Below are 71096 nucleotides of genomic sequence, written 5' to 3'. Positions count from 1 at the left end.
CATCTAACCATCAAATGCAGATGCAGGACCACTGCAAGGCAGCTGACCGTGGCGGTGAAGAGAGAGAGCTGAGCCACAAAGCAAAGGTCGGTCTTCGTTCTGACCCTCACGTGTGGTCACAAGCTTTGGATAGATCGTAAATACAAGCAGCCGAAATGAGGTTTCTCTGCAGGGTGTCTGGCCTCGCTCTTCATGTTAAGCCGCGGCCACACTGATCCATCAGAAAACGGACAGAATTACTAACGGATTGACTTCTGTCCGTTGGGCTGTTTTGGAACATCAACGATATTTTTTTAAAAACGCCTCTGATTTGCGGTGACGAATCCGTCCAGACAAAGTTCAACTGTCCGTCAAAATGGACGGAAATCTGACGGAGACGGACGCATCATCAGCGTTGCCCGGACAACGGACAGCTCTCATTGAAAATGAACTGAAATGAACTGAAATCAACTATGCATGCTGGCATGGCACTCCTGATCTCTGATAAACATTATAAGTAATAAGAGGAAACAACATTTTGGTTTCTTGTGATAATGGGTTGATTATGTCGTTATCTTTAGATAACAAAGCTTGTTTTCTCGAGATCATCAACTTGTGATCTCGAGATAACGGCATTAAAAAAAATAATTGCAAGCACGGCCGTTCTCGGCTTCCGTACTTCCCTGCTTGCCTGCCTCTCTTTTTTTTTCTCCCCTGCTTTTTCTCACACACACACACACACACACACACACACAACTCAGGGGGAAAATGACCTCTCTGCAGCTCTCAATTCACTGCACTTCTATAGCTCTGAATGGACCGGCTCAACAAAAGGTGACATAATTTTCTCAGGGTTTGATTGGCCCCCTCCGTGCCACAGGATGACATCATGCGACCCCCCCGCCCCCCCCGCCCCCCCCCAACACACACACCCTACAGGGAGAACAGAATAACTCTATTCCAGTAATGCAGTCCTAACCCTAACCTACTGATGTGGTCTTTAAGACACCTGAACCTGACATATTTCTAACCCCAACCTGTTTGAAGACCCATTCCTAAACCCAGCCCTAAATTTTAGCCCTAACCCTTATTTAGAAGATTAGAGGAAAATATAAAATGGTACATAATGTGGGGCCGGTTTCTCTCTCTCCCTCCCTCCTTCCCTCCCTGCCTCCACCAACATATTTGTTCCTGAAGGTGTCTCCTGCCTGATGTAGGAAATAAAATAGACCACTGTGTCCTTTGCCCTGAAGGCCATAGTGGAGTATTCAGTAAAGGATCTTCATGTGATCATGTCCTGATCACATGAAGAAGTCATGCAGCTGTCATGAGTGCATGTGTGACTTCCACATGATATTAGACGTTTAGCCCTCAGACTAGTGTTCATTGTTATGTTTATATTACATTACATTAGCCATATATTGATTTCTTAGAAAAGGATGAACAAAGCAACTATACATACTGAAGTGTATTGGTCAGAGAATATCCCGCAGCCCACTTGAGTGTGTGTGCTTAAGGTTTTCTCTCCATGCATGTTCCAATAAAGAATCCACGGAAGACTCTTGAACCTTTGCTCATTCATTTTGACCCACAAGGGTGAAGCTCATTTTTCCCCTACACTGGGCTCCCCTCAACATAACCCATGAGGGTATGGTACAATATGACAGGGTCTCAACAGTGAATAGTGTATTTCTTGAGGTAAATATGAGGAATTAAAATGTATAAAATGTGTAATAAGTTAGCTAGCGGTGCGCTCTGTATTGATGCATTGAATGGCTGAATGCACATATGATTTCACCTCTGATTTCTCAGGTCAAATCGAGTGATTTATTTCACGTTTTTATTTTAATTAATTGATTTGTGAGGACCGATAACTGTTGGCTGATCCCATGTGTCTTTCTCCCGTGTCTGGTTCTATTACATCCGCTTTCTTGGTCTGCCTGTGGACCTCCATGAATATAGGTGGTCTATAATTACTATACTGATCATAAACTGATGATTATGATAAAGAATCTTTTAAAAGGAGTAGTGTTCTATTAAAAAGTATTCTAATAAAATAAAAGTTTGATAAAAGTGTAGTGTATTTCATGATATAAATATGAGGGTTTAAAATGTTTAATAAGTTAGCTAGGGGTGATTAAAAACAGTCAAAACATTCATTCACAAAGCTAAAAACAAGAGACTTAGGGAATGGAAGAGAGATAGGGTTCACTTTAGGTTTGGTGTATAATATTTTCTTTTGAAATACAGCTCCTTTTTTGCTTATAGTTTGTTTATCCTTCTATTATTTTCTGTCTCACCCTGTCCCTCTTTCATTCCCCATTACAAGGATAGGGGTCACTTCTATGAACATGATCGATGATGTACATTGGGAGGTTTGATAAGGATCCTGGCGTGTGCCCGTGCATTCTGGGCATATTATACGCTCATGATTTCATCTCCTAACCCTAACCCTACTGAATGCTCAGATCCATGCTGTCTACAGAAAAGGGAGCATCCTCAGCTGAGGAATCATTACACCTTACTCTACTGGCCTCCAACCAAATGCTGAACACAGTCTGTGCAGGTCCTACCAAGGGACACAGCTCTCTAAAATCCGCTGTGTCCAGTCCACACCTTACTCCAGTAACAGATCCTTACCTAACCCTACTGGGCACGACCGACTGGGAGGAGACCCTGGTGGAGAAAAGTACGGTGGCCAAGACGTGTCGAATGAACTGCATATCCAAAACGCTTTGCAAATTCGAAAAACACAAGTGCATTAACAGAAAACACAAATGCAAAAATCACAACACAAATGCAAAAGCCACAACACAAATGCACTATTTACACAACATTGCTCATTTGTGACTATCACATAGCGACAGTAATCATAGTTAGCTAGCGAACAACGTTTCACTTACTTCTCACGGGCAAGAACTTTCCTCTTCCACATGTGCAGGCAATAATAGTCTGCAGGCAATAATAGTCGGCCCGTTTCATTGTCAACATCCGTTGTTGCTCACTTCCGTTGTTGTGTTGTGGCTTTTGCATTTGTGTTTTCCGTTAATGCGCTTGTGTTTTTTGAATTTGCAAAGCGTTTTGGATATGCAGTTCGTTCGACACGTCTCGGCCACCGTAGCAAAGGAGATCCAGGCTGCTCTGCTTGTCCCGTTTTCACCAGGACCCTGACCTGGATGAATACCTAGAAAATGGGTGGATGGATGGATGATGGATGATGGATGATGGATGATGGATGGATGGATGGATGGATGGATGGATGATGGATGGATGGATGCTGGATGGATGATAGATGATAGATGATGGATGGATGAATGGATGATGGATGGATGATGGATGGATGGATGATGGATGGATGGATGGATGGATGGATGGATGATGGATGGATGGATGCTGGATGGATGATAGATGATAGATGATAGATGATGGATGGATGGATGGAAGGATGGATGGATGGATGGATACTACTGTCCTGACCTGAGGTGTAACACTTACCTCTTCGTTCTACTTCCCTCTGTCTCTGCAGGAGGCTGCAGCTCTCACTATAGCAGCTGTGCAGGAGCAGAGGAGTGAAACCTGCACAACACAACACAACATGACAGTGTGAGAGGAACTGAAGCCAAACATACAGTATGTAAAACTGATAATTGATAACCATGCATCACTAACCACATACATTAAGACATGACAGTGCTCCATATCTTCTATGTATCCATACAAATCCATACAAATAGCCATGCAAATAGCAGTAACTAAGTGATTACAAAACACTTCAAAGCTATCTGTGGTGACTTTAAATTCTTTAAATTCAAAAGTACAACACTAATAACAGGGTTAGGGTTAGCCTTCATTGACTCATAATAGAGTTTTTAATTGTAAATGACAACCTTAGCATTCCGTACATGATCTAATATATTGACAAAATATCAGACTGCCACATGCAAAGTCAAATATATAGATTACTCCATGCAGTAGAGCTAATTAACACAGATAAAAAGTAGAAGTGCATGTTTTTTTGTAGTATTCCCTAAGCTGTTACAGAGCTTCCAGCGGGAATTCATGAATGTCAGAACCAATTCACCTTCACATTCAGCCTCTCGTTTGTCTCTGAACGGCGTTCGCCACAAATCTATTTTCTCTTCATCTCATTTAAAATCATTTTGGAGGGTGAAAGGAGGCCGCACATCAACATGTCAGGGTTTCTGACACACTTCCTCCTCTCAGCTGGGACTGAAGTTCATCAACGCATCGTCTTTTACATCACGTTCAGTGTGGAAAGGAGAGGAAAACCTGATCATCGTGTTTCTTGAGGGAGATCGCCTCGTCTGAAATGGAACCAATTTGTTAAGTAAAGTCAAAAGGCAAAGGTGACACGCAAACTGTAAAGTCACTGTGGTGAGATCGCTGTCTGTCCCCTGCACTGATGGCAGCGGTGGAAAGACTAAAATACTACTAAAATGTCCTCCTCAAGCAGAAGTACTGCTGAGTAGAAGTAGAAGTAGAAGTAGTAAAAGTACTGGTGTAAAAATCTAGGCTACTGAAGTAAAAGTAAAAAGTGTCTCATTTAAAATGTCTTCAGAGTAAAAGTTAATTTTTAGAAAAGAGAACGTTGTTAGCTGTGATCTTTTCCATGTGATTCTAAAAGGACGATTTGATTGGAAAATTTGGAAATGATAAAATAAAGTGCAGAAACAAAGTAAAGTCAGATTCCTCTTCTCACTGTGAATGGATCCACAGTTTGTCAGTTTACGTTGATCCAGTTTCTGTTGCTGATGGAGAGACACACAATCTGTTCTGTGATGGATGCGATTTAAAATGGACTGAAGTACAATACTTATACAGTAAAATGTACTTAAGTAAAAGAAAAATTACTGACTTTAAAAAATACTCAAAAAAGTACAAGTACACAAAAAGGTACTGAGTTACAGTAATGTGAGTAAATGTAATCAGTTACTTCCACATTTGACACGTGGGAACTATTCATTTTTCTGAAACACTGTTGGTAAAGCTAGAACGGCTGTTAGTTCTCAGCCTGGCTGGGTTACAATGATCAATCAGTAATCAATACTGTCATGTTATATTAGGCTGCGTTCACACTGCAGCTGAAAGCGTCACAATTCTGATTTAATTTCCCTCCCATGTGACTCAGATCTGATGTTTTCTAATCAGTGTGAACAGCAAGAAGCTGCATGGAGTCGCAGTTTTTCAATTCTGATCCATTTGGATCCCGAGGCATGAGAGATACATGAGACTTACATGAGACAGAGTGGAGGCTGCTAGAGGCTGACAGGCTGCTCACTGATGGTCTCATCTGTTTACAGTTATTATGGTAATGTCGCAGAATTAATGTGGAGATGATGTATTGATGTTAAAACATTGTTTTGTTTGATCGTTTCTGCCTTAGTTTGTTTTGTGGTGAGATATCCTTATGAGCCCCTTAGGGTTTTTTTTTTATCTCACCTGCACAAATGTAATATTTGCATCTCTTCTATCCTTGTAATGTAATATTTGCATCTCATCTATTCTATCTATCGTGTTTTTTTATCATTGGATTTTATAATTATTTTCATCATTCATAACTTTGCTACTGTGGTTTATCACCATGCAAATAACATAACCTAATTAATGGGTGGAGTTTACCACACAGGACAAAGGAACGAGGCAGAAAGTTTGGACTATATTTAGAGTCTACTTCTCTGTGACTGACAACTCTTCTGAATGGATGATGCAATCAGTAACAAGATGCATCATCCCTCCAAGTTTCAACCTTTAACTATAGCGCCCCCTTCAGGCCAATCAGTGTCATTGACTGTGACAGACACTGGCAGAATCCATCATCCTTCCAAGGTTTGTGTAAATTGGACCAGAGGTCAGTGGATGTCACTTTGAGTAAATTTTTTTTTTTTTTTACCTTTCATTATAGCGCCCCCATTAGACCATTCAGGGCAATTGGTCAGGATAGTTGGATTTGTGTAGGAAGTTTGACGTCAATCGGACTCATGCTGCATTCATGACATGCCAGGAGAAGCAGAAGAACAGGATGCTGGAACGCCCACATCCAGTTTAGTATTTAAAATCAACCATAAATGAGCTGCAGCAGGCATTAAATCCACTTTTCATAAACGGCGTTGATTGTATTAGTGTGAATATAACTGATCATTTTGATTTTTATAACCCAGGACTGTTGACATCAGTAGATTCGTTGCCCGCAAAAAGTTCCCACATGCTGTCTCCTACTTGTAGTCACCACTAGGAGGCAGATGTGAACGGTTCGTATTTACAGCAAATCTGATATGGTATTGTGTTCTTCTGCTTTTTTGTGTGTTTTTCTATTTTTGATTGATTCTGATTTTATTTTAATTCTCTATTTATCTTTGTGAATATATGTTACTATTCTTTTTATACAGACAGGACCCAGCATATAAGCATTTCACTGCACTGTTTACCCTGTGTATGCTGTGTATCTGACAAATACACAGACTTGTCTTGACTTGACTTTTAAACCCTAGGCAGTGTGTTGTACATGTGACCTATCACCTGAGATATCATGTTTGACAGACGGATGGATACAGCCCGATCAATAACCCAACCCTCCCCTGCTCACCCAGTTTCTTTACCCTATTCATCAATAACACCCTCTGGACCTGCAGATCCACTTTATATTATCTGATTAAATTGCTCATTGTAAATACGAAGAGTTCTGGTCCAAAATGCTTTATCTCCACCTTGGGAAGAAAATCATTAATGTGAAAAAAGTTCCTTGCTTTTGCAATAGAACACAAATTTTATTCACTCACTCACATTTCAGTCCAGTCCAACCTTCATCAGACTGTGCAATGTCCATAAACAGGACCATGTGTATCTAGCTCAGCTGTGTGCACTGATTTCACTGGATGAGTCAAAGGTCAGAAAATAATCCATATCAATACTTCATACAAGTGGGACATACAATACACACACCACCATTAAAGGAATCAGTGGAAACCAGAAAGGATAACATATACACTTGTACAACTGGATAGGTTGCCATATAAGATAAGATAAGATAAGACAACACTTTATTATCCTCTTGGGGAAATATGATGCAAATAGTCACAGAAGGACTATCATACCTCATTCAATAGCAAAAAAATCCTGTAATATACGGAACAGTGAAGAGGGAAGAAAATCATTACCAGAAGCTCATAATTCAATATGTAAAAAAGTGTTAATAATGCATTATAACACTTTTACTGATCCAGACAACAAAAGTACAATCATTTTCACCATCAAGGACTTTAGTTACCTCCTAACCCTTTACCATAATTTATTGTAATTTTGTGTGATATGGCATTTTCTAGGAGCAGGAACCATTATTTTCAGATGGTGGCTATCTCCTTCTGGGCCAAAACTCATGGCCCAGACTCATGGCCCAAACTCTCAACTAGAGACGTGATTTGCATGTATCTTTATTTGACTTGGTGGAGTCAATAGGTGAAATCTGCTGGCACATGAAAATGAACAGTGAGGAGATAAGGCTTCTGCAGGTGACAGATTATCAGGCTGACCTGTGGCAGTCCGTGGTCCCTCCGCTGACCTTTGCCCTCTGTTGCAGGACGCCACCTTTGGTCCGAGGCTGGCGGAGGAATGCTGAGGACAGCCGGACGCTCGGCAGTGTGTTTCGATAGCAGCGAGGTGAAGAAACCTCTGCTGAAATAGGTCATGTGATAAAAGAAAGCTTCAAGTAACCAGGCTCAAGCTGACAATGCATTGTTCTGATAAATAATTGGTGTGAGTATAAGAGAGCGGGAAAACCAGTAAGATGAAGTGTTTGTTGAAGAAGATCTAGTAGTAATCTTATGATACATTTCAGACCATAAGTCCCTGTAGGAATGTGTGGGTAGATGAAACTTTATAGGAATATTATAGTGTTATTAAAGTGAGATTAAAGGAATATTATAGTCATACCATAGGAGATTAAAAAAATAACAAAGTATAATGATAAGGTTCCAGCGGTCCTTGAGCAGGTTCCAGGAGGCCTTTTATGTTGTTTCCTTGAGGGGGTTCCAGGGGTTCTTGAAGGGATCGCAGGAGGCCTCGAGGAGATTCCAGGTGGCCTTGCAGGGGTTTCAGCAGTCTTTGGGGGTTCCAGGGGTCTTGAGTTGATTCCAGGGGTTCTTGAGGTGGTTCCAGGGGTTTTGAGGTGGTTCCAGGGGTTCTTGAGGTGGTTCCAGTGGTCTTGAGGTGGTTCCAGGAGTCCATGAATGAGTTCCAGGAGGCCTTGAAGGGGTTCCAGGAGTTCTTGAAGGGATTCCAGGAGGCCTTGCTGGGGTTTTAGGAATCTTTGTTGGGTTGCAGCGGTCTTAAGGTGGTTCCAGGGGTCCTTGAAAGGGTTCCAGGTGGGGCTTGAGGTTGTTCCAGGTGGGGCTTGAGGTTGTTCCCAGGGAGTTCTTGAGAGGATTCAAGAAGGCCTTGAGGTCATTCCAGGGGGGGGGCTTGCGGGGTTGGAGGGGTCTTGCAGTGGTTCAAGAAGTCCTTGAGGATTTGAAGAGGGTCCTTGAGGGGGTTCCAGAGGTTCTTGGGAGGGTTCCAGGGGTTCTTGACAGGATTCCTGAGGTTCTTGACAGGGTTCCAGGGGTTCTTGAACCTAATTGAATTCACAAGAGATCATCCCAATTAGAGAATGTATGAGAGTGTAGATTGTAGTCACCGGTTTCGCTCTCACCGCTGTTATCTCCCCATGTACATTTCTGCAATTCAACACTAAACAACAACCATGACGGAACATGTTCTGGGACTGAATCTTCTCAGATGGGTCTGCAGTTTCAGTCTGGTCTGTCTGGGGGACCGTGACATGAAAACATTAGAGAAGCCCACAGTCAGAGTAACGCTTTGTTTCCCATGTCAGGGCCGCTGGTTGATGGATGTGTGCCTCTGTCGATATTACTGAAAGGCAGAGCGGATGAAGAGCTATGTAGGTGGATATAAAGAGGAACCTCGCTGAAGAGCCGGTCCCACTCTGCTGGACTGAATGGGAGTGAAGTGGATGATGGGTAAAAGTGTCAGAGGGTTATGAGGATGATCTGATGATCCATTTCTGACCATCAGTCCGTCTGATGAATACTGTGAGCCACATCACACAGAGGAGGAGGGAAAATGACAGAGAGAAACAGCACAGTTAGGTTTTATTATGTGTTTTAGTTCTCAGTCGGCCTCGTGTTTCCAAATGCCTGAACTCTCCCTTTAATTTCTTCAGTGGAACATTTGGTCTGAATTACAACCTATAACAATCCCTTTAATATTCCTTTAATATTCCTATAGGGACTTACAGTGTGTCTTTGGCACTCAGTAGTTTATAGTGACTTTATTGTTCTTTGTGCTATTTTTCATATCATATGGTATCACTATATTTCTATAGTATTCCTATGTTGTTTACAATAAGAAGAGTATAAAATTAGATAATTTAGGTTCAATAAGCTTAAGATTTCTAGAGATGGAGCGGAAGCAGTAAAAGCAGCTGGCACAGTTTGAGTTATGTGAACTCCACTTCCATGTAAGAATAACTGTAAGAGATCAGACACAAAATGAAGAGTTGTTATGTAATTAGTAGGTAACTGGATCCTCTGCATTTTAGAGATATTGAACGGTGAACGTCTGGTTGCCTCATTATTTTCCCCCAGAGTATACTATCGAGAATACTTTGCAACCGTCAACCATTGTAGTGTAAAAACGTTTCAAAATGAGCCAAAATTTTCCTAACAAAACCAATAATATTCTTATAAGTGTGTCTGTCAGACTAAATAATGAATACATAGTGATGCATACATTATTTTCTTATAGGCTTATAGGGTTTTCTGTGGTACAATCTTTGACCTATGACCTACAACAGTTGCGTGATATTTTAAAGGTTGTCTTTGATATTTGTAATGTACAGAATAATTATATACTTATTACAGAACAGTAATACAGTGAATACAGTGTTTTTCAGTGTGTTAATCAGTCCATGCAGCCTGTCTTTAGTCTCATGTCCACTTCATTACAGGCTGCTCAGATGATGTTATGCAATAGCAGCAAATGTACCGCATGTGTGAAACAGATCCAAGGTGTGTAGTGACTCCAGCTGTCCGTGCCAGCTCCCAGAGAGTGGGGAAAAAAGAGAGAGAGGTCTCACTCTGCTGCGAGTTCCCGGTACCACAAATGTCATCCAGAGAATGGTCTCAGTGTTTTGGCGTTAAATGAAAAGTTGTGAGACATTATGGCTGTCGATTAAAATGATCTGAGGTCCAAAATATTATCAACATGTAGGGTATTTTTTTTACACCAAACATCTGCACATTTACATTAAGCCTGTGTCATCCGACATCACAGAGCTAACAATGCAGATTTTGTATTCATGCTGTAAATTCAGATATTATTCGTTACATAATGCATATGTTTGAGCATTTGCAATTGCTTTCATACTGCACATATTCACATTTTTCATATATTTCTACAAGTATTTTTTCAGATTTTCTGTTATTTCCGGTATGGAAAATGAATGAATGAATGAATGAATGAATGAATGAATGAATGAATGAATGAATGTCTCTCAGTATGTTCTGCTGCTGTCATTTAGCACAGGCTGTTTCTGCTGGAGGCAAAACTCCTGACAGGAACAGAGAAGAGACAGCACATTACTCCAAGTTTAGTTTCCCTTCACTGGCTGCCACAATATAGGATTGATTTAAAAGATGTATGCACCACCTTTAAGGTTTTGGACTTTAACCCTTTATTTTAGTCTAGGCTGAGGATTAAAGATCCAGTGTAATGATTTCATCTCAGTCAGGACAAGTTTCATGTTGATTTCTAGCACAGTGAGCATCATGTTGTTCAGTTTCTCAGCCTAATGTATAAAGTGCATTTCCCCTTTGTATTTTGCATTTTTTAAATTTTTAAATTCTTGTTAATTTATTACAATCACCTGTTATTTTCCTATACCAAGATGGCCGTGTGGTGATGTAACAGAATACTATGACAACCTGCGGCTTCGCTCTGGCAGCTTTGGCTCAAAAAAACGTCAACATGGCGTCGATCATAAACCCAAACTTTTGGCTTCAAAGCGGCCCTTCAGAAACCTATGGGTGACGTCACACTCACTACGTCCATCTTTTCCCTACCACCTCTCCATCCACTTTGATATTAATTTCAATTTGCTCCACAAAGAGTTAACTAACTCGCATTCCACCGTCGGAGCTTGCTGTGCTACTGTGCAGACAGGTAGGACAGTGTCATGCAGAGGAAGGCTTCATTGAAAACGTGGTGACATGTAAGAAGAGCCAAGAGCCGGCTAGCTGTAGCCTGGTAAGACCATCCTGATCACCTGACCTCACATTCTGTTTCGCTCCATGGATCAGTCTGGACTTCTAGCCGTCCACATTGATTTCAGTGGGCGGGAGTACTCGCCTTGACAGACAAACTCCTTCAGCCAATCAGCGTAACAAAACATGTGACGCCATCACGGTGCGCTGTTCAGTGAACACACGGGATAAACACGGTAACGTTAGCAAGGATTAAACAAGCTATGTCTTCTACAGAAGTGTTTTTGCCGTCTTTGCAAGAGAACAGTCGAATAAAAGGCACTTTGTGTAACATAAAAAAAATAAGGTTAACGTTACCGCTCGTTGCTTCAGGAGACGCCATTACTGTTTTGCCAGCGGCGGCCTGTATTTCACGTCATCAACTACGACGCAGTCCTGATTGCCCGGTTACACTGTAATTTCAGGAAATCGATGTGGGGGCCGGCTACAAGTCCAGACTGATCTGTGGAGCGAAACAGAAGGCGAGGTCATGTGATCAGGATGGTCTTACCAGGCTAGGCTAGCTGGCTAACGTCAAAAAATATTGTGAGAATAGAACCGGCTTGAAAAAAACGTCACATTTTTTGGGGCATCTTGGTGCCTCAGTGGGCTGCGGTGTGTACCATGTAGGATAACCGTGATGTCTTGGGTTCAAATCCAGCCCCCCTCTCTCTCCCAATCTTTCCTCTTTCTCTCTACTTTCAACTGCCAAATAATGACAGAAACGAAATGAAAATAACCCCCAAAAAAATCTAAAATAATAATCTGACCCTCAGCCAATCTGCGTCCACCACCACCGCTCTCCACGTCAAACTCCCGCCCTTGAGAAGAGGCACGAGGCATGCGTGAGGGTTAACGCAGGCATTTGCGCAGACCGAAATGTGGGCCAGTTGTTTACTGCCGAGTGATTCCTCTTCTCAACAGACAATCTCCGGCAGCACCACGTTCCTCTCCTTGGAATGTCTGTGAGATTTGACCCGAGTGAACCTCGCGCACAGTCAGCACTTCCCACCCGATATAAACCGCCGCCGCCTCGCGCTCCCTCTCTTCTCCGTGGAGAAAGCAGTCCAGTCCGCCAACCGAAACCAAACAACACCAAAACCCCCCCCTAAAAAACAAAACAAAATGACCACCGCCGCCCAGCCCATATTCAGCAAGGGAGAGGACTGCAAGGCCGGCTGGCATGACGCTAGCGCCGGCTACAACGAGGCGGACACCCACCTGGAGATCCTGGGCAAGCCCGTGATGGAGCGCTGGGAGACCCCGTACATGCACTCCCTGGCGACCGTAGCGTCCTCAAAAGGTAACGTTCAAGAAGTCCAGTTAAGTCCAGACAGCTAACGGCGAGGCATCCATTATCGGACACGACCCTCTCTGTAACGTGCCGGTCCGATAATGGACCACAAGTGGTATTACAGTGGCCAAAGAAAGCGGTTTTGGGAAGGTGACAGTGCAGCAGATGTATATGTTTTTGAGTTATTACGCGTTTTATAACAGCCTTATCCCAATGACAGTGTGCCTGGGCTTTACTTATCATGTTAGTGATAGTAATAAATAGGCACATGCTTCTTGTGTTATGTTGCATACATTACACACTTACTCTGTCATCCTAAATATTCAATGGTAGTTTGGCTGACAGGTGAGTATAATCTTAATACCCAGAAAAAGCAAAATGGATGTTCTCAGTAAAGAGTCACCATGCTTTATCCCCCATGCTATGTGATCATGTGCCAAGAAATGTATGGAGTGAATTGTGGTTCAAAATTCAGAAATACAGAAATATATATGAAATACAAATATTTTTGATCATACACGTACAAATACTTAGGAAATACAACAAAAAGTCCAGAAAAACAAAAAGTCAAAAAAAAGAAGAAAAAAAAATCTATTTTAGGATTCCATTTCTAAAAATGTAATATAAATGGGATTTATTGAAAGTGCATTTGTGAAATAAGTTTGTGATGTAGCTTGCATTTATTTATGGATTTTGGAGAATTTGTTTTGCTTTGTTGTGAACTGATACAGTTTGATACAATAACATTTTTTAGCTCTGAAAATATGTTTCTAAACAATAATAATACATTTGTTAGCTTTCCTGAAAACCTGTTGGGTTTTTTAAAGTATCAAAGTATTTGTTTGCGGATAAAATATTTTTGTTGCTTATTTCTATTTCTTTTCATTATTCATTAAATAATTTTGTAATATTGAACCAAAATTCACTCTGTGGAAAAGTAATTTAAATCAAAGCATTCATTTCTTCTTGCTCACATATTAAGTTTTGGTGACTCTTTTCCAGTGCACGTGTGTGTGTGTGTGTGTGTGTGTGTGTGTGTGTGTGTGTGTGTGTGTGTGTGTGAGCAGCATGGCGTTCAGCACAGTGTTACTACAGCAGGTGTTACTTTACCCAGGAGACAGACAGAGACGGAGACTTTTATTCATTCACACACACTTCAGACATGAGAGAAACATTCTGCACAAAATTACAAAATGAATGGATGAATGAATGAATGAGTGAGTGAATAAACAAATAAATAATAAAAAATTCACATATACCGGAGAGTATGTTTAAGGTGTTTTTCAAAATATACAAAAATAGGACATAAAATGTATTTGTGCATGTGGTAGACATTAATTAGAAATATATTTCTACCCATGTTGTTGCTGTTGACAACAGATTTATGCAAATACATCCTAAATATATTCTGGCCACTCACAGTATATTTGAATGAATGTCACCTGCATGTGAAAATGCCATTTTCACATGTGAAATAGGAAATTTCACATGACTTTTTGGAAGCAATATCTCTCAACACATTCTGAATACATGTGAAATGTATTTTTTGTGTCTTATCTGCACTAGTTTCAGCAGCAGGTGGTTTGTTGTTAATATTTCCCTGAGTGTGTGTAAGAATGAAGCGGTTTAAATGTGAGTATCACAGCGTGCGGTGTGACAGCTGATCCTAGGCCAGCGTGTCGTTATGAGGGTCAACTACAACTGGCCTTTACCCCTCCTCAGCTATTTATAAGCTTCTCTGCTGCTGTCTAACCTCCAGTTACAACCAAATGCTTTCCCTTCCACATTCCACACATTTTATAACAGCAGAGAGAGGGAAACCCCAAACAGTAAAAAAAAATCACTATTTCTTTTTTTTTTTTGGTGATCAAATTTTTCTTTATTAAAGTTTTATGCATACAATAAGGAAAATGAAAAATCACATAGCATAATATAATAACAATGCTACACACAGTCAATGACAGAAAATAAGAATAAAATAAGTAGTAATTATAATAATAACCAGAGTAAATAAGGGAAAAACAATGCTATAATATTTCTATAATATTCCTATAGGGTGAAAAACTGCTCAAAAGTAAACATTATTGGAATTTATGGTATTGTTTTTATCTCCTATGATATCACTATAGTATTCCTATAGTATTCCTATAGGGACATAAAGTGTGACTGTGTGTCTCTATAGTGACTTTATCATACTCAATAGTATTTTTATCTCCTATATTATCACTATAATATTCCTATAGGATCTAATAACATGTCTATGGTACTCAAAAGTGAGTTTATAATGACCTTATTATACTTTATGGTATTTTTATCTCCTATGGTATCACTATAATAGTCATTTTATGTCACTATAATAACACTATAATATTCCTATAGTATCCCTATAATATTTAAAGTTTAATCTAATGAAATATTACTATAGGGACTCATGGTTTTGCTGTGATACTTGCGGAGTATCTTTATGAAATTGATCATAGGAATACTATAGATGTTTTTCATAAGGGCACAATACACTTCATCTTACTCTCTCTTTTCACTCTCTCTTATACTGACACACACACACACACACACACACACACAGACACACACACACACACACACATACACACACACACACAGGACCTCTGACTGAACTCATTATGAAGCTTCCTCAGGTTTATGTTCTCTTGGTTCCGGCAGGCGGTCGTGTGCTGGAGATCGGGTTCGGCATGGCCATCGCCGCCACCAAGGTGGAGTCTTTCCCCATCCAGGAGCACTGGATCATCGAGTGCAACGACGGCGTGTTCGCCCGGCTGCAGGAGTGGGCCAAGGCTCAGCCGCACAAGGTGACTCACACTACACAGGGTCACTAGAAAGTCACATGTGAGGATTGTATTTAGTAATTTTTCCCCAGTTCTGGATCTGGATTCAGTTTTTTTGGAGGGGGTCAACACTCCGCATTAAAGACCCCATGAAACGGCATCTTTACTTCCTTGATTTGATGTACTTCCTGTTGAAACAGGATGTATCGGCCTTCAGAAAGCCATATCGGTCAGATCCTGTTGATAAAGTCCACTCTGTACCCCGGTGTCAGGTGTGAAGGAAGCTGATGGGAGTGTCTGATGTGTTTTTCCCTGCAGGTCGTCCCTCTGAAGGGCCTGTGGGAGGAAGTGGTTCCCACTCTGCCTGACAACCACTTTGATGGTAAGAAACTCATTTTGACCTTTACATACAGCGCCCCCATCAGGCCGATCAGAGAGTTTATTTTAAAAACGCCAAAACGCATCGTCCCTCTGAGTTTTGTCAGAATCGGACCGGCGGTGTGAGATGTGATCGGCCTGACTGTCTGTCTGTCTGTCTGCTGACTGTCTGTCTGTCTGTCTGCCTGCTGACTGTCTGTCTGTCTCTCTGTCTATCTCTCTTTCTGTCTGTCTGCTGTCTGTCTGTCTGTCTGCTGTCTGTCTGTCTGTCTGTCTGTCTGTCTGTCTGTCTGTCTGACTGTCTGTCTGTCTGTCTGACTGTCTGTCTGTCTGTCTACTGTCTGTCTGTCTGTCTACTGTCTGTCTGTCTGTCTGTCTGACTGTCTGTCTGTCTACTGTCTGTCTGTCTGCTGTCTGTCTGCCTGTCTGCTGACTGTCTGTCTGTCTGTCTGACTGTCTGTCTGTCTGTCTGTCTGTCTGCTGTCTGTCTGTCTGTCTGTCTGCTGACTGTCTCTCTCTCTGTCTGTCTGTCTGTCTGTCTGTCTGCTGACTGTCTGTCTGTCCTCTCTCTCTCTCTCTCTGTCTGTCTGTCTGTCTGTCTGTCTGCTGACTGTCTGTCTGTCCTCTCTCTCTCTCTTTCTGTCTGTCTGTCTGTCTGTCTGCTGTCTGTCTGTCTGTCCTCTCTCTCTCTCTTTCTGTCTGCTGTCTGTCTGTGTGCCTGCTGACTGTCTGTCTGTCTGCTGTCTGTCTGTCTGTCTGTCTGTCTCTCTGTCTATTTCTCTTTCTGTCTGTCTGTCTGTCTGTCTTTCTGTCTATCTGCTGTCTGTCTGTCTGTCTGTCTCGCTCTCTCTGTCTCTCTCTGTCTATCTCTCTTTCTGTCTGTCTGTCTGACTGTCTGTCTGTCTCTCTCTCTCTCCTTCTGACTGTCTGTCTGTCTCTCTCTCTCTCTCTTTCTGACTGTCTGTCTGTCTCTCTCTCTCTCTTTCTGACTGACTGTCTGTCTGTCTCTCTCTCTCTCCTTCTGACTGTCTGTCTGTCTCTCTCTCTCTCTTTCTGACTGTCTGTCTGTCTCTCTCTCTCTCTTTCTGACTGACTGTCTGTCTGTCTCTCTCTCTCTCTTTCTGACTGCCTGTCTGTCTCTCCTCTCTCTCAGGCATCCTGTACGACACGTACCCTCTGTCAGAGGACACATGGCACACTCACCAGTTTGACTTCATCAAGGTAGGAAGCTCAGATCCACAGACAGCTGTTAACCTGGACTCTGCTGACTGATCATATGCAGGCTGTGTTCAGATACACAGTCCCAGGTGTGTTAAAATACTATTTCCAGTCCAGAGTGAATGACAGTGAGCAGGCAGGCGGGGTCGGTGCCTTGCTCAGGGACACTTCAGCAGGACACGCTCTGCTGTGACAAGCAGAGTCAGAGATGAATGGAGGCTCGGGGGCAAAAAAATGCTCTTCAAAGTTCACAAAATGCCCCTGAAATTAGTAATTATGGGGAGAAAGATGCCCCCCCGAAAACCTGTTCACATGTCGTTTGATGAGTCGTCAGATCCCACAGCCGACGACCGCGGCGATTCTTTCCAGTGCATTGTGGGAGAGAAAAATGAAGCGTTTGAATCAAGTACACAGCCTGAAGCAGTAGAAGAAAATACTGACGAACACAAACTGCTGGCTCGGCAAAAAAATAACACCAAAAAAAAATGACAGTGGAAGGTGAAGATGGACAGAGTCTCTTCTGGAAGTTCTGCTGCCAGTTTCCAGCAGCGGGAAACCGTTGAATGTTAATTTGCCGATATGTAATGCGAATAAATTATTTCATAGATCAACAAAATTGCCCCTGAAAAGGACCAAAAAGCCCCGAAAATCAGATCAAAGGGGGCAAAAAAATGCCACTGGATGCAAGATCAAAATTTGACCAAAAAATAGTAGAATGCACACCTAAAGAGGTACAGACGATTATTATATAAATTATAGAAGATAGAGTCGTACACTCTATACTTACTCACTAAGTATAGAGTATATTTACTATATTTACTGTCACATTTATTTTACGTTCCGACGTTTCAGCTTTAGTGTCACACACTGATGAAAACACTACAGCTGAAACATCGGTGTGTAAAATAAATATCACAGAAAACATAAGGAGGCGTGTACGAAGAGTTTGTTTGAAATAAAGGATTGAGATTTTGATATTTTGCTGGTGGGCTGATCTCTCCACCCAGCATCCGCCCTGCAGAGGAAACAGACCATAATAATCAATTTGACTGCATTAAAAAACCCAGTGGCTTTTTTTACCAGTCCACCAAGTGTCCAGTGTTCAGGCTGCAAGTAAAATAAATACACTGGGATTTGAGTTGGTGACACCGGTTTCGACTAGAGTTAGACTGATATATCAGGCTGATGCTGAGCTTTTGTTAAATATCAGATATTTTAGATCCTAAGATCCACCTCTGATATGATGAAGGTTCCTCCTGACCACAGATACAGAAAAACAGACTGGAAATCTGGCATGACACTTGATTTATTATGTTAACTGTTAACATCATAACATAAAGTCACATGTGAAAAAACCCACATGTGAAAACACGTGAACTCAAGTGCATGTGCTTTTTGGAAACGTTGGTTTTTACTGAACTGTTCTGCTCTGTACTGTTTTTATTGAACTCTTCATTCAAAGGCAGTTAGGCGTTTCATCAGTCTGGTTTCAGTGGAGAGTTTTAGTGTCACATGATGCTTTAAATGCTGTTTTAGAGGCTTTTCCACCCTGACAAGAAAAAAAGAGAGGAAACACTGGATACTTGCAAATTTTCGGCATGAAAATGGGAAAATTTAAAGATATTGAATATTGACGAAAAGTACTGGCTATCAACAACTTTGTTTATAAACATTGGCATTAGCCTTCAAAACCCAGATCAGTCAAACTCTAGTTTCTACACCGATACACACTGACACACATGGTACAGTGACAACACCTGAAGGAGGTTTGACTGATATGTGTGTGTGTGTGTGTGTGTGTGTGTGTGTGTGTGTGTGTGTGTGTGTGTGTGTGTGTGCAGGGTCACGCTCACAGGCTGCTGAAGTCCGGCGGTGTCCTGACCTACTGCAACCTGACCTCCTGGGGCGAGCTGCTGAAGGCCAAGTACGACAACATCGACAACATGTTCCAGGTTTGTAAATTAATTCTTAATTTACAAAAAAAACATAATGGTAATGTCTCCCAGAGCTTCTCTACCATTGAACGGGTGTGGTGGGTCACTCTGCCTTAAAGAGTCTGGTTTCAGTGGAGAGTTTTAGTGTCCCATGATGCTCTGAATGCTGAAGGAAACTCTGAACTGAATACTTGGTATTTCTTGGCACGAAAAGCGCCAAATTCAAGATATTGAATATTGGCTCAAAAAATCTGATATTGGTGACTTCACTGTACAAATAATGGCTTTCACAATCCCATAACGGCTGAATCCTACTTTTAAGTATCTAGCGATCAACAGGCAACAGTTTTTTTCCAAATTGGATAAACAGAAAAAAAAAGATGAAGGTCAGTTGTAACACAGGTGCAAGAGTCATATTATTGTAGTAAAAAAAAAAAAAAAAAGTCTAGCTAAGGAAAACCTGCTTTATTGCATAAAACTAATTTATTGCATAAATGCCCAATAAATTCTTTTTTTTGTCCTAGCCTTTTGTTTGCAGTGTGCAGAATTATTTTTCTATTTTACAAATTGGATTCCTTTTTTTTTTTTGGAGTGATTGATTTATTGAACTGTAGACTCCAGGTTTTCATTGATTCCGGACAGTGGATTATTTCTGCAGGTAGAACAGTACTGACTTTACTACTCAGGTCAGAGTGAACGCCACCTGAGTAACCAGCTGTGATAAAGCCAAGGTTAATGATAAGCAGGGGGGTGGAGGATGGGGGCAGCGGCTGCAGGCCTGATAACACCCCCCCCCACCCCCCACCCCACACCTCACACTGACCCGTCCCTCCGTTAATGATCCTCAGGAGACCCAGATGCCCCACCTGCTGCAGGCCGGCTTCAAGAAGGAGAAGATCAGCACCTCCACCATGGACATCGCTCCGCCCGCCGAGTGCAAGTACTACTCCTTCAACAAGATGATCACTCCCACCATCGTCAAGGAGTGAAGGAGTGAAGTCCGGAGACGAAGTTTACCTCTTCTTTTCTTTTTTTTTTTACTCTCAAGTGCCTTCACCCTCCTGACCGCTCAATATCGATAATATATCAATAAATCCACATCTGTCCCAACTCAGTTTAAAGTTGCTTGTATTTATTTTACACTGATCTTGACATGAACCTCTTACAGGATTCCTACGGTTTCAATTTCACTTTTTCCAGGCCTTTATTTCTTGATTTGATTAGAGGATTTTGGTGTTCAGTATCATTCTTGTCTCAGCCAACTATCATTCTATAGATGAAGATTATTCTTCACAGTGACAAATATCACAATATGTGACATTACAGGAGTCTAAAATCACAGAAAATTAGTGTATATCAGACCAGTACAACTTTTTTTGTGCAATTTCCAAACTTATCAAGATCTGGAAATGACTGAAATCGTTCTCCATATGTTTCCAGACCTGAGTAGGATCTGTGTTAATAGCCAGTGGTGGAAAAAGCACTGACAGCAACACCATGACAAAATACTCTAAGTAAAAGTTCTGCATTCAAGTTTACTTCAGTAAAAGTATCAGCAGTAAAATGTAGTGAAGTATGAAAAGTAAAAGTCCTCATTCTTTCAGTGTTAAATTATTAAAGCGTTAACCTGTCAGACATATTTTAATGTTATCGGTCTAACTGCTCCATATACTGTTGGGGAGTTTAAACTCTAACAATGCAACATATTTTATGAGCTTATCGTATGTTTTGCATGTAAAACCTTATTCTGCAAAGTAACTAGTAACTCCAGCAGATAAATGTAGTGGAGGAAAAGTAGAAAGTCTCACAGAATGGAAATACTCAAGTACCAATACCTCAAATTGTACCTAAGTACAGTACTTGAGTAAATGTACTTAGTTACTTTCCAGCTCTGCTAACAGCAAGAAGCATGAACGTTTCATTACAGGAAAATGTGTTTGAGACGGCTTCCTAAAATAAAAAATATATTCAGGTGCTGAGCAGAATAGTAATGTAGATCGAGTTATAGCTCAGACAAAATCTTTTAAATGTTTTACTTTTATCATGTGGTGAGGTGGAAACTGCAGAGAAATGTCTTGCAAAGTCACTCTGCAGAATATTCCATGGGTTTCACATACATCTCCTTTAATAATTGATGAATCTTCAGTTTTTTTTTTAAAAATCGTACCGTGAAGCCTTTCGTTAACAGCCAAAGGTTAGGCTGTCAAATATTCCACTGAGAGGGAAACAAAGTGCAGCATGTGTTTTAATATACGGCGGGAGATAAGAGAGCGGGTTATCGTGACACGTGGGGATAAGTTGCCATCTGGCGAGGACGCATTAATCATTAGATGGACGGATGACGCAACAGCAGGCGGAGAGCAGGACGACTTTTACACTGCAGTCAGTCAGTCAGAGAGCAACTTAAAGGAGAAATCCCCCTCTGACCCTCTCACACTGTTAAATATCATCAGTCTGTGATTGTTCAATATACATCCAGGAGTTATTTAGTGATGAAGTGTCCTCGTCTGCTTCTACTGCAGTTACTGATTTCCCCCCCGTTGAGGAAGAAATGGAAAAGCAACATTCCTATACGCGCATTTAAGGTGTAAATATGGGTCAAAGGTTACGTTACTTTTCCGTTTGTCCTTCAACAATCAATCCCTTGACTCAAACCCCAACCTGTCTCTCTATGCTGCAGTGCATTCTGGTCTCTCTCCTGCTCCTGTGGGTGGAGAAATTGGTCTCTCTTCCTCTTCTACGATCTGATCTCAAATATCTGGCCAGTTATCCACAAACTACTAAAGGGACCCAAACATGAAAGATACATCACTATTACAGGGGGATTTTTCCTTTAAAATAACAGAGCAGGTTAGGGGTTCAGTGTCTTGCTCCAGGACACTTTGCCCAGACACATCAGTCTGTTATGGGGATCGAACCTGTGATCTTCCAGTTACAGGACAGTTTCGTCATCAACAAAGGCATCCTGCTGCCCCGTTAATGTGTTTTAATTGTGTAAAAAAAACAAACATGTAAAGCCCTTTGAGACGTGCTTGTGATAAAGGCCTATATAAATAAACAAGTCTAGACTAAAAAGCCATAATACAGTAAATGAATAGAGTATGTAGTTTATAGCAGTAGTGGAGTATACAGTATATTGATGCAGATCTCATACGCAACACATAAAACACAAATTCCTCTTTAACCCGGTAAAGTTGATGATAATATTTCACTTTAATCTGTTTGGATTTGCACATCCATCACAGCGTCACAGCTCTCTGCTAACCAGCACATTACATCTTTTACATCTGAGGCATTTAATGAAACTAAACGAGCAGGCGGGGGTTCAGCAGGACACACCGCTGCTGTGGGGATCAAACCTGTGATCTGCCAGTTAGAGCTGCAACGATTAATCGATTAGTTGTCAACTATTAAATTAATCGCCAACTATTTTGATAATCGATTAATCGGTTTTTAAGAAAAATAAGTCAAAATTCTCTGATTCCAGCTTCTTAAATGTGAATATTTTCTGGTTTCTTTCCTCCTCTATGACAGTAAACTGAATATCTTTGGGTTGTGGACAAAACAAGACATTTGAGGACGTCATCTTGGGCTTTGGGAAACACTGATCCACATTTTTCACCATTTTCTGACATTTTATAGACCAAACAACTAATCGACTAATCGAGAAAATAATCGACAGATTAATCGACAATGAAACTAATCGTTAGTTGCAGCCCTACTGCCAATTACGGGAAGGTCTCTTGAGCCATGGAACACATTTTAGACACAGAAAAACAAGTAGTCTGTAGTCTTATAACACATAAACATAACAGTTCTCTCTTACAGCAGCAGCAGAGTAGACAGAATCCTGTGGCAGATTTCATGCACAAAACAAAACACACATTTCTAATAATGAGGCTGTCACCAAAACTTCACCTTTAACCTGCTACTTTGGTACTTTGACAGCATGACAGCATTCCTCTATGATCTTTCTGGGTTTGCATAGTGCTCCAGTATACAGCACAGCAGAACTTAGTGAAGCAGCAGACCATAAAGAAGCACTTTGCATCTGCTGATAACACAGCTGGCCGTCTATAAACAGAACAGGAATATATATAACAACATGAGGCTGATTCTACTCAATGCATTTGCCTGTTCCCTCCGCTCATATCTGCCATGCATGAAGGGGTGTGTGTGTGTGTGTGTGTGTGTGTGTGGTGTCAGTCACAGTGGCTGCAGGTTCAGATATCATTTGTGTGGTTCATAATTCACAGGCGCCACCTAGTGGTTCAGATCTGACAACTGGAATCCAATAGTGGCTGAAATGATTTTCCTAAAAACGATTTTTCACTTGAGTCAGAGTTTACCAAACAATAATTAAAAATAATAAATGAAAATATCTATGGCACTGAATTAAGAATCTACATCTTTTTTTATCTATGATCGAAAAATGTAGGAGTTTGATTGAATTGATAAAGATTAAAGATAAAGATTACTTTTATTAATCTAAATTTTGACACAAGCACAAAATTTGTGGGCAAGAAACTTTTATAAAATCAGACACATTGTGTATCCTGTTACAGAAGAACCAACCTGGAGACATTAATCCTGAACTAAACCAAACATAGAAAAAATGAATCAGCTGTTTGGACCAAACATCATCATGTTGAGTTGAAAATAAGCAGCAGTGCGCTTTGTGTAAATGAGCATAGTGACTTTATTAAAGTTAGTTCTTGCTGCTCTACATGGAGGAGGAGTCGTGCTCCAGGAAATCCAACCCAGAGATACATTTACAGACCACACACACACACACACACATACACACACTGCACTTTCACTTCCTGTACCAGATCCTCATCTTCTTCTCACGTTTGATTTTCTTCTGCAGCTGGAGCGTCCCGTACAGCAGGGCCTCCGCTGTGGGGGGGCAACCTGGAGAACCAAGAAAAAAATATATAGAACTCTTTAACATTTCTATCATGTTATTCGGTGGTAGAGCTGGGCGATATGTCCTGAGATTCACATCACTATATACTGTCACACTTACCTCGCTGACAATAAATGAAGTGATAATTTCTTGTTTTTCTAACCCCGGTGCAGAAATGCTATATTCACCATTAGCGTCATAATATAACATGTAAGCGTTTATTTTGAAGGTTAACCCACTTCACTTCCTGTCTTATGCTGTCCTCCTCTGTCTGGCTTGACGCAGATGATTCTACTCAACTCAACTCAACTTTATTTATATAGCACCTTTCATACAAGCATGCAGTCCAAAGTGCTTCACATAGCAAAATTACAACAATAAAATGTTAAAAAATCAATAAATAAGAGTCAATAAAATAAAATAAAAATACAATAAAATAAACACCAGGGATAAAAAATAAAGTAAAAACCAATGATTAGAACTTAAAAACTAAGGCTTTAACATTACTCCAAATTAAAACGATAGGTCTTTAATTTCCTTTTAAAAATACCGAGAGAGCTTGCCATTCTAATACCCAGAGGCAGTGAGCTCCACAGTTTAGGGGCATAAAAACAGAAGGCGCTCTCACCGGTACTTTTATGGGACACATAAGGAACATTTAAAAGAAAAGTGGTGGAGGACCTTAGTGATCTGGCTGGAACATAAAATGAAAGAACATCTCTGATGTAGGGAGAAGCAAGGTCATTTAAAGCTTTATAAACAAGTAAAAGAACTTTAAAATCAATTCTAAAAGATACAGGTAACCAGTGCAGTGTCTTAAGCAGTGGGGTCATGTGATGAATTTTCTTTGTTTTGGTTCAGACTCTGGCCGCAGCATTCTGAACCAGCTGTAGTGTTTTTCTACACTCTGCTGCTTTGAAGCTCGACTCAGTTAAACTGAAGCAATGCAAATGAAACCGTTTATGCAAAGTTGGCTACTTGACAAATGTATTTACTGAACAAACTGACATGGAGAACATTTGGTCAGTGAGAGAGAGCCAGTGTCAGTTTTGGTAATTTGCCCAGTCCAGCCCTATTCGGTGGAGGTTTTGATCCATAGTGCCTGACTCACCCAGTAAGTGCTTACTTATAACCAGTCACACACCAATGTCCTCAGTTTACAACAGGCTTCTGGTTTTAACCCTTCAGACAGTGAGGAGAGTAAAGCGGAGCTCACCTGGAACGTAGATGTCGACCGGTACGATGCGGTCGCAGCCTCGGACCACAGCGTAGGAGTAGTGGTAGTATCCTCCACCGTTGGCACAGCTACAGGAACACAAATATCAAGATACTGGTTGGTTCTCATACAACTAAGATGTATGTACAGCTGGACTGAGTCTACTGTAAGTAGTACACAAGTATAAAGAGAGGTATAAATCAGACTTTTACTGGCCTGTCGCACAAAATTATCATAATATATCTGTGGGGGTTGAGAGGGTTGTTGATCAATACCAATGTAACTAAGTGCATTTACTCAAGTACTGTACTTAAGTACAATTTAAAGGTACTTGTACTTGAGTATTTCTATTTCATGCTATTTTATACTTCTACTCCACTACATTTCAGAGGGAAATATTGTACTTTTTACTCCACTACATTTATTTGACATCTTTAGTTACTAGTTACTTTGCAGATTTAGATTATTAATACAAATTATAAATCAGCTAATAAATTATGATATATTTTTATAGGTTAAGCTACCCAGCAGTATATAAAGTAATTAAAATTAGCTCCACCTTTACCAGCTGCAACATTAAAGTGATGAACACATTAATGCATCAATAATTATAATCCAATAACATGATATATATGATTCTGAAATGGGCCATTCTGCATAATGACTACTTTTACTTTTGCTACTTTTGATTTGATTTTGATTGATTTTGATGCTAATACTTTTATACTTTGACTTAAGTAAGATTTTAATGCAGGACTTTTACTTGTAACAAAGTATTTTAACACTGTGGTATTGCTGCTTTTACTTAAGTCAAAGATCTGAATACTTCTTCCACCACTGCTCAGCCATTACTTCACTAGCTGTTGAGATTTCTGGGTTTAAAACCAATTTTTCTGCCCCATATTTTTGGAACAAAAACTCTTATGGGCGTGGCCGGTTTTGACAGATCTTTCTCCCGCTGAAGGTCACATGTCGGGCAGCAAGTCTACTAGTTTAACAAGTTTACCAGCTCACTTCATCGATTCTGCCATTAGAGAAAAAGTTGAGGAATGGGAGGAGGTGAGCGATCATCCCACAGAAAGAGTTCACTCACCTGCCCATGGAGATGACGTATCTGGGCTCGGGCATCTGGTCGTACACCTGGTGGAAACAGGGAGAGGTTCAGTCCCGTTACGTAACGTCTGATTAAGAACTAATCTGCTCTCAGCTGGAGGAAGGCTTCGTGCCGCTCTGCCAATCCACACACAGGTTTGTCATAATCCAGACAGCTTTGATACGACTGTGCTGTTCTCCACTCTCATCTCAAGCTTATAACTGACAAACTCTACAGCAGAAAGATGAACTGTGTCCCAGAATTCACTAGTCACCATTTCACCAACCTGATGACTAGAAATGAAACTCTAATCAGTAGCTGGTTACCTGGTGAGCCGGCTGGCACAATTCACTAACTCTCTGTGTGTTTGGTGATCCTACCAACTTCACTAGTTTCAACTGACATGGAACTAGTAGTTACAAGTAGTTAATGAGTGAATTTTAATTTTGGGGTAAACTAGTCCTTTACTTTTTTAACCTTTTATTTAACCAGGGAAAGTTACAGAAGTGGATTAGGACCACATGTGAAAAATTTATTATTTGAGTTCTGAGATTAATCTCAGAATTCTTCTTTCAAATCAGACACAAAATAAAGAAAAGGATAAAGTATTACTTTATCCTAAGAATTCTGAGATTTATCTCAGAACTCAAATAATTTTTCCACATGTGGTCCTGATCCTCTTCCACAGAAAGTTGATTTTAAAGAAAGTTGCAAGTGGCAAACTGATGGTAGTTGCTGAGGAATGAGAAAGCATTACTCATTCACTTTCCACACCCACATCTTCCCAGTTAGTTTTGGAGGATTCAAATTCAGATTTCTCCTCTTACCTTCCGCAGAGCCGGAGCCATCTTATTGGTCAGCGTTCCTGCCACGATCATGACGTCGGCCTGCCGGGGGCTGGCTCTGAACACCACGCCGAAACGGTCCATGTCGTAACGAGGAGCCGCCATGTGCATCATCTCCACCGCACAACACGCCAGGCCGAAGGTCATGGGCCACAGAGAGCTCTGGGGGGGGAAGGGGGGGCGGGGTCAGCATTAATAACAACAAATAACAGTAAAGTCAAACTTCCCAAACATGGAACATGTCGCTGCATAAAATTTGTATATATTAACTGCAGCTTCAAGACCATGGAGTGTCATGGAGAGCATGATTTGCTTCTGGGTATTGACGTATGCCGGGAAGCATCAGTGGGAGGAGCTTATTTGAATATTAATGAGATATGGAGGAAGTGGTTGTGAAGGAATACTCTCCGCCTCCGTCGCCCGTCTGAGAAAAGAGTTTTAGGTGAAGCAGCCAGAAACACTCCTTTGTCCATGTTGCAGCTGAACTGCATGCTGGGAAAAAATAGCGAGGGGGTGGGGGGCAGCAAAATTTAATTGGATGAAATTTTTATCGCCGCCCCCGAGTGCAGGATGAGTCATCAACAGAAAAGTTAATTTTGATATAAAATTTCTAGAAATCAACATTTTTTTGGCCTGTATTGGTGAACAGGTGAACACTAAGACCAGCAGCAACATCAGTAAAAAGGTAAAAAATAAAGTGGAACTGGAAAAGGATTGGGAAACACTTTTCCAAAGGGAAACACAGTCATGTCGTATTTTAGACCAACAGACGGTCTCACAGCGGGAGCCGGTGGGCAAAGAGTCCGACGAGCTCGGCCAGAGAGTCTGTTCACACTGCGGAGTCCAAAGCCAATATGGCACTTCCATATGATCCGGCCAAAATTAGTTTCCCTAATTATTCTCCACACCAACAAACATCAGAATATGTGAGATGACACAAACCACAGAAAATATGTAGCTGTGTGTAGGGATGGGAGGATATAAGATTTTATCTTTTATCGCAATAAAAACACTGAATTTCCATTACCGGGATAATCGTGAATATCCTCACGAGTGACTTGAAAAAGCTGTTAGGTAGATTCTTTTTATTAATTTTTTTCTCATTGTGATTACCTGCTGGGTGTTGGCAAGAGTCTGAATCTGTCCTTGTTTGTTTTTCACTAAAAGGATGTTCACAAAAAAAAGATATGTGTCCCATGATGCAATAAAAATATTTGTTTCTTAACAAAATGTAAGTTAAAGTGATTCCAGTATATTTTAGTGCCATTTTAAGAGTTTTAAGCATATTTTGATGATTATCGGGATAATATCGTGAATCTCAATTATTTTGGCCAAGATAATCGTGACATGAAATTTTCATATCGTCCCATGCCTAGCTGTGTGTAAATCAGGACAGTACAACAATAGATTTCCATACTTTTCCAAACGTTTTTGTGCAATTTACAAATTTATCAAGGAAATTACAGAAACCTCTTTCTATACATTTCCAGACCGCTATAGCAAGAAGCAGCAACTTTTCATTACAGGGAAAACGGGTTTGAGACGTCTTCCCACATGCTGCTACTGAGCAGAGTCCCTGGCCTACTGATCAAGTTATACTGCAGACAAAATGTTTCATTTTATTGCTTATATCATGAAGTGGTGCATGTAATGGTTTATATGCATGTAATTGATGAAAACTGCACCATTCATATCATCATCATGGGGAAAAAATCTAATATGATTTGTGTATGAGGTCAGGGTCGGATACAGAGCCGCTCCTCTGGAGCCGGTAGGGATTCAGTGTTTTTCTGCCAAGCTCATACAGTAACGTCCCTTAACCAGTATATATACAGTATATATATATATATATATATATATATATGAGCTTTAATCCAGAATATCACAAACAAACTAATTTGCTCTTAGTCTATTTTCTTCACATGAAAGCTTCATGTGTTTTTGAATTTGACCAAGAAAGAAAGAAAGAAAGAAAGAAAGAAAGAAAGAAAGGAAGAAAGAGAAATAAAGGTGCAGTTACACCTACAGTTAATTTTCTCTGGTCTGAACCAGAGTGGAAAAGTTCACTTTGTTGCACTTTTGTATTTGGTTCGTTTAGGTTCACACTGACCAATTACAAGCCAACCAGGGCTTCTAACTAAAAGTCACATGACTCACAAGTAGCTTGTTTATTGGATGATTCTGGTAACCTGTCATCCTGCAGGTTAATAAACCTTCTCTAGTGTTCATACCAGTTAAGAACACATGAAGAAATATCTGAATATGAGCATCAGTCCAGACTTCATTTTGTTCTGCTCGGCTTTCCAAACATGAGGAACTGCATCCGTCTCCTTCTACCCATAATCCCTTGAGTTTTGGGGGTGGTTTCCTCTAGTTGGTTGGATTAACGAACCGCACCACAGTTCTCTTGTTAGAGGACTGAGACTCTCGGTGCCGTTATTTGGTGCCACCAGAGTTCAAAGGTCATCGTTCTCACCTGGACAAACCAACTGAACTAAAGGAGGAAACACTGCAGAGTTCAGATAAACCGCTCAGGACCTGCTGGCTGTGAACGCAGCCTGCTCTCTGCTGTACTCACCCTGCGGGCCCAGTTGACCAGGTCGTCCAGCTTGGTGATCACATACTCCCCCTTGCTGCTGGCTGCAGCTGCAGGTTTGGCAGCAGCCACCGCTGTGCTCTTGTCTCTGACTGGAACCACACTGGACAGAGGGAAGGAAGGAAGAGAGTTTAAAGGTTCCTGTCATCGATTCTGATAATTCCTGCATGGCGGTCTGGTTGGTAAACTCACCTGGAGGTGCCATTCTCCCCTTTAGCACTGCTGTGCAAACTCTTCTGTTGAATGGCGAAAATTGAAATGGGCCTGTGTGGAGGAGAGCAGGTCACAGTGAGGAATACATATATGCATATGATGGTATGTAAAGCCCTTTGACTGTGATAAAGGGCTACATAAATAAACAAGACTAGACTAGACAACAGGAGTCACAAATAAGATGGAGGTGACAAAGCAGACCCAATGTAAGCTAAGTAAAGTATGACGCTCTAGCAGAATGTGACAATGTAGAGAATCCCTTAGAATTTCATATCATTCAAAAAAATCATCTCAAGTTAAATAAGCACATTACTAACAAAAACTCACTATTTTCTGTCACTGATTCACACTTATGCTCTGTTGCCATGGAATCACATAATGCATTCTCAAATGCCAACCAGAATATGAGTCAATGCTGCAACACTAACATTCAATACAGACAAAAGGCTTATTTCAGGAGCACAATAAACTATTCACTGGCCAAGTTTTGGTGTTCCTTATGGCCAATGACTTCCTAAGCCTTATGATACTATACAGGATTGATCTGCCTGTCCCTCTCTGTGAGGCTGAGCCTCCTTCAGCAGACTGAAATAAATGAAAACTTTCCTGCACTTACTTATGAGCGAGGAGCGGCACTTTCATTTTACACTTTGCACTTTCATGACTGTGTGTGAATTGGTAAATAAATATGCAAAATTTTGGCTGCATGCTAATGTTTTTTCTGACATGTCACTAAGAATCAGCACTGCATTTTCTGTAGCCTAATACTTGTGAATTTAAACATCCAGTCTCAGTCTGCTTATAGGTTACTGCTATGTTAGGCCTATCAGATGGTTGGGTAGACTACGGTTTTAATGCTGTATGGGCAGTGATGCTGTATTTGCAGCTGTAGGCCAGCCAGCAGGACAGAGTTGGATTAAATTCAGTCTCAAAATAAGAAACCGGATTAGACGGTTCTTACCTGGTTGAAAAACAGCCAAACGTGGCCAGGCGAGGTGCTGTAAGAGAAAAGCATTAAACAAGCTGAAGACAATTTATAACCATAGAGGTGACACATAAAACATTTTTCGACGTGCGTGATTGCCCCAATATCACAATTACTGTTAATTCACATCACAGATTTCGAGTGATGTTGATGTGTATACAGGGAACACTCCACACTGAATTTGCTACAATCAGCACCAGCAACCTGGCTACTAAGCAAAGCTGCTCTCACGCAGATTACGTCACGCCAAACTCCATTCTAACGTCTGGCAATTTTATGTGGTCTTGGCTATTGGCAAAAGTTCCTAAAATATACAACTCTTAAGACCGTTTACGAATCAATATGCTCTCGTGGTAAATTCGGCATATAGAAGATCCACCAAGCAGCGCTATATTTCAATAAAATCTACACTTTTAGAACTGGCTCACACTGCTCACTACCGCCCATCATGGTGTATTTTGGTGGAAGAAGCCTGTGGCGAACCATTTCTAAAAGGTTGAAATTTTACTGCAAAGTGCTGCTTGGTGTATGGGGTGCATGCCGAATTGAAGAGTGGCTCCCAGTGATCAGTTAAAGGCCTTAAGACGTGTTCTACACGGTGTTGCGTTCGCTAATAAGCGAGGTAACATTAAACTGACAGACATTTTAATGGAGTTTGGTGTGACGTTCTCTCCATACGAGAACGACACGTATCGGGGCCAACGAAAACACATCTACCAACAAGTTAGATGGGTTTATGCAACAGTAATGGACGCTCTGTGTGGTCTGAAGTTAACTTATGTCCTAAAAGGTGTTAGCTTATCCTTTCTGTCAGCTGACAGCTACTAGTAGCATTACAGCTGCAGTCCGGCTAACGTTAGCTAACCTGGTTAGCTGCTATGCTAACACAGACAGAGCAAGGTCAGTGTGCGCAGACACTAAATGTTCCGAATCAGATCACCGAGACAGTCAAAACACTGAGGAATGCACCGTTATGTGTTGTATTTTTAAATATTATGAGTAAAATAATTCACGCGACGCTGTATTGTTGTTGTAAAAGCATGGCATTTTTGTCAAAACATTACTTACCAACCAACGCCGCCATCTTTACGATTATGGTTACGTGAAAACTACTTCCGGTGCCTGTCTGCGCTCGGCCTTTAGGGGGCGCTGCTGTCTACACGGTTTATTATAGAGGGTATTAGGTTATTGCGCAGGGTTTATTTCAGGGTTCGACCAATGTGCGGTGAAGGCCGATACCAATACTGATAGTCGACAGTTTGTGCCCTTTTCATGCTTTTCATGTATTCAGTGTTTCTTCCAGGATTTTCATTCTCATCAGGGTGGAAAAGCCTCTGAAACAGCATTTAGATCATCATGGGACACTAAAACTCTCTATGTGAAATTCAGAATAATGAAATTCTTTTAGGCTTAGCAGCTTTGATGTACTCCACCTATTCAATTAGGGAAACCCTGGGATACATTGCTGCCTTTAAAAATATTATTCAACTATTCAATAGAAAAACAAAACGTGCAAAGAAAATCAAATGTCATGCAAGGTTTTCCAGACTGTTTTTCTGTAGCTATTGTTTAGTCTAGTGTTTAGTCACATCATTCCTATTCATTCATGGGGTTTTTTTTTTTTTTTTTTTTTGCATTTCTGCTTTATTGGGCAGTTAGAGAGAGACAGATTTGACTCTGCAGGCGGCTGGTCTGTGATCTGATGTTGAAGCTCCAGACAGTGACTGTTTGATAAGAGGCTGGGACCTTGTCTCTGACAGGAGAATCAGAATGGAGTCGCAATAAAGTAGAAACAACCTGCCTGGCTCTACTGGTTGTGCTGCATTCATCACATGTGTTGTCATACCAAACATGTAGATCCAATGCCTACCAGTATAAAATATACTGGAGCTGCCTGAGCTTGTTTCACTGATCTTTACTCTCTGTCAATTTACATTTCTACTGTAGGCCATTAGAAAAAAAATCCTCATATCATGACTACATTTGAAGAGTTTCCAAAACATATACACTGTACATACATATCCACAGAAAAGTGAAGCACATTGTGGGTTAGTATTGTAGTTAAGAGTCATCTGAAGACATTTGCTTATAAAATATTTCATTTTCTGAGGACAGAATCGTTTTCAAATATCGCCTGATGAATTTCAGGTAGCATATTTTGCATAAGCATTATGGACTGAAACCCTTCATTTACTGTTATTCTCCACAGGACTTATTGAAGCTGTTGAGGTGTTGTATGGGACAGATAAGATTGATGGTGGTACTGGTTGTTCAGACGGGACCCCGAGAAGGTTCCCTGCAGAACTCCTTCATAAAGGTTCATGAACTTTGACGGTTCTTCCATGATCCTCTAACGCAGGAGTGTCGAACCATGAGCCACGAAGAGCCAAGAGTCTGCAGGTTTTTGTTCCAATCAAACACTACAGCAGCTGATTTCACTGATGAGCACAACTTCAAGGAGAGACCCTGTTCTAACTAACGTGTCGGGGTTCTTCAAGGAACTCAGGAACCCTAAGGTGCTGGTTGACTCCGTTAGGATCTTGGAAGAACCCCCGGTGAACCCCTAGTTTTTTGAAGCAGAGGTGTGACCAAGTCAACTTTGCTCGAGTCCCAAGTCAGTCTCAAGTCTTGAGTCTTACACAAACACAAGATCTCAAGTCAAGACTTTAGAAACCTTTTCAAGTCATCAAAGTACAAGTCAAAGTCAAGTCCCAACTCACCAGAACCCAAGTCAAGTCTCAAGTCTTCTCTTCATGCATCAAGTCAAATCTCAAGCAATTAAAACTGACTTGAGTCCAAGTCATGTGACTCGATGCCCACCTCTGTTTTGAAGGTACTTAAAGAACTGCAGAATCAGTCATGCTTAACACATTTCTCATGTCAACCAGAGGTGAAAAGGATTCATTCAGCTGATGGAAGAAAATACTGCTGTCAGTGTGGAAACTATTAAAATACAACCAGAGCAGTCCTTTTTTTCCAGAGTGTGTCTATCCACTCTAAGTGTGTAAGAGCGTCTGTGTATTCTGTGGAATATAAACAGCCTGGACTGCCTCTTTATTGCAGAAGCCTAGAGATTAGAGAAAGAGACTTGTAACTGGAAGGTCGCTGGTTTAAATCCCTGGACCAGCTGGGAAAAATCCATGTGGGGAAAGTGAATGAGTAACGCTGCTTTCATGTGCTGTTGGATGCATCGGAAAAACAAGTTTCCTATTTGGAAATTTCACACGGACGCCCTCAAAGTCTGAGAAACTTTTAGTACCCGAGCTTCAAAGTTATGACACAATTATAACCTTTGACCTTCTCAACATGGCGGAAAAATTAAGTTTTATGTCAGTTAACAGTGAGAAAACATTTGTATGCACATGCACCTTTATTACACATTTGTGGTTAGCCAGACTAACCATCATAACTGACATTTGTTTAAAATTAAGTTTGTTTAAAGGTCCCATATTTTACACTTTCCAGTGTTTTATTTTGTGTCCATTCAAAGCTGTGTGTGTGGTGTCATGAACCAAAAACACTCTCAATCCATTTTTACACGTTCATTTTCCAGCATCTCTCTGAGCCTTACCAAGAACAGGCTGTTTGTGTCTCCGTGTCTTTAAGGCTCATTAATATTAACGACCCCTCTGTTCCGATTAACTAACCGTTTCAAGAGTGAAACGTGAGACGCCGCGGCCCGGCGGCTACAGGTAGGGAAAACTCTCCGGTAATAAACAATGACAACCGCTCAACCGCTTTGAAAAAAACACTTTGTTAGTCTATTATTTCTTACAAAAATGATAATGAGCGAACCTTTGTGACGCCACAAAGTTACAGAAGTCCAAACGGCTCGTTTAGAGGCTCGCTGCACTAATATGGATTGTGTGGATTTAGTTGGCGACCGTGCGTTTTGATACTTTCACCATGTTTAGATAGACCATCCAACTCCTTTATCATCACAGAGGAGAGGGGAGTCCTGCTTTACACCATATGGGACCTTTAATTAGCTTGTTAAGCTGCAGTACTTCCATGTTTGTTTAGCGTTTGTCTTCTGGGTTTGATTTTCTGACGAAATAGCACGTGAAAGCTGTTTAGCAGCTGACTTGGAAGTCCCAGATGTTGGACTTTCCCACCAGCACTTGAATGCAGCATGACATTCTCCCCTCCCTAAAAAACCACTGCTGGAGCCCTTGAGCAAGGCACTGAACCCCCAGCAGCTGCAGTAACACTGCAGCAGAAGACTGAACTGTGTGAATGTGGAGCAGAGCGGAGCTGGAAAACAGCAGGTGTGTTCGGTCGACTTTAAAACCCCCGTCATCTCAGGATCTGCAGCGAGCCGCTGAACCCCCGGGAGAACAGGAACACCGGCCTGCGCCCGAGGGCGGCCATGTTGGTTTCCTGAAAGCCAGCGATCGACCTCAGCAGCAGGGTGGAGACGCGGCAGAGCGACCAGAGAGCCGAGTCCACACCATGTTATCACATAATGACAGTCCCACACTGGAAAGACGAGCTGAAGTTTCTCCAGGAATAGTCGCTCCGCCAAACACAAAGAGGCAGAGAGCTGAGGAACTGAAAACTGAAGATGAAAAGACGTTTTTACAAATGGCTTTTATTCTTCCTTCATCATTTACAAACTTTTTGGACAGTTAAAATAAATCTTTCTTAGAACCAAAGTTGCTTTGCTAGTGGTTTTCTGAGATCAAACCAAATTTCATCCATATATATATAGCAGAGCTTTTAAGTACTGAGAGTTCAAAACATTAAATATAGGCACTGGAATAGCTTAAAAGGACGAATGTTTAAGACTAGAACGTTGTTCAAAGGCTTCCTCCGCCGGTCGTGCGCGGGGGAAAAGGCTCTTGCATTTCAGATAATAAGCATGAATCCACATTAAAAAAACGTCCTGTATACGAGGAGCAAAAATACAAGTGAAGCCGTCACAGACTGGAGGTTAGGCAGCGCTGACTGCAGACCACAGGAATGAACTATTTCTGGAAAGATCCGCTCCTCTGGAAGAAGAAAGGCCGGCTCCGCTCCTCACTGAGCGTCCAGGACGTCTGTGGGCACGGCGTCCGATTGGCCGCTCGGGCTCCGTGACGCCTCCAACGACCAGGAAGAGGGCGTGGCCTGGTTATAGAGCGCGTCCTGCGTGCCGAACAGCGGCTGTTTGAGACCCAGGTGGTACAGGAGGAACAGGTTGAGAGCCACGGCGGCGAGCAGCGGGAAGACGGTCAGACCCGAGCCGAAGCCTCGCCACGAGCTGCACACGCTCAGACTGAGCCAGTACACCAGTCTGAGGGGGGAACAACAAAAAACAAGACAGGAAGACAGATTAGCTGAGTCAGCAACATCACTTGGTGACGGTTTTAATAGGATAAAAACTTGGTAAGAGCATCATGAGTTTGATTTCTATGATCAGTTTCAACTTCAATAAATTCAATCATTCCATACAAATTCAGTCGTCTGCTGGAACAAATCTCATCACTTTCAATTTAAGTCATTTACACAAACACAAGATCTCAAGTCGAGACTTTAGAAACATTTTCAAGTCATCAGAGTACAAGTCAGAGTCAAGTCCCAAGTCACCAGAACCCAAGTCAAGTCTCAAGTCTCAAGTCTTCTCTTCATGCATCAAGTCGAGTCTCAAGCAATTAAAACTGTGACTCCAGTCTGACTCTCTGCTGTGAATCACTTTGGGGTTTTTTTGGTTTTGAAAAGTGCTCCATAAATAAAGTTTATTACTATGATTATATTATTATGAAGTTGAACCTTGCCAGCCTCACCTTCCCAGGACGAACACGGCCACCAGCACAGGAACCACCTTCAGCTGCTCCTGGGGCAGTAAAGCAGCCAGGACCAGCAGGTTGAGGACGTAGAGGAGGAACAGCTCCAGTGACGCCGTGACAAACAGCTGCTGCAGCGCCCGGCTTCTGGGAAACGGCTGCACCGGATCCAAGGAGCCGGCGCAGAACTGGCACACCGCACCCACAAGCATCGCTGGGAGGGAGGGAGAGGGGGAGGGAGAGGGAGAGGGAGGGAGAGGGAGAGGGAGAGGGAGAGGGAGAGGGAGAGGGAGAGGGAGGGAGGGAGAGGGAGCAATAAGTCTAGTTAGAGCCTGAATCTGGGCCATCTTTCCACAAACAACCTGAACTCTGAGCTGCACTTGATCTTGTCTGACAGCATACTTCTTTATTTTTTATATATATCTTCATTTGCATACAGCAACTGCCAATGAAATGGCCTACATACAAACACTCCTGGCTGGTACAAAGCATCGACTTGACAAATAGGAGGGAAACGGAGAGGGAAAATAGACTGAGCAGACTTTGTTTTTGGATGTTTTTCGCCACCTGCCCTCTCCTTCTGCTCGTCCAGGTTGGGATGTGATTAAAATATTCAGAAACAATTAGGGCATGGCCTGGGAGAGGAGAGGCAGCCAGAGTCTTATTGTAGTTTCCATTTAAAGCTATGCACAGGAGAAGGAAATTATGCTTCTCCCCAGAGGCCCGGGACGACTTCTGCTGCCTGGAGGTTGAAGGAGTATGAAATTAAAGGGGACACCAGACGCCGGAGCATTCCGAGACGAGGCGGCCAGACCAGCTAAACCTTCTCTTAATCTTTATCTTTTATTGGAATCGGTTTTCGGACGGCAGCGTGCAGGTGTAGCGTGTGTTTGACTCAGACCTACCCAGCAGGATAGGGACGGCCGCCACCACGCAGCAGCAGAGAGTGAAGACGATGCGGCTGAGCGTGTCGGGGCAGTCTGGGGGTTTAATGGGGACGTAGAAATAGAGTGCATAGAGAATCCCCGCCGCGCACAGCAGGGAGGCCAGGACCGAGCAGAAGGCGGGGACCCGTCCGCTCCGGCAGCATTTACAGCAGCTGCAGCAGCGGCGGCGGCAGCAGCAACGTCCGGTCCGGTCCGCGGCGGCCTCGGCCTCGCAAGTCTCTCCCCGCCCGTCCGGCCGCCACACCGTCAGCTCCACGCTCTCCGGCGGCGGGCCGATGAGCGGCCGGCCCTCGTCGGCGGCCGAGTCCGGACGGGCGGACTCGGGGCCGCGTCTCGGCGAGTCCGTGCCGTTGGGAATGTCTCCCTGAGAGGCCGGGCTTGGACCGGTGACGCGGTTTTCCGTGGCGTCTTCCAGAGCGGGAGCCGGACTGGAAACGGTCTGATCCAGAACTCCCTCTTCCGCCTCGTCTGCTCGCCGCTCCTCTGGCTGCTGGGGGCAGGAGGCAGAGCCTGTGCAAACCAGAGCAGATTTGAATACCGCATCCAAAAAAACAGACATTCAAAGCATCAGCTGCAGCCTTCCTCCCACTCTCTCCCTCTCTGTCATTTTCTAAAGTCCACATTGCAAGATAGTTAAAAAGCAGAAGCCTGAGCTGCTCAAGAACTTTTGGAAGAGACGACCTCAGGCTCCTGCTGCTGACGAAGTAATATTTCATCAATATTGAGTCTTTTATTCACTTCTCAGCATGCATTAGACAGATGGTTAGATGCAGAAGGAGGCCAAGTTCAACATTAACCCAAACAAGCACAAAACGTTCACAGTGTGATATTATGGCACAATAACAATTCATATTAAAAGAGTTTTGGAAACTGTTTTGAAGTGAAATCAAAGATATTTAGGTCCTGATTTGACAGATGCAGCAGGTTCAGACTGAACTTCCACAGGAGGTTTCCACGTTGCTGCAGGACGCTCTATATTCAGCGTCAGAATGTTTGCTTGGTTGAATCAGGACTTGGCAGAATGACTTGGCTTGGGGAAGAGCTGCAATCATTCACCCACTTCCCATTACAGAGCGAGTCTCCCTCCTCCGGGCCGAGTCTCTCTCAAAAAAACATTTATCTGACGTCTGGGACTTTTCTCGGTCTCGTGTCTGTTTGGACTCGGACTCGTCTCGGTCTCGTGTCTGTTTGGACTCGGACTCGTCTCGGTCTCGTGTCTGTTTGGACTCGGACTTATTTCGATGTTGTGCCTGTTTTGACTCAGACTCATCTCTATTTTGACTTGTCTCAGTCTCGTGTCTGTTTGGACTCAGACTTTTCTCTATCTCATTCTGTTTTGAGTCAGCCTTGTCTCAGTCTTGTGTCTGTGTTGACTCGGACTTGCCTCTGTCTCGTGTCTGTTTTGACTCGGACTCGTCTCGGTCTCGTGTCTGTTTGGACTCGGACTTGTTTCAGTCTCATGTCTTTTTTGATTCTGACTTATTTCGATCTTGTGTCTGTTTTGACTCAGACTTTTCTCTATCTCATTCTGTTTTGAGTCAGCCTTGTCTCGGTCTTGTGTCTGTGTTGACTCGGACTTGTCTCTGTCTTGTGTCTGTGTTGACTCGGACTTGTCTCTGTCTCATGTCTGTTTGGACTTGGACTTGTTTCAGTCTCATGACTGTTTTGACTCAGACTTTTCTCTGTCTCGTGCCTGTTTTGACTCGGACTTGTCTCAGTCTTGTGTGTTTTGACTCTGACTTTTCTCTGCCTTGTGTCTATTTTGACTTGGACTCGTCTCACTCTCGTCTACGTTTGGACTCAGACTCATCTCTGTCTTGTGTCTGTTTGGACTCTGACTTTTCTCTGTCTCATGTCTGTTTTGACTTTGGTCTCAGCTTCTATCTGATGTCCTCTTCAAGACCAAAATGTTTCCCACCTGAGATCCATTGTTTTCCACCTGTTCTACTTTTCTTTATTTTCTCCTCAGCACTACAAACTATTTAAAGGATTTCAACCTGTGTAAATAGCGGCCCTCAAACTTGTTAGCAGTGATCAGTTGAAGCTCCAGCAGATAAATCTACATCTCTGTTCACCTTAAGAAACTCCTTAAGCTTTATTTTTACATTTGGAAAGACATTTACGCTGTTTACACACTGGTTCTTCAAAAGGCTGTGTGGTTACAAGAACCACTTTACTTAGTGGACGGTCCTTCATGTTCCTCACATGGTTCTTTGGGATATTAAAAGTCTCTTAGTTCTTATTTGAGTTATTGGATGGTGTGTGATTCATGGTGGGCATAAATGTGGAAAATAACCACAACCACACGCCACACCCGTCCACGGTCCGGGGGGTTGGTTAGCTGCCTACTAGCTGCCTATATGTTGTGCAACTGCAAATGAGCCTGAACAAAGGCAATTAAACAAAAACACAATGGAGATATCTGAGCAAAGGAGAGCAGAACCTTGGCCTGAAAGTTTCTTTGTGAAACCAGAAATGGTTCTTCTATGGCATCACTCCAAAGAACCATTTTAGGTTTTCTTGGAAGTTTTGTCTTGTATGCTTTGAGGGTCTAAGGCTGGTGGTGTCAGGTAGGTTAGGCCTTATGTAGGATAGGTAGGATGACTTGATAAAATCTGTTTTTGTGTGTCTTGTGCTTTGTTCTGCTTCCTTGAGTTTCTGTTATATCATTCTGTTCTGTGGTTGATTTTTGATCAGTTAGATCTAGTTAGGCTCATTCATCCTTTGAGACATGCTGTGATAAAGAGCTGTAGAAATAAACTTTCTGTGTGTATTTTGGTCTTGAACAGGACTCAGTTGTCTCTGGTCTCAGTCCTGACTTGGTCTCGACCCTCTTTAGACCTTTTGGTCTGGACTCAAACTCGACTGAGGCCTCTCCTCCAAACCTACTGTACCACTGTGTCAGAAAGTAGAAATCAGAGGTAATAACTCACTCCTGGGCGGGTCGGCTCTCTGCGGCGGCTCCAGGGAGCGCTGGGAGCCGCTGACAGAGTGGGAGGAGGAACGCAGCTCCTCCACCGACGACTCGGGACTGTCCGACACCGGGGCCAGGGAGATCTGGGTGTCCAGGTCCAGGAAGGGCGAGAAGGAGAGGCGGGCCGGGTCGATGTCCTGCAGCTGGTTGATGATGTCGCTGATGGACTCCTTCACGCTGTCGATCTCCTTCACGTTCTGCCGGTTGGCGGCCTGAAGCCCCGAGCTGCTCATCGTCCCACAGCCTGCCGAGACCGAGAGGGTCAGCGAGAGGGTCAGCCCCAAAAAACACACCCAACCAGGGGAAACACACCTCCACTACAGTTTACCACCTTTTTCATCTGCAGGAAAAGGGGTTTACCATCTATTTATTTGCAGAAATAGAACTTACCAACCTTTATATTTGGCAGGAATAGGGTTTACTACATTTGCATTTGCCGGAAAAGTGTTTACCCACATTATTATTTGCAGAAATAGGGGTTACCCACCTTTTTATTAGCAGTACAAGAAGTTACCCACCTTTTTATTTGCAAGAATATGGTGAATTTTACTTGCAAGAATTTTGCAGGAATAGGGGTTACCCACCTTTTTAGGCTGACTCTTATGATCCTTATGTCATAAATGTATAGTAGACATCATAGTAACTAGTATTAAACTGATACTGTTGTAATAGGACAGGGGCCTTTAAGGGAAGAAGCATAAATGAATGTAGATTTTGGTTTATATTGTTGTTGTTTTCATTAAAATGATAACTGACTGGAGGTCAGTTTACCAGACACATCACTGCACCTCTTCCTGTGAAGTTATCATCACTGAAGTTTTTAGTTTTCTTGAGACCTTTGCTCACAAAACAGACAGTTTAGAAGTCATCAGATGTATTTTAGAAATCACTGAACAATCATCGTGGTCTGAGACTTGTTTGCCCCATAAAGACATTCTGTGTAATGTTGTGAAGTGAAGTCCTGTACTTTGAGTGTCAAAGCACAGACATTTACTCTGCTTAACCTTATAATTTACTGGATACACTCCCTAACACAAAGACATACAGCCTACTAATCCTGTAATACGTTTTAAGAAGGTTACCATACAAATATCACAGCAACACTTTAAAAATATCATTCAGCTAAAATCACAAAATATCTTATAGTTACATAGGAGATTAAAAAAATTGCATAATACACAATAAGGTCACTATGAACTCACTACTGATTACCACAGTCACTCTGTAAGTCAATTTAGGAGTATTACAGGAATATTATAGTGATATCATCGGGGATACCATCAAGTCGGATACGGTCATTATTAAATACCTACACATTATAAGTCCATATAGGAGTCTTACGGTGTTTTTTCGGTCATTATTTGGTCTAAAACAGCACTAAACGGCACCAGCCACGACAGAATAATCTGACTTTGTTGATTTGCTTTGATGTGAATCGCGTGGTGAATTTCAGCGGCTCTTATTAACATCTGGGGATTGAATTTGGAGGATTTTTTTTTTTTTTTTGTGTGGCTCTCCTGGCGCAGATCCAGCCGTGGCGCGGAGTCGGCACGCAAATCTGCGCCGAGAAGGTTTTCTCTCCAAACACAACACGACTTTACCATGTATAGAGCTCAATTAGGACTCGGGCTTTTCGGGCCGGAGAGGAGTAAATCTCGGCGGATATCAGACTTGGCGTGGATGTGGAAACGCGCAACGGGGGCAATGTGCTTCTACTCACTGCAGAAAAATACCTTGACTGGCTTTTCTCACGCTGCTGATCCGCTCTCCCTGCCGCAGAGAAACAACAAATCCTGTTTCAAAAAAAACAAAATGATACCTTCTGCTCTTATTTGGTTTAGATAATAGCAGCAGGAAATGCCTAATTTGGTGATAGAGCAATCAAATGAGGCCAAATTGCGCCTCTACCTGCGTAAACTGCGCGTACAGAGCGACGCAACGCTTTGGAAAGTCATTCTGAGTCTATTAGAGCTGAAATCTTATAGTTTGTGGCCATTCAGCAGCAATTAGAGCAGTTCACCATCAGACTGCAGAGAAAAGTGAGCAGCGTGAGTGAATTTAGCTCCAGTGAAATGCCTCTCTTAAGGGTTTTATTCAATTAGAAACATTCCTCGCAGAGAAACTTACTTTAGTCGGAGGTTGCAGGAGATTTGGTGACTTTACTGTTCTTGCAGTTAAGTAAAAAAAAAACCTTCCGTCCTTCTTTGCCGTTTTTCCCTCCCCCTCCTTCTGCTTTTTGTCTTCCACGATCCTGAACTTCTGAATCAAATTTCAAGACGGACAAAATACTAGGCTTTTCCTCCGCCCACACGGACCTTTTTTTTTTTTTTTTTTTTTTTTTTTCCTGGGTACCATGTCAAACACCATATGGAGCAAATAAAGCCAGGGAGACCGAGGAGGAGGAGGAGGAGGAGGGAGGAGGAGGGGTGGGGGGGGGACTCACCAGCAGACGTTCAATTTGCCTTGAAATTCAATATTAACAATCATATAGCCCCCCCCCCCCCCCCCCACACACACACACACTTTATCTAAAAAGGCAGTGAAAGATGTTTACCCGATGAAAAATCCCTATAATAATCCTATAATACTCCTATAATGATTTAGAGTGCGTCTGTGATAATCAGTGTACAGTGACCTTACTGTACTTTATTGTATATTTTTTGTTATCTCCTATGGTATCATTATAATATTTCTATAATATTCCTGCAGTGACTTATTGTGTGTTTATAGTGACTTGAATGTACTTTACAGCCAATCTCCTATAATTTCACTATAGTGACTTATGGTACTCAATAATGACTTTATAGTGACGTTATTGTTTTTCTTTCTTTCCTATATCTTTCCTATAGTTACCCATAGTGCATCCATGGTATCTTTTTTAATCTATGGTATCACTATAATATTTCTATAATATTCCTGCAGTATCTTCTAGTGTGTTTGTGATTCTCATTAATGAGCTGATTATTGTACTTTGTATTTTTTAATCTCCTGTGGTTTCACTATTTTCCTATAAACCTCCTATAGGAATTATTATACAGGCTGTAGTTTATAGTTTTGCTGTGATAGGCTAATTCTATAGTATCTTTCTAAAATCTAGCATGCATTGCAATTAAACATTAAGAATCATACAAGTGTAAACAAGTATACTTTCAACACTTTCAGGTGAAGCAGTGTGTTCAGTCTTCTGTCAGACAGACAGAGGGACCGTTGGGTTTCAGTATTAAAAATCAGACATAATGAAACTGGGTCTCCAGACAAATATGATAATTAGATGAAACATTTTGAAAGCTGTTCTGATGAAAGGTTTCACTCTGCTGTTGTTTCTCCACAGTGGGAAGTTCTGCAGCTTTTTTCTGGAAGACTTTACAGGTTTAGAGTTATTTAAAGTGATAGTCTGTTACATGTCTATATGAATGTCTGTTTTGTTATTCTCCATCACTGCCTGCTCTAACTCAGCAGTGATCCAACCTACAGTATCTCCAGTTCATAAATCTTCTCCATTTGTTCTGAACAGCCGGTGTCTGGTAGCTCTTTCCTGGGAAAAATCCTCTGCCATGTGTTTTACATTTCCGGTTTGTTTGGAATCAACAGAAGAAGAAGAAGTGGGTAGTTAGCATGAGCAGCGATAGCCACCATGGCTGAACAGACAGAGAGGAGAGAAACTCAAACTGCAAAAACAAAAAAAATCCAAGCTCCGCCCACACTGTTTGATTGACAGGTGATTGACAGAACACCACAGCAATGAGGCTGAGCAACAAAGATGGAGGCTAAATGAAATAAAACAAAAACACCCAACTAGAATCTTATGGATTAGCACTTTAATGAGAGACAATCTGGGTTCCTGGACGCCCGGGGGGCCGCTGAGGAGGTTCTGATGGTCCGGTGAAACGACAACTGGAATAATTTTACTTTCATTTTCAGAAAGCACAGTGAGAGAAAGACAGAGGAAAGACTGTTCTGATCACAGGTTTCATTCTCACTGCTCTCTCCTCATGTGGAGCGGACTGGATGGAAAACAAACCCACACTGAAACATGAAGCAGTATTCACTGCAGAATGAAGACTAATATCAATATTATTACATAGTATTGAAATACATTATATATATCTGCCAAAAGCAAATAGTCAATATGCCTGAAAAAGAATGATTAATTTACAGGATAATTTTATTATTTGCAAAAAAAGAAAGAAAAGGAAACGAAAGCGTATCTAAAATATATACAGGTAACAGCTGCTGATTTGCCATTTTTATCAATAAATTAAAGTTCTGACTATAAACAACATATTTCAAGTTTTGCCTTATAATACCACATACTGTTATTGCTCTGTAGAAAGAGGTGTGGGGGGGTAGAGGGGGGGTCAAGGGGGAGGGGGGGGTGGAGGGGGGCGTTGGTGAGGAATCACCAGCTGTGTGTCTGAAACGCCACACCACTCAGCCTTAAAAGTCATTAGGGGAGACAGAAGGTGTTCTGGGTGTTTTTGGGGAACGACACAAAGCAACTGGCTTCAAGACAGTAAAAGTCAAGCTGGATTCTGGATTCTGGATTCTGCTTTTAGCCAAAGCACAAAGGATTCAGTCTGGATCTGAGAGTCTGAGGGAGAGAAGTGGAGCGGAGCGGTGTCAGTCTTCTGACAGCAGCCGGTGGAAATGATCCTTCCTCCTCTTCAGCAGCTCCCGGAAGTCCTCCTACACACACACACACACACACACACACACACACACACACACACACACACACACACACACACACACACACACACACACACACACACACACACACACACACACACACACACACACACACACACACACACACACACACACACACACACACACACACACACACAAATGAGGATTAATTATGAAATCTAAGGGGGGAAATGACTAGGGCTGGAAATCAATACCACAATAATCATAAGGATTTGTATTCCATAGATTGATATCATGATGTGGCGTATGAAGGTAAAATAAAGTTAAATAATCATAGTTTCAAACAGTTTCAGCAGCTGACCAGATGTTTAGAAGAGAACAGGACTCCAGACCAATGGTTGGTTAGATAAACTTACCAGCCACAACCACAACTCAATATTATCATTTACTGTCTTTCAGTGGAATCATATGGTGATGATGATATGAAGATATTTTGATATCGTGACACACAATTCTGCTGATGATAACAAGCACATTCTGTTTAAAAGCTCTGAAATTTTCAAATAATATTCCTTAAAATGTTTCATACCTCAATTTGTAAGTTTTGACTTCACACTTAAAATCACCACTCAGTTCAATGCAATGAACATCAATTTGATTATTTAACGCGGGATTTCTACCTACATAAGCCATATTGTGAAAAAAATAAGCCTCTTTTCCTACATCACCAACATTACAAGCAACGAGGTTGAAGATCAAATATTCCTGTGACATGGGAGAGGAGACACGCTGTCATCTCTATGGAAGACAATTCCCACCACTGAATAAAATATCGCAATTGTGACTTTATTTCTCAGAATTCTGTCGTTCCTTTATACTTTTTTTTTTACATCTTGGAAAAAAATCTCAGAAGTCTGCAATATAAAATCAGAATTGGGAGAGAAATAAAGTCACAACTGGCAATTAAAAAAACCCCTCAAAATTCAGACTTTTTTGTTTTATTCATGGCGGGAACGGGCCTCCACACATCTCTCCATACAGAAACTCAATTCTACCAAAAAAAACCCAAAACAAAACCTTCCAACGGTCCACAACTGAAACAAGCAGGTAATAAACGTGATGTAATCTGATAACAGTCTGACTCACAGCAGCAGACAGTTTCTCCAGATAGGGGACGAGTCTCTGCAGCTCTCTGTCCTCCTGAGCTCCAGACCAGCTCTTGATGGGAATCGTGTTCATCAGCTAGAAAAAAAATAAAAAAAATAAAATAAATCACCTTCAATTAATACAAACTGTCTTCCCTCTGTACTGAGGTGAGACAAGAGGGAGTTACAATAGTAAAGCAATCAAAAGTCTCTTTAAAACACAACTGTAGTCTTTATGTTTGGAATTCATCTTAATATGAAATATCTAAAACATTTTTGGCTCTGCAAACTGCACTACAACTGTAACTGATACGATAACTGAAATTTAAATACTTGATTGAATTAAATACTGAATGTTACAGGCGATCAATACTGCAGGATGAAACTATTTCTACATCACCTCCAGAGGGTGTGAATGTGCGGATCGGAGAAGTAGAAGGAGAAAAAGAAGGAGAAGAAGGAGGAGAAAGAGGGAGAAGAAAAGGAGAAAGAAAGAGGAGGAGGAAGGAGAAGCGGAAGAAGGAGGAGAAAGAAAAAGGAGAGGAAGGAGGAAGAAGGAAAGAGGAGAAGAATAAGAAAGGAGAAAGAAAGAGGAGGAAAAGAGGAAGGAGGAAGAAGGAAAAGGAGGAGATGAAGGAGAAGGAGGAGAAAGGAAAGGAAAGGAGAAAGAAAGAAAAGAAAGCAGAGGGGGAAAGAAGACGGAGAAGAGGAGGAGAAGAAGAAGGGGGAGAAAGAAAAAGGAGGAAGGAGGAAGAAGGAAAAAGGAGAGGAAGAAGGAAAGAGGAGAAGAAGAAAGGAGAAAGAAAGTAGGAGTAGAGGAAGGAGGAGAAAGAAGAAAGAGAAGAAAGAAAAGAAAGCAGAGGAAGGAAGGAAGACAGAGGAAAAGGAGGAGATGAAGGAGAAGAAGAAGAAAGGAGGAGAAAGGAGAAAGAAAGAAAAGAATAGAGGAACGAGAAGAGGAAGGAGGAGAAAGAAAAAGAAAAAGGAGAGGGGGGAAGAAGGAAAGGGGAGAAGAAGAAGGGAGAAAGAAAGAGGAGAAAGAAAAGGAAAAGGAGGAGATGAAGGAGAAGAAGAAGAAAGGAAGAGAATGGAGAGGAAAGGAGAAAGAAAGAAAAGGAGGAAGGGAAAGGAGAAGAAAGAAAGAAAAGAAAGCAGAGGAGTAAGGAAGACGGAGGAAAAGGAGGAGAAGAAGGAGAAGGCGAAGAAGAAAGGAGGAGAAAGGAGAGGAAAGGAGAAAAAGAAAAGAAAGGAGGAAGGAGAAAGAAAGAAAAGAAAGGAGGAAGGAGAAAGAAAAATGAGAGGAAGGAGGAAGAAGGAAAGAGGAGAAGAAAGGAAAAAGAAAGAGGAGAAGAGGAAGAAGGAGAAAGAAAAAGGAGAGAAAGAAGGAAAGGAAAAGGAGGAGATGAAGGAGGAGAAGGGGGAGAAAGAAGAAAGAAAAGAAAGCAGAGGAGGAAGGAAGACAGAGGAAAAGGAGGAGATGAAGGAGGAGAAGGGGGAGAAGAAGAAGAAGAGCAGCAGGAGGGTCTTGACAGGACTGCAGCACGGTGCTTACATGGTATGGGTAGGTGTGGGGGGCGTTGTCCAGGACCACGGTCTTGGCCGGGTCTCTCCCCAGGACACCCAGGTCCTTCACATAGTGTCCCAGGACACAGGAACAGTCCTCCTGGTACAGACGGTGCCTTGAGAAAGACAAACAGGTTAGACAACATGCTGAACTCTGTCTTTCTTTCTCTCTTTGGATCCCCATTAGCTCCAGCATAAGCATTGGCTCCTGGGGTCCACCACACATACAGTCATACACACTTATAACCACATATAACCACATTATTTGCACATATAAAGATGATAAGCCACATTGTTCTCACACCTAATACTTCTATAGACACCTGTATTTTGTATTTTGTGTATTTGTGGATGTATTTGTGGGTGTATTTTATGTCCTTTTTTTCCCCGTTTCTTATCTTTTTTCTATTTTAATTTCTTTTAAAAAAAAGCCTCCTGTGGACAGGTGTTGTAAATTAGCGTTTCGCTACAAACACTAAACACAGTGCATCTGGTCCTTGTGCATAAATGTATGTTACAATTCTAATGCTACTGTGATGTCCATGTCAAATAAAATAAACTTAACTTAACATAAACACAACAAACAAAACAGCCCATCTCACTGAATTAACAATCAAATACATATGGAAGAGAAACAATATTGTCATCCAGACATCAAGCCAAACACAAAAATTATAAATCAATCACCATTCCTCAAGAATTAATAGCAAACTTGTAAATCCTTGTCTGAATGACCTTCTTAAATTATATATTTATCCATCCTGCTATCCATCCATCCTAATTCCAAGAAACTAGGGTGTTAAAATACATTTCTCATTCTCGGCCAAGGGGATTTCTACTTTCACCCAGGTATACATTTTATTTCCTACACCATTTTTTTTTTTCTAGTTTACTCACACACAATTCAATTACGGTTCCTGAAGTATTTGGAGATACTGTTTCAACAAGATTTTGAACCGAACGCTTGAAGCTAATTCTACTGCTGAACTCAACTGTAATTCAGTCTGGAATAAATCCCAGACGCTGACGAGGCAGACTGCAGAAAAACAAGCAAGAATCACGTCGACTAACGGGAAAATACGGGTGCAGAAGAGTTGGCCTGCAGCTAATAAACCTGACAAGAGTGCAAGTCTCTGTGGTTCTGGAAAACGTTTATGAAACACAGGTGGAAGCAGATCCCACGGAAGAAGACGCACCGAAACAGCTTCCTGCGCGGGTCCAGGACGTCCAGTATCTTCTCTGCGTATTGCTTCTTGGCCGATGTGTAAACAAACATCTGGAACAGAAACACAAACAGCAGCTGGAACCGATTCCACCCAGAGCAGAACGCTAACACAGTTTACCAGAGTTTGTTTGCACATATTAAAAAGACGATAAGCCACACAGAGAGAGAGAGAGATACATTCACCGTTTGTGTAGAGAGATAAAACTAAGAAATGAGGGGAAATAAATTTTTTTTAAAAAAACCCTGATGCAGAAAATGAAAATCATGGGGGAAATGTGTGTGTGTATATAAAGAGAGAGAAGTAGGGAGAGTGTGTGTGTGTTCTTTAAACTCAGAGAAGACTGGTTCATCAGACCGGCCTATAATATTATTCAGCCATAACTTTGTAGATTTAAATATTACCTGATGAATATCGTCACTGAAAACATACAGACAGAAAGCACTTGGCTCGTCCAAAGAAAACTCCGCTGGATACACACGAACCAGGCGGCTTCATTTTAAATATTAATATTAAACTCAGTGTTTTTCTGAAGTGTGAAACTTACCTCGTAGATCTTTGCCATGGACTGCAGGAACTCCTTCACATGTGGCCGCAGGATCATGTAGACCTGATGAGAAGATGAGGGAGGCGTTAAATAAATAAATAAATAAATATACAGTATTTTCTATATTTTCTCCACAGTTCCTATTTCTTCACCTAGCACTTCTGTCACGCATGAATATTTTACTAAATCTATGTTTTGACTCTATTGGTTGCTTGTAATGTTGGTGACCTAGAAAGTGAATCTTGCTCTACTGTTGCATTTATTCTATGCTCGACAGACTGGATCTTCTGTATAAGAGGATCAGATAAATGCCTAAAATTTATGAATGTATGTTCATTAATAAGATGCATCATTAAAAATCTTTTGTTTTCATGTAAGGAGCTGCATGGAGTATTTTAAACATCAATACATCACTGTCAAATTAATTGATACCTTGGTATAATGACTGTAAACAAATGCTGGAGACGATCGAGCTCACACCAGCAGTATTGTTAGTTCTACTGTTTCTCCACATTAAGACTACATTTCCCATAAGCCCCGTTGCTTCCCCCCCCCCCTCCCCCTCCCTGAAGAGGATCAACATGTTGGAAGTGATTTCTCCATCTTCCTTTCCCTCCTTCCACCATCTGCTGCCAGAAACTCTGAAAGCTTTAGGCTGACAGGCTTCTCTTAATAGCCTCATTTGTTTACAGTAAAGTCTTCAAATGAACGTGGTAATGACTTAATGATGTTGAAATGCTACACACAGCACTTTTAAAATGAAAGTCATGTATAACTGATTTGCTCTGTGCATCTAAAATTCAAAAACTGTGCTCACCTTGTACTGATGGTCCTGGAAGGAGGTGTGGAAGGTGTACTCCGCCTCCTCGATCACGTTCAGAGAGCTGAACATCAGGGTTTCATCCTGCAGGCACAGACACAGAGTCACCTTACTGTATTATAGTATAAACCCAAGACGGCTTTCTGTTCTGTGATAGAGCATCCAATTGCCCTTTCCACCTACAGTAGTATTATTAAGTTCTTAAGAGCCAACATGAGTAAATACACCCAACGTTTGGACGGTCTAATTGATTCCCAAACAGTCACAGCTATTTAACGGTTATTGATAAATGTGAGCAGCAGGAGGAGCATTTTCATTTTTTTTCTTCCACAAATCAAATCATGACATGAATATTAGAGTCAAATTGAATAGTTGAAATTAACGCTTTTTATACGGTCACACCCTTGTCTTGCAATGTAGGATATATGTTCTCATGGGTCTGTCTGAATTAGGAAACGGGTTATAAATTTCACACAAAATACACCGATAGGCCTGATGAGATTTAAAAGAAACGGGGAAACAAAATCACAACCCTATGTTAGTATGTTTGAGCCTAGTTCTTGTGAAGGAATACAAGCATATGGAGATCTGTGTACGCTCAACACTTCACCCCATGGAGGGAAAACACTTGGCATGGAGGCAGGAATGACAAGGTATTATTTGGCAAAGGCACCAAGTCTCTGGAGAGAGTTAGAGGAGTGGACTCTGGTTGGGCGGGAGGCATCGGCTCATTTAAGTTCCATCTCATTTTGCTCTGCAGCCGTAGCGCAGTAGTTATTATTCATTTATTTATGGTTTATTTGATAGGGACAGATACAATATACATAGACAAACTGAGAACAGCTACCCGATGCAAGTATCATAGTGTTTATAGCGGATGCTAATTTGCAACACCCGTCCCTAAAAGGGCTTTTGTGAGAATAAGAGATTAAAACAGTGAGGTTAAAAAAAAAAAAAAGGTAAACTGAGTACAGCAAGATACCATAAAAAACACATTTAGTAGTAACATAACTACAGTTTGTTGCTGAATTAACCAGGATTTGGTAACTCAATTCTCAGTTCTCCTCAGAAAGAGTTAATAACTCACTGCAGGGCTCTTCATCATTCACACCAGGGTCTCAACAACAGCATCATACAACTCAGTTACCAAACTGACCGCACTGCTCACACTACTGATCATAATCATTAGCCAGAATCGTTTTAAAAAGGAGATCATTAACCAGAGTATTTTAGACTGGGCTATTTAAGTTAAGTTAATAACTTTAGCAACTGCTGTATGTTATCCATTCTAAAAAAAAAATGTTAACTTCAGTGTCCGTTTTGACTAAACAAGTATTCGACTTCTCGTGCCCAGGCCGACTGAGCAGGAAGCAGCAGGACTGAACTCACCAGGTCCAACACCAGCGTGGCCTCCGGAGTGCTCCTGGTTTTGGGGGGAATGTCTCTGAGACTGGGTTTGGACTGCTGGGACGGGATGTTCTTGATGAAGGTAAAGCTGGAAAAACAAAACAACACTGTTAGAATAAACAATCATTAACACCAGGAGAGAGAGAGATGGTGGGGAGGAAAAAAAAAGGTAAAGAACAAAGGGATCCAGTGACAGGTTTGGTACAGATTAGACTCCAGAATCAGAAACTGCAGGAATATGCACACAGATACCCTATTAATTGATTAACTGGTGTATTTGATAATCATTAAAATATAAACAAGAGGACATACCAGTAAAAAGACAAGAATGATCCCAGTAAGAATTATTGCACTATTATTTAAAATACAAGGCTTATGCTATTTTTGATTTGGCATCCTATCCTGTTCACAAATAGCCAAATGAGTTCTCATCCAGATTAGAGGGAGATACTGCATCTGAGTTGATGCCAGCAGCAGCAGCAGCAGCAGAGACACTGAGGCATGCTGGGAGACTTACGGGCTGAAGACGTCTTCGTTGTCGTCGTCTCCGGCCAGCAGGTCCATGGAGCCGAAGCCAAACACACACTGCTCCGGACTCATCAACACGTCCTTCCCGGCACCTGAACGCGTCACGTCTGGACAGAGGAAAAAAAGACCGTACATCAGCACCCAACCCTGACCGTGTGTTTTCACACTGTCAGCAACATGATCAGCAAGAAGTTCTTCCATTTCCTGGCCGGGGAAACTCAGCCGATGTGCGGTTGATTCCAGCCATTCAAAGCTTCCCAGTTCCCTACAACAGTGGTTCTCAACGTGGGGTCCGGGGACCACCAGGGGTTCTTGGGGGGCTCCAGGGGGTCCCCAGCAAATTGATAAATTATCAAACATCACCATTATTTCATTTAGAAGAAGTTAACACAATTAGAGAATGTAGAAGAAAGACTGTTTTCATCATAGTTTCTCTGTTATCTCTCTACCTACAATACTGGTAGTCATGGGATTCTGGACAAAATCATATCTGACAATAAAAATATTCTCAGATTTGGGCCCGAGAGACAAAATGTCATCAAATGGGGGTCCGTGGCCCTAATGTAGACTAAATTAGGGGTCCTTGATATGAAAAAGGTTGAGAATCACTTCCCTACAACATCTATTTGAAAGACTACAGGAATAAAACACCTTAAAAACGAAGCTTGGAGAACGGTCGCATCCATCGTTGGGGTCGATGGTAAACTCTGAAGTCATTTTATATTTTCTTTCCTCCTTATTTTCGATAGAAGCTACCCGATTAGTGCTTACTGATAGTGATGGTAGGGCTGGGCGATATGGTTGAAATCAATATCATGATAATCATATGGATTTTTCTCGATATCAATATATATCACGATATGGTTCATGTATGCAAAATCACGTTAAATAATCAAATTAATGTTAATCTCATTGAACCGAATGGTAATGTTAGGTGTAGTGTCAAACAAAACTGAAATTTTCCAATAATATTCCTACCATACCCCATTTTATGAGAGTTTTTAAATCAAATTTGCTTGTCATCATCAATTTAGACAGTAGAAATGTGTGTCACGATATCAAAATATCTTCATATCATCACCATATGATTCCACTGAAAGACGATAAACGATAATATTGAATTATCGCCCAACCCTAAGTGATGGGATGATAAGCTTATCTCACGATCCCTATTTACTAACTAGATATGTTAACATATCAAAACGGGGAGTTATGCAAAGACCAAAGCAGCATAAAATACATGATTAGTGTAAATACATAGCTTATGTTTTTTTTGGTCAAAACATCACAGCTGCACCAGACCACGACACAGACAAAGGAACAGAGCGACGCATCGACTGAGCTGCTCGCAGTTTGTAAGATGGTTGTCCCCGCGGGGAAATGGGTTTGCAGCAAAATCACAAGGCATTTCATCACAGCATCACAAAGTCACCAGCAGACATACTCGAACATACCCATATCATAATAGTCACCAATAGACATACAAAGTCATCAATAGACATACTCGTACATATACCCATACACATACCAGGAGGAGGGGGACGGGCCAGACCAGCTGGACATCTTTTGTGACCAAGAAGGAGTGGCCAAAGTGCATGGGGGATAAGGTGCTGGTGCTGGTACCTGTTTAACAACTTAATGGCTTGTGGAACAAAAAACTTGGATCTATTTTTTGTGAACAGAGGGGGGCAATATCGTCGCCCAGATGGCAACAATTCAAATGAGGAGGGAAGTGGGTGCCTCTGGTCACCCACCATGTTGTTTGCCTTCTTCACCGTTCTACCTCTGTAGATGCATTCCATACTTGGTAACGTAATCCCTAACAGTTTACTGGCCGTTGTTACAGTTTTTCTGACAGTCTTTTTCTGTGCAGTCTGAAAAACTGAGACTAACTAACTAAGAAACTAAGAGAAGAGGAGAACTTCTTTCAGACTTCCAACTGATGCTGCACTGACTCATTCTGGATCGAGGCTCTGAACTCTAACAGGACACAGCGAGTCCTTTTGCCTTTTGCCAATAACGACAACGACAAATGTCATCCCACCACATCAAAGCCTGCTGAGCAGTTTACACTGAACAGCTCGCACTGCTTTTTCCATTAGGTGCACCCAGGGTGGGAAAATACCACCAGCCACCAGAGATGAAGATGCCGACATATTCATGCTGTGGCTGGAAAGTTAGTCGACTCCACCAGACACTTTGGCTTTAAGAATAGAAAACGACCTCCAAACAGGATGACTGGATGTCTGCCAAAGTGACTGGTGAAGTAGTCAAAGTAAGTCATTAAAGTTTAATTATACAGCACGGTTCAAGAGCGGGCGTCAGTTAGAGCACCGACAATAAAACAATCATAAAAGCAATAAAAGATAATGAGTAATATAAAAACGTTAAGGCACACAATACAAAGCACAAAGACAAATCAATAAGCTGGATCTGCACAGGAGTCTTGCTGAGACATTTTGAACTAGTTGTAGTTTCCCCCGAAGCCGATTTGTTTAGGCAAGCGAAAAGAGAATTACAGTAATTTAGCTTGGATGGAACAAAAGCGTGTATAATCATTGCAAATTCACAATGAGACACAATAGACCTTCATTTAGAATAGAAATAGAAAACGAGTCAGCGTCTTGATGTTTTGATCAAGGTTCATGTGCTAGTCAAAAAAAAAAAAAAGAAAAAAGAAAAGCTGGTAGCTGGTGGCTTTATAAACTCTGTCACTGCTGCCGATGGATGAAAAGGTTTCTTTCCTTCCTTTGTGCTCTGATACCATTTTTTGGTTGAACTATCAATATTTAAACATGAGTATTTACCAAGTACTGATCTGAGTGATTGGGTTATTAATCAATACCAGCGATTCAACAGCTGCTGAGATTTCTGGCTTTCAAAACTCACTTTCCAGTCTGTACTCTGTTTGGGAACAATTTTGCCACAAAAATAAAACTGAAAAAAATAAATAGACCTTTATCGGAATACAGTTATACGCAACCTGAGACATTTCTCCAGAAAAGCTCAATGAAACTCTATTTAAGACTTTTTTAAGGCCGTGAATTTTACACAATTTAAGACTTTCTAAGAACCCGCATGATGCCGGGTCCTGTGTGAATGGATCATGAACAGAACTGAACAGGGAGACACAGGATCCGTCGCTGTACTCACTCTCTTTGCTGGGCGTGAGGAAGCGTACGATGGGAGAGTAGATGTTTCTGGCTGTGGAGTTGCGGGGAGACGCCGCGTCGATCTCCGCCAACACCCGCTGGTGACGCATGGGGGGCCGGGTCGGGGTCTTGAAGGCTAAATCTAGACAGAAAACACACACACGAGAACAGTGATGTGATTACTTTTTTCAGTAACAGTAGTGTAAAAGATTATTTGAGACGTAACAGAGCAATGTGAAACTCAGGGGAAAAACAAGGAACCAACGAAATGCCAAGTAATGGAACGAGGAATGGAACTAAATAATGCTGCTGTTGAGGAATTAGTAAAGTAATGTGAATACTTTTTAAACGAGTAAAGAGTAGGGCTGAACACTTAATCGAAATTTTATCGAAATCGCAATATGGCCTACTGCAATTTTCAAATCGCAGGAGGCACAATATTTGTTAAAAGCGAAATGTGTGTCAAAATAGCATTTTAAATTAAATATTGTGGTGCTGCAGAGATGTCCTGGCCTATACATCATATTCTACACACTTAAGAAAACATCTTTGTTTGGTACAGATCCCCGCAAAAATCACACCGTAATCATTTTAATATGTTTTTCAATGAAAATGAGAATAATGATGTAAAAATGATCATTCCCTCTAATATCGCAAATCATATCGCAATTGCAATATCAGTCAAAATAATCGCAATTAGATATTTTTTCAAAATCGTTCGGCCCTAGTAAAGAGTAATTGATTACATTTTCTACGCTATTTTCATTTAACTTGCTCAGCACTGCCTACAGTAAGGCTCTTTGCCTCGAGACATACCTGTCTCTCCGTCGTCGACAGCGATGGCTCTCTTCCTGGCCCGGCCTCGAGCCAGAGGACGCCTCGTCATCTGGGGAACATCGTCATCTGAGTGAGGGGAGTCGACGGCCGACGTCTCTTCATCCTGCACAGGACAAAAAAATGCTGCCGTTATAAACGAACAAAACCCTGCAGTGGCCTTTTGGCAGCAGGCTGTTCTCAGTGTCCCTGCTATATTCAGCTTTAAAGAGTCTACAGCGGTTTGAAAGTCAAACTGTGATGGTTTCATGAAGCAGACTCTGGTCATGACCTCTGAAAGTCCGCCTGCAGTGGCCACTTGACCCGTCTGTGCCAGCAGTTTGGCTTGAGAAAGGAGATGGTATCCGTATCCCTGCGGTGGTTTAATTCAGACCATGTTTGAGCTCGGTTTCAACTCTGATGTCAAAATTATGAAAAGACACAATGTGATTGTCCTAGATGTGTGGTTCAGACTAAGACACTGAATGCCCAGAACCACAAATATTGTCTTGAAGAGGTCTTTTATCCAACATGGCTTTACCACATGGACCTCTACCATTTCACTACCAGGAATTGCAGATTTTGTCATTGTTTTGTAAATAACCAATGAACTGGAAGGTGCAGTGGGAGCTCTGTTGTGCTGTCACTGGATCTTGTGGTGTTGGATTGTATCGGCCATTTATTGTATCTTGCCTGTTTTCAACTGTACCACAGTGATGCCAGAGGCAAATTTCCACGTGTGAGAAATAAAGTTTCTATTCTGTTCTGTACAATAAGCAAAACTGTTATGGTAAACAAGTAAGGATAAACAGGCTGCATGCATGTGGCCTGGTGACCTACTTACTGGGACCCTTCCTCACATCTAACTGGGATGTTTAATCCTGTGTCAGACATCACGTCACGTTGCAGGGGCGGAGCAGACCGACACACTAAACCATATGCAGGGATGTAGGAGGGTAAACCCACCCACAGTCCATCTACTCGCCTCCATAATCCAACAAATCCCTTATATACATCACAGTAACTAAGATTAAACTCATGCAAGTTATATTAAGATGGGGTCTTTAAGAGCGTGTGTGTCGGGGGCGGGGGGTTAATGCTTTTCTGAAATATAATTGATTTTTATTTATACTGCTTCCATTCTCTCTTATGGAGAGCCAAATGTACAATTTAATGTGGTTATCGCCACACGTACATAGCTACCCAACAGAACGTAAATGGAGACTTTTTTTTTTTTTTTTTTAGAAACTTTCGAGTCTTCTGGTAAATTCGGCATATAGATGATATATGAAGCAGCATTTTATTTTAATGAAATCTCAATTTATAGAACTGGTTCGTGCCGCTTGCTACCGCCCTTCATTGTGTATTTTGGTAGAACAAGATTGTGGGAATGAGAGGCGAATCAATTATGAAATTTTACTGGAATGAATCCTGCTTGGTGTGGGATGTATGCCGAATTGAAGTGAGTGGCTCTTAAAGACTAGTGAAACGCCTTCAGTTATGTTCTTCCAGATTATTTGCCGATAAGGAAAGAAACATTAATATGCCACATTTCAAAGACGTTTGGTGAAGTTCTCTCCATACAAGAGAACGGGGCACATCCCTTGGGCAATCCCGAAACTGCTAACACCCATTCATTCAATTTCTGAATGTAGCTACGTTAGCCGTGATATAAAACAGATAAGAAACCGTTGGCACACTTTTGTAGTATTACTTTTTAAGAACAACCTGATTACTTCAGCCATTTCCACCACAACATCGTCTTAACTGTTTGGATACTCGCCCCGTTGTATACCTTAAATCTGGAGTTTCCTTCACTCGCAGAAAGTAAGGATAAAACAGGAAAAAGCCAGAGTGCGTCCAGCAGCTGCTTCAACAACGCCTGTGTATTGTTTTGTTGTGGAAGCGTTAGCTTAGCCAGCTAGCTAGCATCAGAATAATGACCGATTTTAACAAAACAAACACAAAAAGATTTAAACTATTGGTGCCGACAGATAGGCAGACGTTTACTCGCACTAGTTAGCGTAGTTAAGGCCACACAGTTAGTGACTTAGATTAAGACCATAACATTACCTTGGTTTGAAGCGGAGTTTCAGCCTGCGGAAGCCGCGTTGCTCTCGGCGTCGCTCTGCTTGACCGCCGGCCGTTGTTCTTCCGCGTTAACGAACACTCTCTCGTGGTTTTTCGAGACCTAAGTCTCATTTTGCCTTCTGTATATACAACTTATGAACATAAAATATCTCCGACCAAAAACCTTCAATATGATGAAGGTACACGGTTGGATTTAGTAGCTCCACCAGCTTTTCTTCCTCTAGGTAGATCCAATGGCTCCGGTAGCTCCGCCCGGCTCGTCCCTGCCTCTTCTCGAATCATTTTCACCATAGGGTTTAAATCTGCCGGGGAGCGATAGGTTCGCCGCTGCGTTTGTTATTATTGGGCGGTGCTTCAGAAGGCTCCAGTGTCAACGTGAGACCCAAGTCACGTTGCAGTGTTGAAGATACAGTGTGATTGTGTGTATGTGACATGAGTCTAATATATAATACTACCACGGGCTTCATGCAGCCCAGCAGAGGGAAACCTGCCCTAGTTTCTGAACGTCCTATTGTGAATACATTCTGGAAAGATTATCTCTTACATATATTCTATTTCGACTATAGAATAAGATTGAGATAACATTTCAGAAAAAATACTAGTGTTTGGAAAGCAAGATAGCTTCTCCCCTGAACATGTTTTAAACTGCCTTATGTTGGGTAAATTCTGTATACACAAACAGAAATGTAAGGATGAATCTCCAATACATAGTACTTGCATAAATGCATTGATTTCTGGTCCTATTGATTCAATTTCAACAACCAGTTTACTTCATTAACAGCCAAAGTAGGCTGGCTACCTGATCTACATCTGTAAAAAAATAAAAATAAAAATAAAAATCACACTCAAAGCTCTGATGACATTTAAGAAAGATGATATTTTATTTATTTCAGATTCAAAATAAAAGTATTCACACAAACACATATTGAGTAAATAGGCAAGAATAGCTCTTCACCCCTCAAAAAAAAAAAGAAAAAGAAAAAAAAAGGTTTAATGTAGTAGAAACAGATCTCACAGGTGGTTAATGTGTGGTCTGGGTGCTAAAAACTGGTCACTGAAGAGGCACAACACGGCCCACCTCCACTGCACTGTTTCCATGGTTACTGGGAAACATCCCATTCATTAAAATAAAAACATCATAGAAAAAAAAAAGAAGGAATAAGCACACATTTATAGAACAGACTGAAAGACTTTGTGCCTGTATATCCAGAGTAGTAGTACTACTAGTAACAGTAATAGTACTAGTAGTACTACTAGTAGTAATAGTACTAGTAGTAGTAATAGGAGTAATGTGGAGCCGGAGGTTCACTGTTGTCGGTGCTGTAATGACCAACTGAACTGCAGGAGAGAGAGAGAGAGAGAGAGAGAGAGAGAGAGAGAGAGAGAGAGGAGGACAGGGGGAGAGAGTGAGTGAGTGAGTATTAGAGGGAGTGAGAGAGAGTCTTAGAGAGAGAGAAAGGGATACAAAGAGAGAGAGAGTGTTAGAGTTAGAGAGTGAGAAAGTATTACAGAGTTTGATAGAGAGAGAGTATTAGAGAGAGAAAGAGAGAGAGAGACAGAGAGCTAGGGAGAGAGACGGGGAGGGAGAGAGAGAGAGAGGGAGAGAAGATTTGGAGAGACGGGGAGAGAGAGAGAGAGAGAGAGAGAGAGAGAGAAAGAGAGAGAGAGAGAGAGACTCTGGCTGGAGATGAAGGTGAGGAAAGAGATATAATATTGCAAGGTAATGTATTATATTGTAGAGCCAATCAGTGTCCAAAATGAACTTCCTGGCTCACCTGCCTGGTAAACTGTAAAAAAAAATAAAAATTCCCTGCCAAGAAGAATCTTCAGCGGCCAAAACAATGAAAGTAAAGTGAAGAAGGTTTGAAGGTTTGTGAGCTGAACTGTAACTGGAGCCCTGCTGGGAAAATGCATCAAACTGGAGGTAGAGGTAGATTTTCCTGAGAAGTCCGAGACGAAGAGACACGAGCCTCGTTTCAGTTCCGACTTTTCCAACTTTCAATGAAGACATGTGAAGCATGCTCCGCCCATCACGAGCTTCCCAAAACCATCACATCATCATTATTATTATCATCATTTAGTAGTATTAGCGCTATATTAATAAATCTGCTCTAAATGTAATCTCTGTGTGCTGGGCTCACTACAGCATATCCAAAAAAACAAAAAAAAAAGCAAAGAAAGAAAAGAAAACAAAAACAAAACGGAAATATAATAATATAAACATGATATAATCCACAGCCCTGAAAAGCCATTTCAGAAATATTCTATTTAATTAATAAATCTTCATACAGGTTAATTCATACAACAATTGTCACAGCAGAAGGCATCTTGTTACTTTCTCATCATTGTGTTCACGTCACTGTGGGCCTGTCGATAAAGTTACACAGTCCAGAGAAATACACCGATCCATGCTCAGATCTACCAGAAACTTCCCAAACAACTGGCCTTGGGATTCACACCAGGTTCTAGGGTTTGACCGATATACTGGTTCGCCGATACACCGATACACACACGCCGATATTGGGCTTTTATTAAATATCAGAAGTCATGTTTTCCACCTCTGATGTGTTGGAGGTTCCTCCTGAACACAGATACAGAAGAACAGAACAGCTTTAGTTTTAGTGTCCCATGATGGTCTAAAATGCAGTTTCAGATGCTTTTCCCACCCTGACAAGAAGAAAACTCTGCGGAAAAGGTTGAATAAGTGGAATTTTTTTGTCATGAAAAAAGGTAAAATTTGAAGAATCTCGCCACAAAATATCGCCGCCCTCAGTCTAAAAATATCGGCGTCCATATCGGTCGAACCCTACTAGGTGCCCGTTTAGACAAAAACAGAACAAAAGCTCTGTGTGATTGTGCGTTGTAACAAAACTTTCCACCAGGGGGAGGCATGAACACACCTGAGTCACTCCTCAGCTCCTCTCTGGTTTCCCTCAGCAGGAGAGGCAAACCTGCCAAATACTCATCTAAAGTGATTATCATTTATCGGTCAGAATCACATCGTGGCTGATATATCCGATTGTCTGCGGTCATCACAATCTCCCTTCACGCCCAGAACGAACTCTTTAGGAACCAGCGTAACCTACATCATGGTGTGGCTGTGAATGAATCTGCCAAAGCTTTAGGCCTTGAGGTAGAGAGGAGAGAGGAGAGGGGAGAGGGGATGGGATTCATCGTGGTCGAAGGGATCTGCGAGTATTCGGAGGTATACAGCGTTGTCGTAACTTTCCCCTGATTGTCGCTACTACGCAGTTAAAGACATGGAGGATGCTGCGGCGTACATCCTGAAGCATGTGAGAGAGAGAGAGAGAGAGAGAGAGAGAGAGAGAGACAGAGAGAGAGCTGCAGTACCTCCGCTGTTCGGATGCAAATACCTCAGAGAGCGAGGTCGATGGATATGCGATAAACATAGATCCGCTGAAGTGGGCAGGTGCTTGAATGTTGCCTCAGGGGTCGAAAGGTCACAGGGTCAATCTAAAAGAGCAGCGCTGACCCTTTAGATCGGCATTGATTGAATTTTTTCTTCCTATAACACTTCCCCCCCCTTCCCCCCCCCCCCCCCTCCTCAACCAATCCTTTCAGCCACAGCATGTCTCTTATTTGATTGTCAGCCATTTACCCTGACTGGATCTGCCGGTGACATCTGTTACTCACGGAGAGAGAGAGAGAGAGAGAGAGAAGAAAAGCTGAGCATCTTTCTCCATGTCTCTCTCTCTTTCTGTGTGACAGTCAATCTGACTAACGAATTCGAGCAAAAAACATCATTTTGCATCATCGTTTGTATCGTCTACAGTCGCATCCGATTACACGGAGAGAGTAAAATGTAAGCCGAGCCCAAAATGCAAATGAGGTCGACAGAAGCTGGGAGATGCACCGACATTTTAAGATGAATGTAGCGCTGTGTGGCTCAGGATGTAAAGGGTTAAAGGTTCAAATCCCACTGAGGCCACCCATAAAAATGTGTGATGTATCTACCAAATGGGAGACGATGTGAAAAAAGCCAGTTCACCCAGAAGGCACTGCCTGCTCCACATCTGTCTGATCTACATGTTCACTGTACAACTGCATTAATTTGCTCTGCAGCAAATCCGCACCGGAAGCCTGATCAATATTCAGATGGGTTTGTGAGTCTTGAAATCAGACTCGGTCATACGAGTCAAAATTGCATAAATGCCTTCAATTCACATTATTAAAAGGCAAAGTGTCCGAGGTTTGGCTAGTCTGCCGGCTAACCAAACGCATAACTAAAAACATGTAAACAACACATTTGACCACATTTGTCCCTCCTATCTCTGCAGACTGACTGGGTAACACTTTACAATAAGGGTCCATTAATTAAGGGTTAGTTAATAAGGGTTAGTTAATGCTTAATAAGCATTAACTAACCCTTAATTAACAGTTAACTAATGTGTCTGGTAATAATTACTAATGGTGTTAGTTAATTAATGTATTATTGTAAAGTGTTACCACTGACTGATATCTCCAGTGATAAACAATGACCGACTCTAGAGAATGGACAGAATGGTGAACAGCCAATAACAAAGGAACAAGGTCCTTAGTCTATTTTACACCAGTATAAAGCTGCCGGCAAAAGGCTGCATTGTAGCGTACATTGTAGTTTTAGCTCTACAAACATTTCTTAGAGGCAGAGCTGCTCTGGAGGCAGAAATAATCTGATTGGTTGAGTTAAACCTCAGTGGGCGGAGACAAGAAGTAAGCGAGGGAGAGGGTAATATTATGAAGCCTAGCGCTCTGCTACTAGCTGAAAAAACAATCCTACTATAAAATGAGGAAAACTCTGTCCGCCTTTCCGTCTGTCTGCATCCATTTTGCTCCTCAATCTGAAACTGCACATGGGCATTGAGCATTGGCATAGGCAGGGACTGACGAAGCTAATTTTTCCATTTTCCCAAATTTACGCTGTTTATGCACATTTTTGGCAAGTCTGTGCGGAGTTGTGGCGCGCGCATCCCCAGGTATGGACTAGTCTATCCATACTAAGTTATCTAGGTTAGCTAGTTAGCCTAGCTGACCTTCCAAGTTCAAACTAGCCTATAGCTAGTATGGCTAGTCTGAATATCTAGGTAAGCTAGTTAGCTAGCTGATGGCCTTCAACATCATGAATGCTGGAGCACCATTTTTATTTTTAATTAAAGTTTGCCCTGAGTTCTCTCTGTGCAAGTTTGCCAGTTAGCTTACTTGTGCTTTGAACAAGACTAAGAGTCTGACAGCCCTGCGTGATTGAATTCTTGTTCCTGCTGGGAATCGAACTCCGGCCTCCTCCCAGGAGACCCAGTCTAACTCCCTGCAGTGCACTTTCACCCATCTGACCCATGAAGCGGTGAACAGACTGACTGATCCACAGAGCCCCTGCTGTCTCGGGGCTAAAGACTGGTTCTTTGGCTCCGCCCATTGAGGTTTAAATCAATCAATCAGATTATTTATGCTTCAGAGAAATGTTTGTAGAACTAAAACTCCAATCTGTTGTAATAAAGTAAGTCAGGTCAGGAAACTACCTTTTGCCTACAGGCCAGACTGGCTTGTTAATCCAAAAAGCTAACCAGCCACTTTCACTATTTTACCAGCTAACTACACTTCAAGCATAGAATAGATCTCCAAATGATGGCTGGTTAGCTTTAGCTGCCAAACTGGCTGCTAGAGTAGAAAGCGTAAATTTACAGCATTAATCCGGTGGCGGGTGGTGATTTCCACCCTGGAGCGAGAACAGAATGAAAGCCACAACACCTATCTGGTGATATCTGGCTGGAACGGTAAAAACAGATCAGACGGAGGTACTGTTCGCTCTCGTCACCTCACGCTATGTTAAGGCCTCAGAACAGAACCTACTGACAAAGCCTGATTTACTTCCTAACTTGTGTAGGAATAGGGCAGCTTTGTGTAGGGGAGGGGAGCGAGTAACAATCTTTAACAGCCAACAGTCAGAGAGGTAACACAGGTTAGAGTTCAAAAAGCTGACTGATTGATCTAGTTCAAACTGCAGACACCCAACTACTCACTGGGTGACACGGTATCTGCACAGCGGCAGATTCAATAAAAAAAAAAAAATCTCACTGCAGTGAGTGTGCGTACAAACACTAAGACACAAGCAAGCACTCAGCTGCAGGTATGGATCACCTCTGAACCCACAATATCAAAAGCCCCGATCAAGCAACATTTAAAAAACAGCCAGAGGATCACAAGACATTCTGTGTAATATCCTTGATAGACGAGGCGGTCTGAAGAAGACTCTGTCCTCGTCGCAGCGCAGGATAAGAAGCACTTGGATCAGAAGAAGCACTAAGTCATGCAAAACACAAAGCTGGAACGGAAAAACAAAAGCTCCCTGGCAACGGAAAAATAAAAGCCTCTTTGTAAGGTATAATACAAAAGACATCGGGTATGAGCCGAAGAAACTGTCAAGATACGTTTTTTCTGAAGCACAGATAGCTTCCCCCGACACTTGATTGTCCATCTGAGAGTCTCTACGATAAGGATTTAGTGGACACACGACTCCCATTCGTTTCTGATAGGAGATCACCGTTTTCCTGCTTCCTTCCTGATCCCTGAAAGGGTTTATCTACAAATACAGGCATGCAAGAGAGTCCGACCCGAAGACGATCGCTCCACTAAAATCAGGCCAGGTTAGAAAACGGTGGAAAATAGATAAGATTCACCTTTCACCAGAGAAAGCTATTTTTGGGGGGGAGAAAAGGCATTGCTCTGTAGAGTGGTAAAGAAGACTAAAGGATATTATTGTGCAGATTGATAATTCCACAGCGAGCTGATGGACACCTGAGAAACAATCCACAAAGTGTATTGTGTGAAACCCGAGTCCCGGACAGCGTCACGAAGGCTTGACGGACGCCGCCGAGGCTCGGCAGTCCTGCCAGTCGAGGTGCAGCGAGGAAAAACATCTCAGCGAAGGCTTCGATTCGTTTTTCCAGCTGCACCGTTGACCTTATTCACACGGCGGGAAACTCCACCCGGAAGATTAGCATATATATATAAAACCAGCTTTACGTCACATAAGTGAGGACTTATGTGACGTAAAGCTGACCGAACAATCCTAAAATCAGCTAGAAATCTCAACTACAACTACGACTGTTTGAATTTAGCTGGGAAGTTAGCTAGCTTACTAGCTAGTAAGCTACTAGCTAGCTACCTAGGCTAGACTCTGGTAGCTAGCTATAATGAACCAAATATATTAAAATGTGAACTTATATCCCTCCGTATTATTGAGATCTATTTGTTTCTAATATGTTTTTCAGTGGGGAATCTGTGAAGTGCTAAATGTTTAGTGGTTCTTCCAGGTAAAGTTTCCCAACCCAAGTGTTCAAAATGGCCGCTGTGTGAATGAGGTCCATTACAAGGTTTTACACAAAATGAGGTCACAACGGTCCTGTTATATGCCCTGAAGAAACAACATATACCTTTAAAGCTTTTCTGATTAAAAATAGATGATATTCATAATTTTCTTTTTTTTTTATAGAAATTATAGAATATATAGATTTATTTCTGCAGTGAGAGGATTGTTAATGATTAAAATAATGATAACAACGACAATAATGATAATAACAATAATGATAATAATAACAATGATACTGTAAAATAATAAAAAAAAATCTTTCCCCTAGAGGATAAACATCTCTGTCAGTCAGTAGCTGTGTGTGTGTGTGTGTAAACAGTGCATTACCCTTCCTGTTATTACCTTCTCTTTTGTTCTCCGATCATCTGTACATTTATGTAGAAATAAATTATTCACAGGTTGTGCATACATCTTTTTTTTTATCATATACTGGCTCTGCGTTGGATATATTTTTTCCTAAATCATTTTGGCTATGAAGAACAAAAGAGGTGAGTTGGTGAGAGGAAACCTGAGATAGTGTACTTCAAGTGGTCTGAGATTCAGTTTGTGTCTTCCTGTACGGTTTCTATTTTTTTCTTCTTTTTTTTTTTGGCATAGACTGTAGAAAATGAGGTTGGTTTTTGGCTTTAGTTAGCGTGGTAATAAAAAATAAAATAAAATACAGGGGAAGGGGTTTGTTAAGACGACGGGTTGCTGGAGGCGGATGAGGTAGGTGTGTGTTGCTGCTGGGAGGAGATGCGGCCGCCGGGGGCCTTGGAGCCGCCGGACGAGCCGGAGGCGGCGGACGAGGCCGACCCTGCTGCCGCCTGAGCAAAAAGGACGCCTGCACAGGAAAACAACAGACAGCACAGTTAGGACACATATCATATTTTTTTCTGTTCATATTTTTTTTTTTTTTTAAAGATAAGATGAAACTTTAAAGAAGAAAATAAAATAATAAATAAAATAATAAAAAATATAAAAAAAATATATATATAAAAAATAAATAATAAAATAAAAAAAATTATAAAAAAATAAAATAATAAATAAAATAATAAAAAATATAAAAAAAATATATATAAAAAATAAATAATAAAATAAAAAATAAAATAAAATAAATAATAAATAATAATAAATATGATAATAAATAAAATAATAAAATAAAATAATAAAAAATTTAAAAAAAATATAAAAAAACAAAACAAAAAAAATAAAAATAATAATAATAAAAAAAATAAAATAAATAATAAATATGTATTGCAGTGTGCAAATTAACAGCAGTAAAACTTGCTTGATGCAAAGAAAATAATGTGAATATATATGCAGTATGAAATGGGAGGAAACATAAAATATCTAATTAGAATTACTTAAGAAAAGGGTAAATGTCAAAACAAAATGTCTCAAAATTACTTGTATTATAGTGTAACGTTTATATTGCCTATATACTGATATTTTTACGATGTTTCCACCTGTTTCATACCGTATACATTTCAGATTTTGGTGTATTTTCAGTTCATTTCCTGAATTCATTTTGTCTTGCACACCCTAATAATTCTGCAATCCATACTTTTTATTCATACATTCTACTGAAACTGTACTGAAATCTCACATTTTCTATGATGTTTGCAATTGCTTTTTATAATACATCCCTTGTATTTCGCTGGACTGAAATGTATTTTTGTGTATTTTCATTATCATTTTAAGAGATTTCAGGCTCGCTCTTGATCTCAGTGAGACTACCTGATTAAATAAAGTATAAAGGAAGTGAAACAGGAAGCCATCAGGCCGACTTCCTGTCCCGCGTCATGTGACGGGTACTGACCGGTGTACACCACTCCGTTCAGCTCCACCGACATGCTGATGCTGCTCATGCCGTTGGTGGTGAGGTTCAGGGCCGAGTCCTGTCTGCCGTCTGCAGGGAAACAGAGCTGCGTTACCCAACTCATCCATTCAGCAACACTTTACTGACCTGTACACCGACTGCACAGGATGCTTCTGGAACACAGCCTGGACAGTTTGCAGAACATCCTGACTGACAACACAAACCTGGTCTTTCACTAATTAAATCATTTAGAAGGCAACAAATAAAACCAAAACATAGAGGAAAACCCCCCTCTGCTCCTCTTACACTGCTATAGATCATCATGTTTGATGGATTCCAGGAGTTCATTTCTGAAGAAGTGTCGTAACCCACTTTTCCTCAACCTGCCTCGTCTACTTCTACTGCAGTTAGTGATTTACTACATTTCCCAGAATGCCTTTTGACAACCCCCTGACTGACACCAAAACCTGACGTTTCCCGTTGATGTTTTAGATCGCTGAAACATTTTCTGATATCAGACTCCGTTGTAGCTGCTGGAAATATCTGGAGGTGACGTCACCTTGTCTATGATTGGCCGGTTATCCACCAAGAAGAAAAATACAACAAACTACTAAATGGAGCCAGAAATGAAAGGAACATCACCAATAGCTGTTTTTAAAAGAGTTAAAGTGTTTTAGGGTGGATTTTTACCTTTAGGAACCTACAAACCAAACAGACAAAAGAAACTGAGGCAATACTAAAAGCAAAATCTACTGCCCAATTTTATAAAATTTCATGAATTACTTACACAGTACTATCACATACTTACAATACTTCCACATGAGTTAATACACAGCTTCATACAGCAGAATAACACTGTTATAAACTCAAGTGTTACTCAGACCTAGAGAAGGAATTATTAAACTATCCTGCAACACAACACTGAAGTTTGCATCTGCCAAAGCCAGAAGTATTTGCATAACCGTCCAATTGAACATTTCCCTGAAATCACCTGCATTCCCAATACTGAGAAACAGACAGTGCGTTTCATCAGAAAGACAGTAAGACCAAACCTGTAGACTCCCATAAGATCAGAGTGTCTCTGTGTGGCGAGGGGAATCCCCACACAGAAACACGACATGTATACTGCTTCTATACGCTAAATGGGTCAACATATAGAGCTGCTATGGGTTATTTCCTCTCTGTGGCATATTGTGGTTTGTGATAATGTGACAAAAAAACCTTTAAGAGTCAAATACTAACTGTGACAAAGAGTGAAAATGGGCGAAATGCACCTCACGTGAATTCTGTGGTAAAACAGTAAAATGTACAAACCACAATGACAAGCTTTAAGTCTGAAGACTCCAGAATTCATGTGAATTTAAGTGTAAATGTGGTACAGAGCGTCATTTTGCTGCCGTACCCCCCCGCTTCCCCTTTCTCTCCCTCGTCATTGGTTACCGCAGCTGTCACAGGAAAACCAGGCAACTGCTATGTTGACATTTTGTCTGAACATTGTATTTACAGTGGCTTTGCATACATAATAAGATCAGACATACAAGACATACTGAAACCAGTTGGACAGGTACAATACCTAAAACAAACAAATAAATAAATAAATAATAACAATAAGACAAAAAGTTGACATTTTGTCTTTTGTTACTTGAATTGTAAGTTTACATTGTCATTCATGGGCTGAGAGAGTTTCTCGACATCTCAGCCCTTGAACTCAGCTAAACCCCGGTGTAGGACTTCAAAGGTACATGGGCGTCGAGGAGAACATTAGAATTCTTTTCTTCACTCCTGACAAATCTGCATTTCAGACATGTGTGGGCTTTGTCTAACAACAACAATATCCTTCTTGCAGATTTCTTGTGTTAAAAATACACAGCAGAACTCACCAAACCACATCTCTGTTTACCCAGGTGGGGTTTCCACCATGTTTTGGTTCCACTTCTCTCTGTTTGGGCCTTAAAGGTTAAGGCTGGTGTTTTTTAATGCATTGCTTACCGTCAACAAATCCTATGAAAATAACAAAATCAACAAAGCGTTTGCTCTACTCCCGTTACTTTCTGACTTCCTACGTTCCGTTTTTAGCCGTCAACCCGGAAGTCATTGGCTCCAATTGTAAGCTAAAAACCTTGAAATTCAGCTCACAAAGACATAGTTTACATTTTAAAAATCGCTAACTGTTACCACGAAAAGTCAGGCTGTTGTAGTTATTACCAAATCAAATTCAAATGGGAACAAATTCTTCATTACGCCGGGGACTATTTTCTGTGCTACGGAACTACTTTCCTGAGATCGCAAAGTGTTTACAGCCGGCTTATTAAGTTGTTTGAGGAAAAAGTCGTTTTAATCGTTTTTTTACTACAATGGAGTTCTATGGCTCCTGGGACATGAGGCTGCATTGGGCACCGGCTACATGGACGAGACTTGTTGGCAAAACAAAATCATTGCTGATTTTGTTATTTTCATAGGATTTGCCTTATCCTTTAAGTTTGGTTCTAGTTCAGGTTGTAGCACCAAAACTGCTCCTGTTTGGTTACTTTAGAATGATGAAAGTGCTAATTCAAAATATTAACCCTGTAGCCTTTTTGTTTGAGCAGAGAAAACAGGATAAACTGAAGAACATGTCAGTCATTTGAAAAGAGAGACATCTACTCTGATCAAAAAATTAAGACAAATGACAAAATACATTTTTTTTGTCTCCATCTTTGTTGCTCAGCCTCACTGTGGTGTTTCTGCACTACACTTCCGAAAGATCACCTGTCAATCAAACAGTGTGGGCGGAGCCTGGATTTTCTGTCGCTGTAGTTTGAGTTTCGGAGGGAAGGGAAAGAGTTACCGGACAGCAGTCATTTTTGTAACGTTCTCCCGGTGGCGACTGACTGAAACAGAGAGCGTACCTTGGTTGTTGATGCGGATGTTCATGGGTATCTGTGCGGTCATGGCCAGCAGGTTGTGCTGCAGCGCTCTCTGCAGCAGTCGGTGATGCTCCTCGGCCGGCAGCGCCATCTTCTTCTCCGGCGGCTCGCCGGCCTCCAGTTTGTCCCTCAGCTGCTCCAGAGCCGCCACCTGAGCCGCCATGGCCGCCTGGGCCGCCGCCGCCTGCACCGCCGCCGCCGAGTGACCCGCCAAGGGCCCGGCCGGCAAGCGACCCAGCCCGACCGCCGACAGAGCCTGGCCTCCCTCCTCTTCTGGTCCCACAGCACAGAGGGAGAGACGGCACAGGTTAAAGAGGAACTTTACTCAAATACATCCAAATACAAACAAGTCTGACAGTAAGGGAGCTTAGCTGAAGGATTCTGCTGTAGAAGGATGGAAATTAGTGTTTACTTAAAATTAGTCATATTCAAAGTAGGGTTAAACTGACATAATGGGCTGATATTGGCCTTTTATTAAATAGCAGATATCGGCCAGTCATTGTCTCCACCTCTGATATGATAGAGGTTCCTGTTTTTATCAAATCACCACCGTTTTAATCAAATTGACGTTAAGATTTATCAAGTCACTTATCTGTTTATCACTCTTGCATTTTCATCA

General features: G+C 41.6%; 5 protein-coding genes across 5 annotated transcripts in view; 1 reads left to right on the top strand and 4 right to left on the bottom strand.

Annotated features, from left to right (window-relative positions):
* Nucleotides 1-12296: 12296 nt before the first annotated feature.
* On the top strand, nucleotides 12297-19930 carry gamt (guanidinoacetate N-methyltransferase). The gene is made up of 6 exons (XM_071539740.1): nucleotides 12297-12597; nucleotides 15271-15416; nucleotides 15711-15774; nucleotides 16924-16991; nucleotides 18830-18940; nucleotides 19771-19930. The coding sequence occupies exons 1-6, from the start codon at nucleotides 12420-12422 to the stop codon at nucleotides 19909-19911; spliced, it is 708 nt and encodes a 235-aa protein (XP_071395841.1). The 5' UTR covers nucleotides 12297-12419; the 3' UTR covers nucleotides 19912-19930.
* A 2186-nt stretch (nucleotides 19931-22116) lies between these two features.
* On the bottom strand, nucleotides 22117-31906 carry ndufs7 (NADH:ubiquinone oxidoreductase core subunit S7). The gene is made up of 8 exons (XM_071539736.1): nucleotides 31848-31906; nucleotides 30756-30792; nucleotides 29774-29845; nucleotides 29564-29684; nucleotides 26968-27147; nucleotides 26141-26187; nucleotides 25048-25136; nucleotides 22117-23836 (listed from the first exon to the last, which is right to left on the bottom strand). Exons 1-8 carry the CDS (start codon nucleotides 31861-31863, stop codon nucleotides 23739-23741), a joined length of 660 nt encoding a protein of 219 aa, XP_071395837.1. The 5' UTR covers nucleotides 31864-31906; the 3' UTR covers nucleotides 22117-23738.
* A 3465-nt stretch (nucleotides 31907-35371) lies between these two features.
* LOC139661308 (transmembrane protein 79-like) lies at nucleotides 35372-42716 on the bottom strand. Its single transcript, XM_071539744.1, has 5 exons — nucleotides 42593-42716; nucleotides 40425-40709; nucleotides 37450-38001; nucleotides 36545-36758; nucleotides 35372-36054 (listed from the first exon to the last, which is right to left on the bottom strand). Exons 2-5 carry the CDS (start codon nucleotides 40696-40698, stop codon nucleotides 35799-35801), a joined length of 1296 nt encoding a protein of 431 aa, XP_071395845.1. The 5' UTR covers nucleotides 40699-40709; nucleotides 42593-42716; the 3' UTR covers nucleotides 35372-35798.
* Nucleotides 42717-44274: 1558 nt separating this feature from the next.
* On the bottom strand, nucleotides 44275-58661 carry ctdspl3 (CTD (carboxy-terminal domain, RNA polymerase II, polypeptide A) small phosphatase like 3). The gene is made up of 11 exons (XM_071539741.1): nucleotides 58387-58661; nucleotides 56317-56440; nucleotides 55502-55642; nucleotides 52338-52455; nucleotides 51803-51908; nucleotides 50411-50497; nucleotides 49594-49656; nucleotides 49020-49099; nucleotides 47813-47939; nucleotides 46262-46357; nucleotides 44275-45151 (listed from the first exon to the last, which is right to left on the bottom strand). Exons 1-11 carry the CDS (start codon nucleotides 58513-58515, stop codon nucleotides 45086-45088), a joined length of 1137 nt encoding a protein of 378 aa, XP_071395842.1. The 5' UTR covers nucleotides 58516-58661; the 3' UTR covers nucleotides 44275-45085.
* A 6883-nt stretch (nucleotides 58662-65544) lies between these two features.
* The window catches only part of arid3a (AT-rich interactive domain 3A), a 6795-nt gene continuing 1243 nt past the window's right edge, over nucleotides 65545-71096 (bottom strand). The window contains exons 3-5 of the mRNA XM_071539743.1: nucleotides 70460-70750; nucleotides 67572-67661; nucleotides 65545-66593 (exon numbers count right to left, since the gene is read on the bottom strand). Coding sequence (XP_071395844.1) covers nucleotides 66448-66593; nucleotides 67572-67661; nucleotides 70460-70750 — 527 coding nt within the window. The 3' untranslated portion in view covers nucleotides 65545-66447. The remainder of the gene's footprint in view (nucleotides 66594-67571; nucleotides 67662-70459; nucleotides 70751-71096) is intronic.

The sequence above is a fragment of the Centroberyx affinis genome, unplaced genomic scaffold (assembly GCF_046629955.1).
Source record: "Centroberyx affinis isolate AG114_WGS23_722 - 3 ecotype Tasmania unplaced genomic scaffold, CSIRO-AGI_Caff_v1 ptg003505l_1, whole genome shotgun sequence".
Classification (NCBI taxonomy): domain Eukaryota; kingdom Metazoa; phylum Chordata; class Actinopteri; order Beryciformes; family Berycidae; genus Centroberyx; species Centroberyx affinis.
Note: the sequence above shows the minus strand (reverse complement) of the source record. Positions and strands in the feature narration are given on the sequence as shown.

Bases quoted from the DNA above. Each gene is read 5' to 3' on its own strand.
- gamt (XM_071539740.1), top strand. From the start codon at position 12,420: ATGACCACCGCCGCCCAGCCCATATTCAGCAAGGGAGAGGACTGCAAG. The intron at 12,598-15,270 runs GTAACGTTCAAG...TGGTTCCGGCAG, and splicing joins GACCGTAGCGTCCTCAAAAG to GCGGTCGTGTGCTGGAGATC. The intron at 18,941-19,770 runs GTTTGTAAATTA...AATGATCCTCAG, and splicing joins ACATCGACAACATGTTCCAG to GAGACCCAGATGCCCCACCT.
- ndufs7 (XM_071539736.1), bottom strand. The intron at 29,685-29,773 runs GTGAGTTTACCA...CCCTCTGTCCAG, and splicing joins GGGGAGAATGGCACCTCCAG to TGTGGTTCCAGTCAGAGACA. The intron at 27,148-29,563 runs GTGAGTACAGCA...TTCCCCCCCCAG, and splicing joins TGGTCAACTGGGCCCGCAGG to AGCTCTCTGTGGCCCATGAC.
- LOC139661308 (XM_071539744.1), bottom strand. From the start codon at position 40,698: ATGAGCAGCTCGGGGCTTCAGGCCGCCAACCGGCAGAACGTGAAGGAG. The intron at 36,759-37,449 runs GTAGGTCTGAGT...CCTCCCTCCCAG, and splicing joins GGCCGTCCCTATCCTGCTGG to CGATGCTTGTGGGTGCGGTG. The intron at 36,055-36,544 runs GTGAGGCTGGCA...TTCCCCCCTCAG, and splicing joins GCCGTGTTCGTCCTGGGAAG to ACTGGTGTACTGGCTCAGTC.
- ctdspl3 (XM_071539741.1), bottom strand. From the start codon at position 58,515: ATGAGACTTAGGTCTCGAAAAACCACGAGAGAGTGTTCGTTAACGCGG. The intron at 55,643-56,316 runs GTATGTCTCGAG...TTTTCTGTCTAG, and splicing joins TGTCGACGACGGAGAGACAG to ATTTAGCCTTCAAGACCCCG. The intron at 52,456-55,501 runs GTGAGTACAGCG...TCCTCTGTCCAG, and splicing joins CCTCACGCCCAGCAAAGAGA to ACGTGACGCGTTCAGGTGCC.